Below are 72,089 nucleotides of genomic sequence, written 5' to 3'. Positions count from 1 at the left end.
AAGCTAAGGTATGTGCTGATCCAAGAGTTCATTTACTTTTCAATGATTTAAGACTATCCGTATTCTGATTCCGTGGATGGAGAAATTATGGTATTAGGAAAATACTTTTGATTTGTCTCTTGATATATTAATTTGATATAACAGGTTGCATGTTACAGAGTCCAACATTTGAAGAGCAATAGAATTTGTGGTATGGCCAATTTCGTCACAATATATTTTGCAATTTGAAATCTTTATTCTTGCAGAGATGTGATATTTTATCATCTCTTTATTTTTTGTCAACAAGTGTACTGTAAATACTCATTGACCGGAAGAGCTATCAGTTAGAGACAGGTTCATTGGAAACAATGTTTTATGTGAAAGGTACAAGTCTAGATATATAATTGTGAAACATTTGAACACAGTATTGACCACTATTTCTAACAGTCACTATTGCAGGATCTTGGGAATCTAGTAATGCTTAATATATAGTGTCTTTGTGGAGTTGAGGAAATTGTTGCAATGGAAGAAGAATCAACAAAAAATGCTTAAGAAATGTGATATTTGATCATATGATCTTTTTAAATATGGGAACTGTGTGTGTTGTTGAAAAAAATAATCTCCAATTTTCTTGTTTATTTAAGTCTATGACATTAAACAATGGATAAACCCACAAAGGTCCAATTGGGTGACCTTAGAATTAAAATACTGGGACAAACCCCAAAGGTACGGCAATGGGAATTCTGTGTGTCTTGGTTTTGAGCTCAGTCCACATACAAGCCTGACACAAATAATTTCCCCCAAACATTTGAGCTAATCAAAATAAAATGAGTGTTGCCCCCAAAGATTTAGCCTAGTGAAAAGGGAACAGGAATGATGCCATGAATAAATATTTAGTATCTATATTTTGTGAAGGAATTAAACTTTATTATTGGTGAGGTGAAATAATGTACAATCTTTAAATATATGATTTTTGTGAATGAAATTAAGTCAAGATATAGAAGGGTAGAATTCTCTATACTTGTATTACTGAATAGGGTTGTAGCTTAAAACCTCGAAGTTGATGGGATTTATTCTAATTTTACATTCCTTTGAAATGTATAACCCATACAGGTAAGAGGACTTAAGGGCTCGTAAGAGATGATGCTGTTTTCGCTGCTGAATGAGACTTTATATACAAGGTTGTAATAGAAGTACACTTGTAGATATATTTGTAATTAGAATTTGATGTTCACCTAATTTGTCATCTGTAAGCAGGTGACAAAATCAGGTGATCTAGTATGTACTTTTGTAAGTCAATATGTATTGGTGCTTATGTTAGAACAATGTACCGCCGAATCTTAATGCATGTGATATATGTAAAATAAGCAACATCCATTGTTATTTGCAAATAACCTTACTAACGTATACGTTAGTTATGTCTAATACTTTCTGCAGCAAAAATCATACTAGATCATATTTTTCTAAGGAAACTGAATTTTTCTAAATTTTAAATTTTCGAATATTATCGTAAACTGAATGTAAAAATTATATTTTTGAAAATTGAGATTCTCGGACAAATAAAAATTTCTCCTGTACCAAACGCTTCCTTAGAATTTAATTTTTTATTTTATTTTTTCAATTGTTTTTATTTTTTCTTTTATTTTTTCGATTTTGAGGAACATTTTTTAATGGAAGGAGTGTTGCACAAGATCAGGCGGCAGATTGAGGAACTGGAGAGTGTTTTTAACGTAAGGAGTGTCGCACAAGATCAGGCGGCAGATTGAGGAACTGGAGAGTGTTTTTAACCTAAGGTACATTTCTCCCCTTTCGTTCTTTGCTTAATTTCGGAATAAAATCGCTGTTTCTTTTTGCTCGGAAGCAATTAATGCAACGAATATGCTATTCCCTGACTAACTGACAGGAAGTGAAGATGAAAGAAATTGTAACAAACCAAGTTGGTGATTTTGCAAACTTCGTAGGCTCTCACTTCTGGAACTTTCAGGTTTCGATGCCTATTCATTCCTCCTCTGTGTTTATTTACCTTCTTTTATATTAAATGTCAGAAATTGGTTCACTTCATATGCAGTTTGCCTTTGTTTTATTTATTTCCAGTTGATGTAAACCCTATTTCCCTTCCTTTTCTTTTTTTTCCTCTCCTCGCAGTTGAAGTTTTTACTTTACTAATTATATTTAGCTGAAAATACTTTTGAGCTGCTCATTGTTTAATTTTAATCATGTAATATTTCATTTGTGTTCAATTGTAAGGATGAGTTGCTTGGTTTGGCTTCGGATCCTCATTCTGATTCTGTCTTCAAGAATCCGGATCTTAACATGGATGTGCTTTATCGTACTGGTGAGGGACAGCAGGTGCAATTTTCTGTAGATGAACTAGCATTCAAGCAATTTTAAAGTGTTCATGCAAACATATATGTTCTGAATAATTTAATTAACATTAGTGATGTGTGGTGCAATTTCTCTTCATAAACATGTTTTCATCTGTTTGTATGTATCCTATGCTATGTTTGGTACAACGGATTTGGAGAGAAAAGAAAGGAAACGTTAATGTATTTGGACGACATCGTGCTCTAGGTGCATCTGCTTTTGCTTCTTTTCTCTTCAATTTCTCTTTCTACCTAACGTTGCCTTAATTACTTGTAAATTTCATGACCATTTCATGAAACAATTTGTAACATCCCCGTCTCGAGCCGGTTCAATTAACATGCATATGATATAAACAGAAACAACGGAAGACTTAACTTACGAAAAATACGAGCTAACTTTTTCTTTTTCTTTTTCTTTTTAAATTCTCATTTGACGTAAACGAAAATCGGACAGAGTTTCCTCTATAAATCGGACAACTGGGGATTTTTCAATCCCACTCAGAAGCATTTCCTGATAAACAGTTTATACAACACATCAATCCAGAAGTACCAGTCATACAAATATAATCAGATACCCATCCATGGGCGCATGCATAACTTGGCTCAGTGCCGCAAATCTAACAGCATGCAATCCAATACATAAACATAACTGAATACTACATAGTCATATCAACATGTCTGAATACAAAAGTGTACATGCATCAAACTGAAAGACATGTACAAGACATATACAAGCCATATACACACTAAAGGATCTAACATCATGATCCATCAAATAAGAAAATACGAAATACATAAATGCACTCCAAAAAGTAGTAGCCTACAACCACTCAAAATCTGGTCCGTCGAATGTCTCAGCCACGTGTCGCGTCCCTGCCTAATGAGGGCTCACCGGGAGTCTGGGAACCTGAAAATATGTCCCCAAAGAGGGGTGAGATTACAAATCTCAATAAGCTCCAGGTTTATAGAGAATTCTCCATACCCCTGGCTCACTCCTGCATGAAAGTCAGATACATAGTATACAAATACAACATATAGCAGATATCATAACAGAACAGAGCATATATCCATATCATATCGGAGGCGTGCGCTGTCATTCCCAAGGGAGGACCCCAAGCGGAAATTAACGCACGTGTTCCCAAGGGAGGACCCCAAGCGGAACCAGCAGAGGCGTGCGCCGTCATTCCCAAGGGAGGACCCCAAGCGGAAATCAACGCACGTGTTCCCAAGGGAGGACCCCAAGCGGAACCAGAACATGTCAGAGGTGTACATCGTCAATCCCAGGGAAGCCCCAAGAAGCCCAAGAAGACATCAGTGTACCATACATCACTACAGAAATCATATCAGAACAAGTCATATCATGTTATCACATAGCTCTATATGAATGCATCTATACAAAGCATCAAAACAACAGTCGCACAGTCTAACCATAGTTCCTCAACCATGGTGGAGCACTCAAGTAAGAAAAGACTCCTTAAACATAGAGCTTACCTCTTGAAGCTTTACCAATACGCTTACTTGTTGCACAAGTTACTTATATCGCTTCAATAAAATTCCACTCCTTTTCAATCCCTAGGCACAGCTAGAGAAGAATTTACAACAAAATCAATAAAATGATATTATGCCATGACCCTTTCATAAAGCATACATTTTATCGCTCCTTTTCGTTTCTTTATATTTTTGCCAATGCTATGCCAATACACAAGTCTAGACCACTTTATAACCGTTGATGTTCTTTAATTTAATCAAGTATTCCCTTAAGAATTTTCAACGTAAATCATGCCATTTTACTTCAAAAGGCCGTGGACCTACCCTTAGGAAATCCAGATACTTTTCCATAATTTCCTTTCAAACCATTTCACTTCCTAATCTTTTTAATTTCATGTATTGAAAGCTCAACATTTTAACAAAATAAAACATAATATAACCATCCTTAATTTACCCTATAAGGCCAAAATCCATAAGCAGAAGCCAAGGGTTTCTTTCTTTTTCATTTCATTCCTTCACTTAATTTGACAACTACGCATACATAAATATATATACATCAAGTTCCAATTTCAATTTTGGAATATCAAACCCCTCAAAAGACCCACAAGGCCGAAACATAGAGGTATGGTTCTTATGATTTTTCCTCTTTTAAGGATCCTTACTAATTCATCATTTTTCTACTTATTACTACACTCTACACTTCAAAATACATGAATTACAATTTTTCATATCCTCCCCTCCTCACCCCCTCATGGCCGAAACATCAAGGGGATACAACACAAGGGATTTTCTTTTATTTAACACATGTAAACATGCTTATTCCACAAGCTTAAATACCCAACATCAAAAATCTATCATCACATTACCTTTTAAACTCATTCCTTTTCCACCCAACACATGCTTACAATTTTTATGGCTCACAACATCAAAATAATGCCATGGAAATAGAGTTTTATTACCTCCAATAGCTTGTACAAGGTCTAGGGAGCCATCTCCAAGCAAAACTCCTCTCAAAATACACTTTCTCCTCCTTGATGAATAGTGACACGAAAATGGAGGGAGGAAGAACTCTTCACACTCTCAACTATGGCTCAAATTGATAGGTGGAATGGATTCATTGGACTTTTTCCTATGATTTCCATGTATGGATCAAAGGATTTGGATGAGTATTTAGGGAGAAATCAAAGAAATAAAAATCAAAGCCCTAACTCCCTTCTTCCAAGGTGCAGCTCGGGTTTGTGAGGGATGAGAGGAGAGAGAAACTGATTTGGATAGTGAGACTTGAGTGACTTGGTCTTTTAAGCACATGTGGCTTTTTAGTCGGATGTTTTTCTATCGCGTATTTTAACTCAACGGACCCGGAACTAACTTATAGCTACGGACATATTTTTATTTTTCTGAACTCATTTACATAAATTTTTATTTCCTAAGGAATCATATTTATGATTTACAGTACCGTTTCTGCACTGTTTTTGACGAAATGCACTGTGGTTCATTAATTATGAACTGTTTGCATCCGAAACTTAAAACTTATAAACTTATCATTCTTGGGTCTATTTTGACTTGCTTGGCATATATTGGACTTTCTTATTCTTATTTCATCAATTATTTGTTTTTGGACTCTACCGGTTGCTTAAACAGCAGTACAAAATACCCGGTAGAAAACACTATTCCCGAAATTTTCACGGAAAGTGCCAGACTATACAATTTTTCGTTCTGAACTCATATATGACGTCAAAATTGTCAAATTATGTCTCTGAAATCATTTTACTCATTTAAGCTCTACCGGTTAATTCACAAACTGCAAATTCTCCGGCAGAACGCACTGTTCATAACATAGTCATGATTACAGTCAAAATACTCGAAATCACTCACTGAATCTAATTATGGCATTTAAATCCTTAAATTAAATCTCTAATTAAGATTTACTCTTTAGGGTCATTAACAATTCAGGCCATAATTGTGCATACTGGCCCTGTTTCAATTACAAATGGTAGCTCCCCAGGGAAGCCCGGTAAGCTCTTGACAATTGCTTTTGATGCAACTGAGTTGGACAGAGGCAATAAGAAAAATAAGCCCCAAAAGATTTTGATGCTCTTGCTGTGAGTAGCCAAGTGGAAGTAGTTTTGGCACTGAAAAGCTGGCAGCATCGCTGATGCCATATTTCAATTATTATTTAACTTCACTATCTCACATCTTACTCAGCTACTCACAGCAATATTGCTAAGGTTCTTTTTGATGAAAAATAAGCCACCTCACATATAGCTAACCTGCTTGACTGTTTCAGCTTAGCAATCTGTTATCTTTCCAACTTGGTCAAACTATGAAATTGTTTCCAAGTATTCACAGAAGGATTGGCTCTCAAGCTATGAAACATTGACAAGCTATGTGGTAACTGATACCATTTTCACTCACAAATTTGAATTTCTGTACTTCCCTGGGATTATTATAAATGGATCATAATTGAAAAATCCCTGTAATTATAAACATACCATTAATGTTTTCACAACCTTGAAATTTTCAGAGCAGATTTTTGTTTTTCCTTGTGTTATTCCTTATTCTGATTAGGATAAATATTCATCAGTCGTGTTGCAGACAATTTTAGAACTAGTGCACGGGAAAAAGGATTCCAAGTAAGTATTTTTCTTAATTTTCATATATTGTTTTGATTATGTAAAATAGCAATTATTAATTATGAAGTTAAATATATTTAATACTATACAAAATAAGAAATTATTATTATTTATAAATTAACTTATTTATTATTAAAATTATTATATTAAATTATTTATTTATGTTTAGTTTTTTTATTCATGAATTCAAATTATAAATCTAAAGATGTGTGAAACCAATCACCGATTCTTTTCCTTATTTAAATTTGTTACATGCCATTTTCTTCTTTTCTTTCCTTTTTTATTATGCCTATGATTTGGCATGACCTCTGTATATGTTCTGTTCAATTCAAAAATCATAATCTTTTATTTCCAATTCTGGCGGAATCTGATTTTTTTCCCCTTGATTTTTGTTTGAATCAGTGAGGAAAAAGAAAGGTTCCATTCACATAATTTGTTTTCCAATTATTTACTTTGTTTCTCATTCCCCTTCCCAGTTCTATATCAAGTACTCTACTCATGTCTTGGTCTCTTGGAAGGTCTAGTTGAATTGGGTTTTTGGGTGTGAATTACTTAAGATTTTTGAGGTTGAGTGTTGATGGCTTCTCAAATTCCAAACTGTATTCCCTCCTCTTTTCTATTCTGTTGTTTTGTTCTGTCTCTTATGCATGTTAACAAAGTTGAAGAGGAAAAAAAGAAGAAGAGATTTTTTATTATTATGTTCTAAGAAGTAGTATGGAAAAGAAGAAAAGAGTAGTTTTTTTACTGTTTTGATTTTACTGCTTTTGACAGCTGCGGATAAAATGATTCCAAAGAAGCTTCTTGTAGATTCTTCAACTGAGGGACTCAGTAATTCCAATGTGGTAATTCCCATTCTAATCGTACTTTCGTTGCATGTATGTTGCATTTGGATTGTTGAATTTTTTTTATTCTGTTATTAATTTGAAATAACATGGTATGTTATCTGTTGTCTTATTCATTATTTAAAGTGAATGTGTATGTTCTTCAGGTTCCTCCTGTGGGTGCAAACCCTAATCTGATGTAACACCATGTGTTTCATCTATTTAATATAAACCAGGTAGTGTTAAAGTAGGTGATATGCATAATGAGTACCTGACTACTGCTTAGGATGTTCCTTATGCTAATGGTGGCTATAATGGGTACTACTATCCAGGTTAGTTGATGTTGGTCAAAGAGCCTATGCTGCTTCCCTACCCATTTCAATTGATTGTATATGTTTATGTTGTCTAGTAGATATCTTAATGTGCTTAACATGATGAGGATATCTAATTGTATTGAACGTATAATTCAAATAATCAATTTTCTTTGGTTCTGCTTGGAAGGGAATTATAAATCCATTTGTAGAGCAGGATATATTCGAAGTTTCGGAAGTCATCACCCACAACCTCATGTTAGTCTTCTTACTGTTATTGTCGATTTAAACTTTGAAAAATACCCAGAATCCAAGCCTTCGCCTTTTTATCATTAGATTAAAGTTATCTCTATTTAACTATTATTTTTTGTATATTGATAATAATTTTTTTTTTCCTTTCATCATTGCAATTTATCTTACTTTTGTTGCTGAAAAATTATTCATTGTTCTCAACGAGTTAATTATCACTCTATAATCAACTCGTTCTCAAACTATGGTTAGAGAGAAAAATCCGGTTCATTATCACTCTATAATCATTGATCTATTCAATTGAGCCGGTAACAAGTATCTATTTGATTAACCTCAACCGTATGACGGTTCACACCTTAACACATATTTGCTCTCATCTTTTTATTTTGTTCCCAACTATTATATTCATTTCATTTGTATCTATTTTATTTGTATCAACTTTTTTGCAACTTGTATTATTTGACGTGTACGCTTGCATGATATTAGAAGTTTTGCTCCTCAAATATAACATTTGCTCCTCATATTTTGCTCCCTTGTAACATCTCGTTCTAGAACCGGTTTGTTAACATCAAAATGGTATTAAGCGCAATATGTTTAATTAGTTAAATGCGGAAGCTTGCTTTATAATTCACTATTAGTCTTAACGTAAAAACGTGAATAAACTTTTTCTTTCTTATATATTTCAATTAGCTAATTATTTCTTGTTCAATTGAAACTATTTGAATACCCTCTTGCATCTCACATCCCTTTATTTAAAAAATAAATCTGACGGCATTTCGTCTGTATTCGAACATCTAGGGACAATTCTCACCGTCCCAACATCACCTGATAGACAGTATATTTCTTTCTTTTTTCAATCTAGAATCCATTCGTTGATTTTTTTTTATCTATGTCTCCATGCCAATGACTTATTAAACAATCCTTGCAAATTCAAGGCTCAAGAATCAACTCCATACAATTAGCATATTTCTTAGGCATGCTAATACAATTCATATCTTGTATAAATCTACACATGCTTCTCTAAACATAATATACTATGATCTCCAAGAGAATAACATGACATATACATCTCAAATGATAATAAAACTCATAAATTATGCCCTTTAAATATCAAAATAAAGTTTATAATCTCATGTCACTTCACTGTCCTGGCCTCCTGCCATGCGATGGCTCAGCATCATCGATCTCTATACATGAAATGTAAGTCCCCAAACGGGGTGAGATCAACCATCTCAGTAAACTAGGGGTCCTTGGAGGGCTCCTCCATCCCTAAGTTCACTTCAGGCATAATCACAGTATAAAATCATGTATACATCAGAATATGTATATCAATGCAAGTGTGTAATAATGAATCCTACCGGTCAGAGAATATAATAAGTATGCATTACGCAAGGAAACATCGTCTTGTAACATACCGTATGAGGAAACACCGTCTCATACTATGCATAAGGAAACACCGTCTTATGCCTCACACAAGGAAACACCGTCTTGTGTGGCACACAAACATACATACATATACATGCAACATATAAAAAATCATTTTCAACATACCATATCAAACTACCACCTTCCCTCGGAGTTTGGTGGAACAAATGGGGGATTAACCCCAAGGACCGAAAGCTTACCTAACAGTAGAATTCCACTTATGCTTTTCTTTAACTCAAAGTGAACACAACAAGCTCTCCACACCATGACAACCTATGGCCAAGGTAGGAAATGTGCTCAGCAATTATATCCACACATAAATATTAAGTCCATGGCTAGACAAACATCTCAAATATTCTACATTACTCTTAAAGCTCAACATTAGCTTAACTTACCTTTGTTCTTAAAATTCAAGAGACAAGGTTTTTACACCAATTGGTTCTCCTCTATAAAGGTGTCCTCAAACTCATCTCTACACCATGAGCAACAAGAAAACAACATCAAAATCTTCCTTTTTCCAAGTCATAAATACCATGAAACATAACACATTTTCATGGCAATTTACCAAGGTGGTCCAATCTACTATCTCTTTAATTTTTCTTCAACAAGACACCATTCTACACATACTTAACAAGAGAATCCATGTCTAAATCACCTTCTAACTCATCATACCATCAAATTTTCAGTTTACTATTCATTACAACCCTAACCTTCATGAAAATTCATAAAAACTTGGTTTGAGAGGAGATTTCTTACCGCAATGGGCTCAACAATGGAGGGAAAAGCTTGCTTCAAGTTTCCAAGGACCCAACCCCATCAAATCCCCATTTCTCTCCATGAACCCGAAATCATATACGAAGAAGAACTCTCTCCATGCTCAAACCCACTCCAAAATAAGGGTACCAATGGGTTCCTCTCGAAATTTCCTTCAATTTAGGCTTTGGAAGCACTTGATTTGGATGTCTAGAACTCAAGATATGGCTTGGTGAAGTTTTCTCTCAAAAACTCTCTTCTCCTTCTATGGTCGACAGATTTGCACGAGGAAGAAAGAAAAATAGGCTGAGTTGGTGTCTCTTTGTTTGTTTCTTTATGTCACTAAAGTGAGGTTGCTTGACCCAATGGGTAGAAACTTATCTATTTCGCTCACCAAACTCTTATTCCAACTTTACATATTAGTCCAGAATATTTTCATGGTAACATCTACCAATTTACTTTTAAATTTCGGATAACTTTGCATACCCGTACTTTTACCCCAATATTGTCATTTTTACTCTTTTTCACTGTGACTTTAATTCATTTTAATTAGGCTTCCCATTACTCTTCAATATTTATCATAAATTCCTTAATCCATAATTAAATCCACAATTACATGTTTGGGTCATTATACCCATGTTACCTCTAGCAAATCTCGACCAGCAACCCTCTACCTAATTCTTTTCAACCAAAGCATCGAACACCTTGAATTCACATCGAACTAAAGAAGCCATAAAGATCTCTCACACATTATCATCAAGAAAACCCATTAAAATTCCTTCATCACAACCATTTCTGACCCAGTCATTCCCAACCTTTCAACATCGAAGGTGAGCTACTAAGGGTAAAAGTGGGATGGGCTGAGCCGAGCTTTGCCCCGAAAAGCCCAAGCTTCTGCCAAAAAATTTCAATTTGTTATGGCTTTAGCCTAATACGAGTCTAACTACTAGCTTGGCTTAACCCGTTTATAAAAAAACAAATGGTCTGGCTTGGCCCGTTAGTCTGTTAATTTTTAACTTCTAAGTAGAACCATGAGTCAACTTCACATAATACTTAAATTTTGTTTCTAAAATAAAAATCACAATTTCAATGACCAAACAGAACCATGAATCACAACAAAACTCATCACAATATGCATTTAAGTCACTTTCAAAAGTAAAATGCTCAAACTAAATAACATATATTTCATCAGATTCAACAAACAAATCTATACTATGTAAATTAAAATAACTATATAAATCCAACAAACACATCATGATGCTTGTAGTAGGCAAAAACTTCTCTTCATCTTCTCTTCCCTACAAATATAATTCCAAGATTACATAAGTTGACAAATAATTTGTAAATGTAGAAAACAAAAACAAGAATAAAGAATAGAAACAAAAAAATAAGATTAAGAAACAAAAAATCTTTTAATAGATTCATATAGGTATACATACTGAGATGTTGGTTCCTCATATATAAAAAATAAAGCCAAATTTCTATTAAAATTTAATCGAATATAATTAAATTTTAAAATAATTTCAATTGATTAAATTTATACCTTTTATTTTTTCTTCAAGTCATACCTATTACGTAGCCAATCTCTGTCGTATATTAACGCTTGCATGGTATCTTCACCCAAGCTAGAACTATACACATCAATAATGTTGATTTTTATAGTACTGTAGAGATTGGTACAGATCTTATGCAACTCTCAAAGAAAGTATTGGTGAGGGAACGAAGCTAGGTCCTTCCACCACCTACTTAGCTTACATGCACCAATTGAACTATCACGATTTGGTACTACTATGAATAATATTATTTTATTTAATTTAAAATAAATAATATGATATAGGCCGACCTGTAGGCTTATAGGCCAGACATGTAAAAAAAAGCCAATCACTTACTTTCTAAACAGGTTTCTTTAAAAGTCCAGACCTATTCTATTTGACTATATATAATAGGCCAAACCCAGCCTGGTATAGGCTAGACCGGCCCGACCCACTTTCACCCCTATAAGCCACCATCTAAGCACCATATTCGAAAAAAAGCACCAAGTGGATGTTGTGCTGCGAGTCGGTTAACAACGTCGTTTGTGAAATTTTGCAGAACGGAGACTTTGTAGGGTCTTTGATGTTTGGACTTTGCTTTTCAGGCTGAAGTGTGATTTCTATATTTTCGTTTAGTGTGGGCTTAAGTTAGTTTTATACTATATGGGTTGGGTCCTTTAGTTTGTAGGGTTAACTTTTATAATTATGCCGTCATTAGTAATGATGGTTTTTTTATTTGTTTACTCTTTGGGTGGATTATTTTGTTTGCGTATTCATCACAATTAACTTATTGGTCATTATTTTTATTAATTTTAATTAACCAAGTCACAATTATGTTGGGTATATTAATAATATAATCCAATAATATGTTCACATATAAGCCCAATAGGTGAAAGCATGGTTATTCGGATCCATATGGGCTGGAGCCCAATAACTTGCATTATATCTAGGGTTTCCTAAGCTGGAGGTAACACTGTTGAGCATTCCAAACTTGATGTCTCTTGGTGTAATACTTCAAGCATCTCTAAACCCTTATCTCTCAAACTCGTAACCTCCAACAATTTTGAAGTATTAGCTTCGTGTGTCAGATTTGAGCGAGTAAGGTGTCTATTCGAAGATCTCATCGAGTGGAACTCATATGTTAAATCAATTTCGCGATTCGATGGAAGGATTTATCAGATCTGAGTTTGAAGAAACTGGAGCCGTAACTTTTCGGTCCAAATCTCGAAAATTTTGCCCATTTTCAGAAAGTGAAACCTAATGGGCATTGTTCTACAAGTCGAGACGATCGCTTTGAGTGGTCACTCGCCTTAAACGGAGATCGAACGAAGGAGTAATGGCCGTTTGAAGTTTTAGGTACACTTTTATGCGAAAAAGAATATTCCTGCGAAAAGGAATATTCTGAGGGAATATTCTGTTAGTTAGGGAATATTATGCAGGGGATATTTTAAAAAACAGAAAATGTTTCGATGAGTTTTTGGCAACAAGGGTAGTCCATCTTAAGGTTTTTGGGCGCTCCGGATCTGTTTTTGGGGTCTGTTTTGGCAAATTCCAAGTATACAGAGCAGTTTGATGAAAGTTGGAGCCTTTGCTTTAATTTGCGAAGTCTGAGAGATCTATAAGGTGCACTCTTTCTAACTTTTAGCTCTGATTAAAATGCCTGAATATAGTTCCTATGATATTATTAAATGAAATCATTTGATGTTATTGAATTTTATGGTTGGAAATTACATGTTCAATTTGGCATTGAAGAACATGAAATATTCCATAATGTATTAAATGATTTTACATTTACCATTGAAAATTGTGGATTAATATCAATGGAACAAAGATGGATATTTTTGTAGGGATTATTTGCTAAATTCTCTAAATATTCATCTAGCTATGACTTGTAGTGAATATAAGACGATAAAAAAAGATATGAAATCACTTGAATGCTTAGTTCCAAAATAAGAGGGGCTCTCCAAAACTCTCATAGCTGAGAAGTTATTTGAATTTCAAATTTAATACGAACTCAGTTAGTTAAACTTGAGAACATAAGGAACAAGCTAAAATTTGATAAATCTTATATGTCTGATAATCTTTTTGTCGATCTTGCATTGAGTAAACTACCTGTAGAATGGAGTTCTTTCAAGACTGAAAGAACAAAGTGAACTGGATAAATTAAAGAGGTTTATTTATATTTAGGATCAAAACTATTCTAGGAAGAGTTTGGAACAAATAGGACAATAAAAGTTAATTGCCTACTTAGTTTCACATTCCAATAATCCTCAGAAGAAGTCAAAGTCACCAAAAGGTGAATCATCTTCATAGTTAGAGGCCAAAAAGACTATCTTCAAAAGAAGAAGAAGGACAAGTGCCATAACTATGGAAATTGGCACTTGTCCATAGGAAGAGTTTGGAACAAATAGGACAATAAAAGTTAATTGCCTACTTAGTTTCACATTCCAATAATCCTCAGAAGAAGCAAAGTCACCAAAAACTGAATCATCTTCATAGTTAGAGGCCAAAAAGACTATCTTCAAAAGAAGAAGAAGGACAAGTGCCATAACTATGGAAAGTGGGATCATTGGGTAGCAAAGTGCAAGCTACCAAATAAGTTAAAGAATAACACACCACAAAATGAGGCTAATATATGTTAACTAATGAACCTGAGCCTCAAGCTTTCATTGGAATTGTAACGCCTGGCAACTTGCAAGGATCAACGACTGTCCCCACACACTAACACGAGACTTTTCAGCGTGCTTTGTCCTCACTCACACACTTCCCGGGAAAACTTCCCAGGGAGTCACCCATCCCTGAATTGCTCCAAATCAAGCACGCTTAACTGTGGAGTTCTTCCGATCTGGGCTACCGAAAAGTAGATGCATCTTGTTAGTATAGGTAGTACCAATTAATTCTTATAAGCCATTCCCAACTGTACCATCCCATACCAGCACAGTCTCTGGAATCCCTCTCTTTCGGGTGTTGATTCGATTCATTCATGTACCCCCGTCCCTAGAAGCCTGCCAGGAGCCGCTCCTTGTCCGTGCCCTTGCGCACCGGCGATCACTCCCCGCCCTCGTCAGCGCCCGGGATGTTACATGCCCACCAGCTTCCGCCTGGTTCGTCCTCGAACCACACCGTACTGGATGAGAGGCCCTACTCTGATACCACTTGTAACGCCTGGCAACTTGCAAGGATCAACGACTGTCGCCACACACTAACACGAGACTTTTCAGCGTGCTTTGTCCTCACTCGCACACTTCTCAGGAAAACTTCCCAGGAAGTCACCCATCCCTGAATTGCTCCAAGTCAAGCACGCTTAACTGTGGAGTTCTTCCGATCCGGGCTACCGAAAAGTAGATGCATCTTGTTAGTATAGGTAGTACCAATTAATTCTTATAAGCCATTCCCAACTGTACCGTCCCATACCAGCACAGTCTCTGGAATCCCTCTCTTTCGGGTGTTGATTCGATTCATTCATGTACCCCCGTCCCTAGAAGCCTGCTAGGAGCCGCTCCTTGTCTGTGCCCTTGCGCACCGGCGATAACTCCCCGCCCTCGTCAGCGCCCGGGATGTTACAGGAATGATGAAGAATGGAAAGGCCAGTGTCTCTTCTGAGTGGTGGTTGGAGAGCGGTGCTACCTGTCATACTACAAATGATAGGAATTTTACTCACTAAGGTCATAGATTTGAAAGACACAATGGAAAATTGCAGTGGTAATGAGACAGATGTGACTCATGTTAGAACTGCAAATTTGGTGTTTTCTTCTAGTAAACTACTAACTCTCAAACAAGTTAAAGTAGTACTTTTACTTAAAAGAAAATTGATATCTTTGCTTGATAAATCTTGTATGCCTTTCTCAACAATGAATGATAGAGTAACTTTATTTGTTAACTCTTGTTATTTTGGTTGTGCATTCATGATTAATGGTATGTATAGATTGAGTTTAGATACTGTGAGCATAAACCATGTGAGTTCAACTTTGATTGATCCAAAGTTGTTACATAATAGACTTGGACATGTGAACTACAGGAAAATGCAACATCTAGCTAAAACTCTTGATACTCGATTAAATGCTTCTATTCGATTTGACAAATGTAAAGTATGTGCACAAACTAAGATCACTAGAAAACCTGTTAAGTCAGTTTCTAAAAGTACACAACTTCTTGATCTGATACATTCTGACCTTTGTCACTTTAGAAATTATATTACTAGAGGTGGTCAGAAGTACTTTATAACATTCATAGACGATTTTTTCTAGATATTGTCATGTTTATTTGTTGAAATCGAAAGATGAAGTTTTTGAAAGGTTCTAGATTTTTAATTCAAGAGCAGAAAATCAACTCAACTTGAAAATTAAGAGGTTTAGGAGTGATAGAGGAGGAGAGTACACAATGACAGGATTCTAGGAATTTTGCACTTCGGAGGGCATAATACTTGAAACCACTGCTCCTTATTCACCCCAATCAAATGGTGTTGTTGAGCGCAAGAATAGGACATTAACTGAAATGTTAAACTCTATGTTACTTACAGCTGGCATGCCTTCCTCCTATTGGGGTGAAGCGGTTCTAACTGCCAATCACATCTTGAACAAGTTGCCGCACTCTAAGTTGTCTATGACTCCTTATGAGATATGACATAAGCACTATCTTAGATATGATACTCTTAAGACTTGGAGATGTATTTGTTATATAAGAATACAAGATCCTAAGAGACCTAAGGTGGGACCTAGAACCATTACTTGCATATATCTAGAAAGTGCAGAAGACAGGGCTGCAAATAGATTTTTGGATCTATCTATAACTGTGGTGATAGAATCTAGAGATGCATAATTCTTTGAGAATAAGTTTATCAAAGATCATGGCTTGAGTATTTCTAGATCTATAGATATGATTTTAGAATCTCCTATAGAATCTAAAGCAAGCCCTTCTGACACTTACTCCACACAACTGGCTATTGAATCAGTTCCAGTTATAGTATCTACGAGAGAGAGAGAGATCCCAAAGAATTTGGCGAGGACTTTGTCACTTACCATCTAGAGGATGATCCATTCTCCTATCAGGAAGCAATGAGATCTAGAGAATCTCTACTGTGGATAGAAGCCATAGATGATGAAATGAGCTCTCTGCTGCATAATCATACTTGACAGCTAGTCAATTTGCCAAAAGGGGCTAAGGCTATAGGTTGTAAGTTGGTAGTGAAGAAGAAACTGAATAGTGATGGATCGATAGCCAGATACAAAGCACATTTTGTAGCTAAAGGCTATAGACAACAAAGTGAAGTAGACTATTTTGGTGTCGACTCACCTGGGTGTTATCTATCAACTATAAGAATTCTTCTTGCTTTGACATCTATTGAACACTATGTAGTGCATGAAATGGATGTAAAGACAACTAGTGGATGACATGTTAATTTTTGGTTTTGATCATTCTGTAATGAGTGACATGAAAGCTAATTTAGCTAAAGAATTTGACATGAAAGATCTTAGTATTGCAAATACCATTCTTGGTATGAAAGTAAGCTTTGATAGGCAAGTTATCTCCCTTAGCCAGACTCATTATATTGAGCAGCTACTTTCTACCTGGGGATACAGTGAGTGCAAAACTGAGTGAGACACCATGTGATTATAATAATAGACTGAGTCCTCATGAAGAGACCAGTGTGGATCAGTTAAAGTATTCAAAACTGATTGGTAGTCTCATATATACTGCAAGTTGCACTAGACCTGACATAGCCTTTACAGTTGGCATGCAGAGTCATTTCACTAGTAATCCTAGTAAAGAGCATTGGGATGCCCTCGATAGGCTAATGTGATATCCTAAAGATACTAATGATTATGCTCTACACTACTCTGGTTATCCTTCAATTATGGATTAATATTCTGATACGTCATGGTGTTCAGAAATCAGAAATAGTAAGTTCACCAGTGGATATGTATTCACTTTGGGTGGAGCTACTATTGCTTGGAAATCCAAAAGATAGACTTGTATTGCATTGTTTCCATAGAATCAGAACTTTTTGCTTTAGCCTTAGCCAGCGAAGAGGCAAAGTGGATAAAGAATCTGATTATGGATATTCCTTTGACTCGGCTAAAGATTAATTCTTTAAGCCTATTTTGTGATAATCAAGCAGTTGTCCAAGTTGTTAAAATGCTCTCTTTAATTCAAAGAGAAGACACATAAGATTGAGACATGCATTGTTGAATTATCTGAGAAAACAAGGAGTTATCACCTTGATCGATGTGAGATCGAAGGATAACTTGGCTAATGCTCTCACAAAAGATATGCCTAAAGATCGATTATTCAAAACAGTGGGGGAAATGAGGTTAAAGACTATATAGACAGGTCTTAATTACCATTTACTTACCTTTTAATTGTGTGTTTTGAATTATCGAATCTTTCTTTTGTTGGCCAAAATGATAAGCAATGTTTATATGTTTCATCGATGTTCATAGTTGCTGATTAATTTGAAAAGGGTAAGTTGTCTCATTCCAAACTTGATGAAGATAACTTGAACCTGATTCAAAGGTTCTACTTGGGAAACTTGTGTCATTCCAAACTTGATGATACAATCAAACCTGGTTGGATCATCCTTTTGGTTAAATGATCTTATTCCAAACTTGATGCTAGATTACTTGACTTTGAGGAATCAGTAACTGTGACATTCCAAATTGAAACATTGAAATAGTTGTTTGCATAAGAAGCCTATTGGTCATGTTCTTAATTGAAACTTGACATCACATGACTAGGTTAATGTAAGTAACTTGACTATTGGTTCTGTTCATTGAAACTAGACAATAGTTATTCTCTTACAAATAAACTTAAGTTGATGGCTCTTAACAAAACAAATTGCTTAGGCCTTATTCATAATTTATGAAACTGGTTTGATGCTTATGAACATAATATTGCGATACCTTATGACATTAATATATGTTCTTCTTTTCCTGATGATATGACGCTAAGTCCTTTTAGTAGAACTAGACATCTTTGGTAGATTATTCAACTGATTGAATTCATAATAATATGAAATTCATACTTGATATTCTACAGAAGATGGCAGAGATGGAGGAGAGCTTAATGAGAGGGATCTTGACTAAGATCACCTCCTTGATGAATGAGTATATCATTTAGAGTATGTGGGGACTTGACAGTTCCCGGCTATTGCCCATTTTGATGTAGTCCATTTATTTGAGACTTACATTTTGCTATCTATAATTTATGAACATTGTTGATTGTGAACTGATTTTGAGACTTATTTTGGATGTTGTGATTTAGATGAGTTTAGATTGAATCTAAAACTCTAAATATTTACTTTGGTATGTTGGTCTAGGAACAGATTCATAATAATGATGATTTATTTATTTAGATTGAAAATGACTATTGAGTTTAATGTTTTACAGTTAAAACTCTTTGATTGATCCGAGTTAGTTGTCTTGGACTGGATATGAATGATTCATATTTGTTTGGACATTACATTGATCACTCTATTGGATTGTGTTATATGGTGAACATAGAATGAGATTGTTGGGTATATTAATAATATAATCCAATAATATGTTCACATATAAGCCCAATAGGTGAAAGCATGGTTATTCGGGTCCATATGGGCTGGAGCCCAATAGCTTGCATTATATCTAGGGTTTCCTAAGTTGGAGGTAACACTGTTGAGCATTCCAAACTTGATGTCTCTTGGTGTAATACTTCAAGTACTTCTAAACCCTTCTCTCTCAAACTCATAACCTCCAACAAATTATATATTTCTTTAAAAGTTATATGACGTTGATTTTCATTGCAATGGCCAATGAGTCACATGTAAAACCAACATTTAAACCAAACGTAAATTTTTACAAATTTAACCTCAGTCTTTATTCTTTTGTTTGTCCTTTTTTTTTTTTGTAAATGTCTTAGTTCATCTTCTTCTTTTCTTGAAACTATTTTGAAATTTAGTCTTGTTATGATTTTTGATATTGTAAGTATTTTAATCAATTTTACTAATTTCAATTTAATTTCTCAAAAGAAAATATATTTCTTGCAAATATTTATTTCGTTTAAACATTAATTTCTAAAAATGGAACTTAATCTTCACTATGCGATTATTGTTAGACTAAACATTCATACGCAATATTATTATATTTTATTCTAAACCCTAAATATTAATTTCTACATGACTTTTACTCTACTATGCTATATTTTTATTTTATTCTGCAGTTCTGATAGGGTTCAGACTATATAGAATTCATATGCGAAGAGATTTTTGGCGTAATTGATGGAAAATCAATATTGATAGCACTACCAAACCACGTTTCATAAAATTAAGCCAATTTTTATCTTACCTCCTAGTAGGAATCGATACCGATATGCAAAATAACCAAAAAAACTGAACCGAATCAAACTGCACTTCATTTCTTTAATGAACTAATTCGGTTTTTAAAGAACGAATTCATGAACCAAACTGATTTTAAAACCAGTTCAAGAACAAAACCATTTTCGAACCGAACCGAATTGATTTTTATTACTTTATTTCTTTAATTTTTTAATTTTTTTCTTTTCAGAACCGTTTCCAACCGAATCGAACCATTTTCGAACCGAACCAAATTAGTTTTGAACCGAACTGAACCAAATCAGTTTTGAATTGAACCAAACCATATTCGAACCGTACAGTTTAAGCCAATTTAGTTCGGTTTTTTAAAAAATTTAGTGTAAATCGACCCATGCACACTCTAGGAACCGAGTGCCTATACATTATTATGGGACTGTCAAGTTCTTATCATCTTTGTCCTTTTTCGATGTTTTATATATTCCTCAATTTACCATTAATTTGATTTCCATGTCTAAGTTGATCACTTATTGAGTTGTTATCAAATCTTTCATGGTTCTATCTGTCATATTAAACAAATGTATACCAAAAAAAATGATTGGTTCATCTAACAATGGAATGGATTGTGCAATCTAGTCACTTAAAATTTCAGTAACAATTGGTTTCTTGTTAATTAAAATTTATTACAGTTATTTGTTACTTTTGATTAGTTATTTTTGGATGGTTTAGTGTGTAAATAATGGTCTTTGAGTTAAATTAGATGTTGGGTTTTTAATTGGGTTTATTTTGAAATTTGTAATAAAAATCCAGATTTACGTTACTGTAGCATTTTAACCATAAATCATTCCACAGGTGTCGGATTGACCCCGTTCTTGTTGCGCTTTACAGCTAACTCAAAGGGCTATAAATGTTATGAAGACATGAAAGCCAGTTCGAAAAGTATCATGATTGAAAGTTGAGCCCAAGTTCGTCACGAGTTGCTGCATTTTTAATTAATTAATTGGATTTAAATTTGTAATTGGGAACCCGATGTTTATGAGGACCAAATCAATTATTTAGCTTTTATATTAAGTCAGTAATGTAGAGTTATACAAAGGCATGATTAGGAGACCTTGTTATTCAGTTTTAGTTTTCGTTTTGGTAGAAGTTTAATTGGAGATCGTAAAGGAAATGAGACTTGATGTTACCTCAGGTAGAACTTTCATATGACGGGACACAAATTCGGTCATTGAATCAAACTACAGGCAATAATCATTTTGAAACACCTCGTTCTAGAATCGGTTTGTTATCATTGCTTTATGATATTAAATGCAGTTACACTCACATTGATTGAATTTAAATATACAGATAAAACTTTTTTCTTTTTAAAACCTTATTCCTTTTTCCTTTTTAAGCAATACCATATTTAAAATAACAAATGAGATAAGTATAACTGTGTGACATTGCGGAATAATTAAATTCTTACTTGATATTATAATGTTCTTTAACAGACATGTTTATGAGGTTTCCATACGTCAACATCAACATAACTATTAACTGTAATATTTTAATATATGAAAATGGACCTCTAGGGCTTTCTAGAAGGGTATAACATTAGTCATTTGGTTAAGTAAGTCGGAGTTATTAAACTCGCAAAATAACTTTCAAAAATGAACTTTTAGATTTGCAACATCAACTTCAATCCTAAACTAGTATTGATATAATTAACCAATGGTTCTAAGATTTTACACGGTTATAGCCCTATATAATAACAACAACTTAACATAACCTTATCCATAAACATCATATGAGAGATCCTCAAAGGGTTGTTTCTCTTAGGTGCTCAACATAAGGAGATCCGCATAGGGTTATTTCCAAGGGAAGTCCACAATCTCACACGGTGCTTCCAAGAGAGATCCTCAAGGGTTTCTTTTTCTCTTATTAGGCTCTTACCACATGGAGATCCATATAGGGATGTTTCCAAGGGAAGTCCCTAACCTCAATCTAGGAACCTCCAAGAGAGATCCACATAGGGTTGTTTCTCTTGAGCTCTGACCACATGGAGGTTCACATATATAGGGCTGTTTCCAAGGGAAGTTCCTATCAATCATCCTCATCATAATACTATCAATTATAACTTCAATAAATCTTTACAGTCAAATATCACTATACAATTGATAATCAATCAACGATCATTAAGAAATCATAACATTTATCAATGCATGAGTCAATGCATGAGCATATATTTACTATTATCATTACATATCACACCTATAAACCATTCCTCCCGAATGGAGTATGGTGGATCACTCATAGGGATCAACCCCAAGGTCCGAAGGTTTACCTTGCACTTGAACTTTCCCACCTTCTAAAGAACCAAAACACTTATCTTAGCTTCAAAATGTTGGTCCCGGATGAACTTAAAAAGGGGAGACTTCGTTTATTGAAAATTTTGCAATTTAAAAACACACAACTGCGATAAAATAAAGAGTAAAAGGAAGAAGCAACACAATTATTTTAACGTGGAAAAAACTTCAATTGGAGGAAAAATCCCACGACCCCAATCTGGATACCTTTATTCAATTGAGAGACAAATCCACTATTGATCAATTCAAAGTATAAGAATATACCTTATTCTACCCTTATACAAGAATGAACCTGAATCCTAAGGTTTTCAGAACCCTACCCCTAGGATTCTCACGGAGTCTAATCAAAGCCACTCTGAAGCCAAACGGCTCTCGTCTATATTCGAATGAATAAAGACTGATTTATTTCTAATACGACCTTTTCCAAGGTCAAGAAGAAAATCCAATTAATATTGGTTACCTTACACGCTTCTAAATAATAAGCAAATAGGTACAAATAAAACCTAAGTGGTGAACTCAATGAATTTACTTATGCCTTGATTCCCAAATTAGTTTGAATGCACCTTAAGAAAAAATACTCATAATATGCTCAATGCATTTTTTCTTTTGAATGGTAAAAATTCTTTTTTCTCTTGAATGCTCAAAAACCTTTTTCTCTTGAAAGCTCACAAAAACCTTTTTCTCTTGAACGCTCTCAAAAACCTTTTTCTTTTGAAAGCTCACTACCACTATGGAGAAAAGCTCCAAGTATGGTATTTATAGATTTTTTCTCAAAATCAAAATATCTAAAGTTTATTATAATTTTTAAGAAAAATTTCCAAAATATATTTTTGAAAATAAAGTCAAAATCTTCATATTAACTTTCCAAAAATAAATAAAATCAAATCTTTTAAAAAGAAAATTAATATCAAATTTACTTTTACTTTTTCAAATTAAAAACCAAATCTTAAAAATCTATTTGGATTAAAAATGAAACTTTTAAATCTTCTTTCCTTAATTTCCAAAACTTTAAAGATTCTAACCCAAGGCACGATCATGATTCACCTCATCTAACCATTATATGAAATCTAAGATTTTATCTTGCAACTTTGATCCTCATGATTTCATGACAATTGTGTTGTATTCTCTTCATCACAAATTATCACAAATTAAGTCCTGCAATAAACTTTCAATAACTAAACAAACTGTTAAATACTTTGGCTTCACTTATTTGTTATCATCAAGACTAGACAAGGTGTGTACCCAACACAAGACACCAAAAATGGCGCCTCTCACAAAGAGGGATTTCTCTTCTCTCAAAGATTTTCTAAGGGATTTGTTTGGTGCGATATGTTCACTGTGTGGTTCTTGACATTTTTCATGACCAAACTTTCTTGATTTGGTGGCTTGATCTCAAATAAGTATTCGAGCTTCAATGGCTATGGTGGCTCGGTTAAGAAGAGAAGAAGTCGATGGATGAAACACTTAGGAGAAATAAATCATGTTTTGTTTTTTTAATCAACTTTGACTTTTAAGTCACAAATATCTTCAAAGTTTAATAAATTGTAACTTAGTCCTTCTTCACTTATTCCTTTGAAACTTAAGACTTAAACTATTCTCCATATTTTTGACATCACCAAAGTCATTTAATAATGTCTCACTACATTATTTATCAGTTCCGGGTAACTTTTTTCTAATTACGTTTTTATTTCAAAACTTTCAATATTTACACTTTTGCCGTAAAGTGACTTTATTTCTCAAAATTATACCTATCATCTAATAAATCTTTATTTAGCATGATTATTAAATTCTCCACTACAACATCAAAAATTTCATTTGTACTAATTTGTCAATGAAATTCTTTTGTTGAAATATATTATCACTTGCTAGTCGAAAAGGGCTATTGCCTATTTTGCTAAACAATTTTCATAGATCTGATTATAATTTTGTTAATTATGCATTCAACTCATTGTCATTTTAAAATATGAAATTTGTTATAAATAATATTATTTGTGGATATCCATACTCCGAAAGAGATAGTGTGTAACTTTTGTAACTTCTAATATGTAATTAGGAGGATTCAATTTTGTCATTTTTTTTTTGATAACATTTAGGGCCGAAGCCCCAAACAAAAACAAACAAACAACCAGAAACAAAAAATAACTATCCAGGGTCTATATCCCTACAAGAGGAGATTCCCTGAAGATCGTGATCAAATAACTGAGCAAGGTGAAACGACATAACTCTATGACTCCAGAATCCAGTATCTTTGTGAAGAGCAGACTTGGCTAACCAATCAGCACAGGAATTAGCTTCTCTTGGAATATGAGAAAGCGTTACCTCTCAATCCTGACCGATGAGTGCTTGTATCTTAGCCACTATACGAGGCTGACAAGCTGCATTGCAATCAGCAAGCAAAGAGAATACTTCAGAAGCATCTCCTTCTAGTTCCACCTTCTTAAATCCCAGTTGCCAAACCAATTCCAGACCTTTTAGAGTTCCCCAAAGCTCCGCCATTAAAGGAGTGCAAGCACTAATATGATACTCAAAGCCTCCCAACCAAGAGCCATCATCAGATCTGATAATCCCACCACAAGCAGCCACCTCAGTATTCCTTTCAACTGCCCCATCAATATTAATCTTCACCCAATTTAACCTTGGAGGTTTCCATAAACTCATACGAGTTGGATGAATGCTAGTAGTAGCCATAGCCTTCCTGCCCATGCAGTTACGAACTTCCTCTATATACATAGCAATTATGTGCGTTCCATGGGTTGGATGCTTGAAGTTAGTATCATGGACACTTTTGTTCCTCCATCCCCAAATGAACCAACAAGAGATAAAAAAGACATCACGCCAATCATCTGAATTACTTTGATTCCAAGCTTTTGATATATTATTTTCAACCCAATCTCTAAGATCTAAGCTGTAGAATAAGCTTTGCCGATTAGCTGAAACCAGAGAATTCCAAACACTTCTAGCATGCTTACAATCTCTTAGAACATGGAGGTTTGTTTCCAACTCACCAGGACATATTTTACAATGACCAGATTCCCCACTCCATCTAGATGTGCGGTCTTTAGTAAGAAGGCGGCCATGCATTATGATCCACATACAAGATTTAACACGTTGAGGCCCATGCCATTTCCATATGGTAGTCCAAGAATTTTTCAACGGCATGAGAGGGAAACCAAGCATGTTGTAATACGCGGTTTTAACTAAAGAGCAGCCAACCTTTTGATTTCTCCAAATAATGCGGTCATTTCCATCCGATGCGCTAGGAATGAGAGCAGCTTGGATCCTTGCAACAGCTTGATCATTGAGATATTGACGAATATAGGGAAAGTTCCATTGACCAGTATTGCTGTTCACGAAGGCACTAACAGGGAGATTCAACTCCAAACCAGTTGGAGTACGAGTAGCCAGAGAGGCAAGACACTCAGTTAAACCCAACCAATTGTCTGTCCAAAATAATGCATCATTACCGTCTCCAATCTCCCATTGCATTGCTTGAAGAAAAGATGGCCAAACACTACACAGATTTTTCCAGAAGTATGAGTCATATGCTTTATGATTTACTTCCCTCCGAAGATCCAAACCTCTCTTATATTTACTTGTTACAACTCGAACCCACAACGAATCGGGCGACGTAAGTATCGTCCATGCAAGCTTGTGAAAGAAAGCCATATTTTGGACACGAAGGTTAATCACCCCTAAGCCACCCATGCTCTTAGGCTTGCAAATATTATCCCATGCAACCAGATGAGATCTCCTTTGACCATTTTTATCACCCCAAATAAAGGCACACTGCAACTTCTCTATTTCATCACAGATGGCTACAGGAAGCAGACTGTGTTGCATTTGAAATATAGGAGTTGCTGAAATAACGGAGTTGGAAAGTGTAATTCGACCGGCAAAAGATAAGACCTGTTACTCCAACCAGATAACTTGTGCCTAATTCTTGCAACAACATCAGCATAATGGTCTTTGGTTACTCGACCATGTTTCATCATGGACCCAAGATATCTTCCTATATTGTGAGTTTGCTTGAAGCCACACACATTTGTGATATCATCTGCAATGTGAGCATCTGTATTTTTCGAGAAAAAAATACTAGATTTCGGAATACTAACCTTTAGGCCAGACATTGAACTAAAAGTCTCCAAGCAATCCACTATAACATTGAACTAAAAGTCTCCAAACATCAGATGGGCTATCTTAGGACCTTTTGATCCCACGGAGATTGGCTTCCATATCTTATTGTCAACCGCATCTTGAATGAGATGAGACAATTTTTCCATGGCTAGAACAAAAATGTAGGGAGATAAAGGATCACCCTGACGAACTCCTCTTGAAGGAAGGAAGTCACCTGCAATGGCTCCATTCCAAAGCACTGAGACCTTATCAGAGTTGATACAATTCATGATAATATTTGTGAACCAGTGTGGGATTTGAATTTCATCCAAAATTTTACGAACAAACTCCCAATTTAACATATCATAAGCCTTTTCCAAGTCGATTTTAATTGCCATGAAGCATTTTCTTCCTCTCATTCTACGCATTGAATGGATCAGCTCTTGGGTGATGATGATGTTGTCCTGGATATGTCGTTTAGGAACAAAACTAGCTTGGAAGGGAGACACCATCTCTTCCATTAGGGGCTTCATTCTGTTAACCAGAATTTTACTGAGGATTTTATAAATGACATTGCACAAAGAGATTGGTCTGAGCTGCTTAGCACTTTCAGGTCTCTTTACTTTTGGAATAAGGACCAGAAGAGTCGAGTTCACAAGGTGAATCAGATTGGGATTCTGAAACATCATGTTAACATCCTTAATAACATTAGTCTTAATAAGACTCTAATTCTTATGAAAAAAGGTAGCTGGAAAACCATCTTCCCCTGGAGCTTTTGACCCATTGATACTAAAAAAATAGCTTTTGAAATTTCGTCATCCGAAAGATTACGAGTCAGATTAGATAGAAGATCATCGTACAGAAGGGGCCAAGTAGTCTTTGATTTCACCCAATCACGATTAAGGACTTCCTCACTAAACAAGTTGCTATAGAAATCTGTTACCAATTGATGAAGTTGTCTAGCTTCCTTCACCCAAATCCCATCAGAATTTTTTAACTCAAGAATCCTATTCGAACTTCTTCGAGTAGCTGTTTTAATGTGATAGAATTTGGTGTTTCTATCCCCATCATTTATCCATTTCACCCTGGCTTTTTGAAACCATAAGATCTTTTCTTGTATGAGAACCGCATCAAGGTCCTTCCTAACCTCCTTTTCTCTAGATTGGAGAGATAAGTTGGTATGATAATCAACATGATTCTGAATTTCTGCAATACTATGCAATATGTTAGTCTTCCTATTGAAAATGTTGCCAAAGACTATCTTGTTCCATCTTTTTAAATTTGGAGTCAGATCATGCAGATTCGTTCTAGTGTCTTTCACAACATTCCAGCTCCTAGCCAGAAACTGAGTAAAGTTATAATGCTCCATCCAAGCAATCTCAAAGAGAAAGGGACGATTTTTCCAACCTGTGTCCAAGTTAGACAAGTAGACCAAAATGGGACTATGATCAGAATAAATCCGTGGAAGTACCTTAACGCCAGCATCAGTAAAGGTAGTCTTCCAACTTGCATTAGCACAGGCTCGGTTCAGCCTCTTAAAAACACGATCAAGATGAAGAAACTTCGGACCCTTCCATGTAAACCAAGGACCTGATCCTCCAAGATCCAGCAGCTTGCAATTATGAAGAACATTTGCAAAATTGGAACATCTGTTTAAGTTAACTCTACAGCCACCTTTCTTCTCATCCCGATTTGCTATTTCATTAAAATCCCCAGCCACCAACCACGGCCCATTACAATGGAGACTAATGTTTAGCAGATCATCCCATAGCTCCTTTCTATTTTCTTCCCTAGGACTCGCATAAACTGCCGTGCAAGAAAAGGAAGGAACATGAAAATTCTGAACTTTAAAATGAACAAACTGTTTTGTGTGATTAACAATTTCAACGAGACCAGTCTCATCATTCCAGAGGATCCAAATACCCCCTGAGTAACCTTCTGCCTCTTGAACAAAAGCATGCTTAAACCCAGATTTTCGGATAATGTCAGAAGCTTTTTGACCACTACACCGAGGTTCTAGAATCACTACAATACTAGGCTTATATTTCCTAGTAAACAGAAAAAGCGATTTTTGAAACTGGGGTTTCACTGCTCCCCTACAGTTCCAGAAGAATAAATTCATTAAAAACTATGTTGAACGCAAGACTCCAAGGTTCTTGCATCCTTCATTCTTGAAATATCTTCCTGGTGAACTCTGTCCACCTCCATGCACGTAGAGATGGTTGAGGTTTTAGGATTTTGGATGTCGCTGCTGTTGTCAACTGATATATCAGGACCAGTTTTATGAAATGTGTCATATAACTGCTCTTGATTCTGGTTCAAAGTGCTATTTGCTTTCATCCCATTTTCCTGATCATGTTGATTTGCTTGCATAGGACTAACCGCCATGGGAGTAGCAATTGATGGAGATGGTGGAACGCGAGTATGATCTTCACGATTTTCACTCTGGACTGGACACCTCTTACCCGTGCTTAAAGAATGAGCCGTATGCATAGTAGGAACCGTTGATTTAGTCCTAGGGGTATCTTTGGACTTTTTGGATTTAGTCAATATTTTCTGAGGAATTTCAAACTGAGGGGCCCCCATATGAGGAGTAACAGAATTAATTATTTGATTATGATCCTCCTCATTAATAGGTCCAGCTATTAAGATTGCAAACCGTGATTGCGTAATTTCCTCCTTATCACCATGATTATCTCCATGATTATCGCTGGTCATAACTCCCTTATTACCATGATTACCAAGATTATCGCTGGTCATAACTCCCTTATTACCATGATTATCGCTGGTCATAACTCTCTTATCACCTTGATTATCGCTGGTCATAACTCCCTTATCATTATTCCTTTGTAACGTTTTTGAACCAGCGCCTGGCTGGACTGCACCGGCCGTCTGAGGAGGTTGCCGGCTCCTGCGTTGACGGTTAACAACCATCCAAGGTCCCAATCCTTTGCTTCGATGGAATTCTGAGTTGCCAGGTTCCTCTTGATGAATTTGATCGTCATTATGAATATCGGATGAACTGCGTTGCTTTGGAGCAGCTGAACAATTCTCGGTGCTATGTCCATATTTCCCACAACCAAAACAAATGAGCCCTAATCCTTCATACTCAATTTGTTTGGTAAATCCTTCCAGCACATAATCACCCTTTAATGGCTGAGATAGGTCCAGTTCCACACATATTCTTGCAAACCGTCCTCTTACATGAGCATTTGTATTGCTGTCTACCTTGATCATCTTGCCTAACCACTTTCCAATCCTTCTAAAAAAAGCTTCATCATAGAATTCAATGGGAATATCCGGTAGACGAATCCAAGCAGCAATCTTAGCAATTCCAGCACTATTAGGTCTGAAAGTTAGTTCCCACTTCCTCAACGATAAATAATGACCCAAAACAATCCATGGACCACCGTTCAACGCAAAATTGAGATCATCCTTCTCACTAAACTGGACTACGAAAAAGTCATTACCAATATCAGTGACATTGATTTTGCCTTTTCTAGCCCATAAGACATTTATTTTTTTCTTCATAAACTCCACCCCAATTTTCTTCCCAAGGAGTTTAACAATCAGAGCTTTCTCCCAAGGTTTCCTCATTCTCTTCCTTGCTCTTTTGGTGCAACTAAAATAAGTACGCCCATCATCTTCCTCCCACATCTTAATTCCTCCATGGTTGACATCCTCTTCATCAGCAGGTTCCTCCCCATCTAAGTCTTCCTCGGCAGACGCCTCTCCTTTCCATTCATCATCTTCTCCATTATGACGCATCAAAATTTCCCTCCAGGTTGAACGTTGGCCATTCTCATCTTCCATCCAACCTTCATGTCTAGGTATCATAGATACATCATTTGAAAACTGATCTCCCTCACCTTTATTCCTCTTATTACTTCTTTGAAGAATGTCAAGTTCTTCACTTGATTTGCCAGGATTCTTCCCATGATCACCTTTCTCTCTCTCACTCATCGCTCACCAATCTTCCACTTGAATTAAGATCACTTTATTTGGTTCCATTTATTTTATTGTAACTCATTATAGTAAAGAGTTTATGAATAGAGACCATGTACAAATTTTGTACATCGACAACACAGGACCATGGAAAATGATCTTTCTTTCATTTTTGTCCTAATTTTCTCTCTCACTTTCTTCTCTTGCCTTTATTATAATCTAGTTACCCTTTAGTTTCATAACATGTTATTAGCACAATTCAGATTGTGTGATGATTCTGCTCGAATGATTCCTTTTTATTTTTCTCTCTTATTTATGTTTTCTTTTATTTACTCATTTTCTTGTTACTTACTTTAACTTTGATTATTTTGTAGTTACCTTTTATTCTACACTAGCGTAATGGAGCATAGTTTATTTTTAAAAAAAAGAGTATAATCAAAAGGTTAAGAGATTAAGGAAATTTTTCTCTGAAACAAGGTTATATTTTCCAATAGCTATGGAGAAAGGTTAGTAATCCAATTCTTAACATTATTTATGTAAAATCATGAATCCTAAATATGCCCTTTATATATATTCTTGTGTTCTTCTCTTTGCATTCAAATATGAATCATTAATTTTATTCTTAACAAACTAATTTTATTGTTTTTTGTTTTTCTAGTTAAATTCCCTCTGCATTAATATTTTAGACTACAACATGCTTTGATGTCAATCTAAAACTTTATTTTCACTGATTTTTTGTCACTGAAATTTTCCACTACAACATCGAAAATTTCATTTGTATTAATTTTTTTTTTTTTTGGGTAAGCTTCATTTGTATTAATTTATCAATGAAATTCTCAGCAGAAATATATTATCACTTGCTAGTCCAAAAGGGCTAATGCCACTACAAAAAAAGGATGATTAGTGGAGGGTTTTTAGTGGAGGTTAAGAAAGCCTCCACTAATTGATTTAATTTTTAGCAGGTTTTAAACCTCCACAATTCAATATTATATTTTGCTATTTTAAATTGTTTGGATATATATAATATTTTTTTATAATTTATATTTACTTTCTACGTATTATGAAACAGAACGAAGAGTTTTAAAAAATTTATATTTCTATTTTTACAAAAAAAAATTGTTGTAACCCTGACACCCTCTCTCGTTTATACGAATCTAAGCACTAATTCTCCACTGAGCCGCTACAACATTTCCTCCTCTTATTCAGACCTTAGCATTCCCTACTTTCGTTCGCTATCAGATTTCTCTCGATGGAGAGCTTCATTCTCCTATGCTTCGAAACCAGAGTTATTGGATCGATTATGGTAACTCACTTAGCTTCAATTTCTCATTATGTTTACTACTTGGCTTTTGAATTTTACATCTCTTCTTTTTAGATTCAAGTTTTTCAAATTCATGTTTCAAATTCAAAATTGCTTCAACCTGATCCTTGCTCTTCTCACCTTCGCTGATTCCAATTCTTAACTTGTGTGAGTTCTCCTTTAATTGATTTCCTTTGCTTTGTTGTTTAATTTATGATTTTATTATTTTGTATCAGATCAATGTTATTTGTTGGAACAAGAAAGCTGTTTAACGAAAATTTGAAAATGGAAATAATATGCCTATCATAGACTATGAATCTGTTTGAATCTTCTAAACAAAAGCCAAGTAGGCGAACAAGATTTTTGTGTTGGATCATTCCCATTGTGTTCAGTCCAGCTCTAACTTGTTTTTCTTCTCGTAATTGAACTTGAAGTTCCTTGACAGCTATAAAAGTTGAATCGGGGAATTCATCTTTGTAAACAATGCTAAAACCACCTTTCCCAATTTAGGATTTTACCTGTGCATGCCGTGTTTTCATTGAGTATTCATGCCGTGTGCAGTATGTAATCTAGGATTTTAAATTTTGATTTTTAGGGCTGCTGCACATCTATTTTGATTATGAACTTTGACTTTAGAGCTTGTTATGAACTTATTATCGTTCTTTATTAGTTAAGATATTAATTTTTTAATTCTATCTAGGCAACTAAGTGTGTGAAATTTTTTTTGTAGAGCTGCTTCAAGTGAACCAAGGAAAACTGAAGTTATTGAAAAAGAAATTATTAATATTCACTTGTAAAATCAGTGTTATTTTTATATTTTAAGACTTAGACTGAAAAAAGAAAGAAAGAAGAGACTTGTACAAAGTTTAGTATTTTTACGTGTATCTAATATATATGATAAGTAGTTCTACCTGTTACTGTGAAAATGGTTGCTAAGTTGTTTCTTCACTGCAAAGTCATCTGAATTTTGTTGCCTTTTTGGCTCGTTAGTGCAAATTATAATGCTTTTTTCACTGCTATATTTAGATGTGTAAATATTCTTTTTAATTTCTTTTTGGGGTTTTTGGATAGATTGTTTGAGGAATGCTTTCAACGTAGATGGTATCACACTACAGCTTGCTATATACTTGTAAGAATAACTTGCCTTTTTTAGTAGGTCTCTTTATATGTAGAAAAATTATTCTAGCTTTCTTATATTTATTTCTCTTTCTTATATCAGTCTTGCCCTATAAATAAGAATTGTTTGATTTAATTTTAAATCATAAGTCCCTTAAGTAGCTTGTTGCATTTGTGAAAGGCACTCTGTTCAATTTAGTGGTAAGAAGATCTTACTGATTGACTTGTTCTAATCCCCTTAAGATAATTTTCTTTCAATTTTGAAGTGTTTAAATTGTTCAATGACAATCAATTGCAGGAGTATGTACAACAAGAAAGATACGGGAGTGCTAGGTTGGAGAATTTTGCTTCAGGGCTTTAGCTAATAAGCCAAAAGGTTTAAGATTTTAACATTTGGAAAACAAAACTTCCTCTATGGTCATATTATGTACTTCATTTAATTGGTTTTAACTTTTAAATTTCAGTGGCCTAATATTGCTTTCTCTCTTTGCAACCTCTCTTTCTATGGAGGATACCTGATCCTGCTGTCATTGTACTTTCCTTCTATTATCTCTTTGATAGTTTTTTTTCTTCTATGGAAAAAATATCATGGCATCAAAGTGAACTTTTTAGGATGCTTATTACTGGACTTGGAATATATAAAGATGAGGCCACTGAAAGCAATGAGCAGATTTGGAGATTACAGGTTGCAATATTGTAGGCATGAATGCCTCTGAGAATATTTGAATCTGTGAATCAATTAATAGTTTGCTCATTCTACAGTTGATTTTCTCTAGATCTGATAGGGGATTGAGCTGATTCTGATCAATCCCGACCTGATACAAAATGAATATATTTCACTGTTTCTTATATGTAATTATTGTACATAAAAAAGAGGTATGGTTTATGGTATAAATTACCAACAAGGTCTCTAAGGTACTACATATATTTTCAAAACTTGGGACATATTATACATACCAGAAGCGAATCCTTTTGAGATCATTGCCCCCAGTAGGAAGAGACACAACGGTGATGTGAGCACCTGGCTCCATCTTTGCTATCCACTTGTTGGATCCAGTCATGTCCACCATCGCTACACTACCAGCTGGTGGTTGAGGTTGACGCCCTCCAGGGGTGGTGTTACCAATTGGGGATTGATTAGGGTTTGTGTAGTCCAAAGCAGGGGTTGAACTTGCGCTTCCACCACCAATGTAGCCGTATGGAACCCCCTCTTCAGAAACGGTGTCATACTTGATGCTCTTGGGGTTGCCAGCTTTGATTTTCTTCCCTGAAAGCTTCAGCGCCAGATCCTTAATCTGCATATGCAGAATAAAAATTCAAATTAGCATCAATGCATTTAAAAGTCTTAATCATGTACCATACAATTAATACATACCATGGAGTCTTAAGGTTTCAGGCTTAGGTCATTTTCAAAGCATCATACAATACCTTTACAGCTGGGCTAGTGGAGAATGTACTTGGTAGAGAATACATGCAAGTGGATGACAACAACATCCTTGAACGTGAAAGTCTATATATATATATATATATATCCTACTATCAACTATGCACCCCCAATGGAAAGCATTTTCTATTTGTAGAAATCTCCAGTAATTTCTATCCAAATATTACTTGTCCAATTTTTCACACAATTTAGAAACATTTGGTTCGAAATAGTTAGGAGAGGCATCATAAGGAAGAAGGAAGAGCATGAAGAAGAAGGTAAACTAATAAGCAAATATAAAGGAAGCAAAATAAAGAAGAAGGTAAACATTTGGTTTGATTTTGTTTGTTTTAACCAAGATGGAAAAAGAAGATGAAAAAAACAATGTTTGTTGAGAGAGAGGGAGAGAGTATTAAGGACCTGCGACGTCAGACCCTTGACGGCTTCTTTTGTGTTCGGCGTGCCGTTCCCACGGTCATCTTCATCCCCATCAACGGGGGTTGGCTTGGCACACGGATTCATGAACAAAAACATCTTCGCTAAAAAGCTCATCTTATCTTGAACAACAACAAAACAAGCAAACATTTATGGTTAGATTCCAGAGAATGAAAGAGTGTTTGTCAACAGTTGAGAATGGGAATGACATATAGAGAAGAAATGAACCATATCAATATATGTCATTGGTTCTGAATGGATAATAGAACAAAATAAAAATAATAATAAAAGTCATTGAAGGATGAAGTTAAGGTTATCACTTTCATTGAATGAAACAGTGACAGGAAATGGCCATTTACGGTAAACAAAAGCAATGATTAGGTTACAGGGAAAGCGCCGAAATAAAGACCACACAGATGCAACAATTGAGTTACAATGCAACTAATGAATAACAATGCTCCAAAAAACAACATCTTTCACGTGAAACAAAATGGTCCTAAGATAACTGTAACACCCCAAATTTCTAACAATTTATAAAACAATCTTATAATAAATAAATTGTCAAAATTCTTTTTTTTTTTTACAATTATAATAATAGAAATATTGCGAAAGCTAATCTAAATCTAATTTGGGGAATGTTACCGCCGCACCTGTACAATGGACAGGTGCAAGGCTAAATTTATTACATTAAAATAAAACCAAAGACTAAAGTTTAAATAAAGGAAATATGTCTTATGCATTTATTTAAATCTCATAAATTTCTAACTAAAGATTAGGATACACACAATAAAACATATAACTACCTAAAGATTAGGATACACACAATAAAATTTCATACACAACGAATCTACAACCACCTAGAGATTAGGATTACCTGGTCTCCGTGTTTGGTGACTTCTACAACTTGGGGAAGAGAAGCGGGTGGTAACCAAAGAAAGATAATAATAAAAATAAAAATTTAAAGTGAGGAGAGAGAAAGAGAAAGTGTAGAGGAGAAGAAGAGTGGTGGAGAATTATTGAGGATTCAGAGTGAATTGGTTTGGTTAGGTTAGGTCTCTATTTATAGTTGAAGTTTTGGGCTCGGATATGGGTTTCGTGCATTTATTTCCTTTTTCTTTATTGATGTATTTGGCTCAGATTTTGGCTTTATACACTACACTATTGACTCATATCTAAACAATTTATGTTTGTTGACATATCTAAAACAATTTATGTTTGTTATGATATTATGTTAATTTCTTAGTGACTTCATAATTTGTATTATCTAGAAGGAAATTAGCCTTGTTCCCAATTTCCTCATAAGAAATTCTGTTTGTTTTCTATCTGCATAAATGTGTGCTATTTCTCGTTTCAATGATTTTCAATTTAAAATAAAAAGAGTGAATTACAAATTATTTGAGTTCGCTACACGGCTACACCTTGATGTCAACGCTCTCGTTGCTCATGAGGTTTCTTCCTGGCGAAGTTCGCATCTCGTACAAATACCACCAAATTAATTGCAAACGACAGTCAACTCTAAGAAATCAGACAAATAACATTTCTTCGTTACTGCCGTTAGTTGGCCGTCATCCCGTTTTAAAATTATGGGTAAATACCTTTTTAGTTACTTAACATAAAACACGGTCTCTACTTTAGTCTCTTACAAAAAAAAAAATTAGTTTCGAGGTTCTTAAAAAATTCAAAGTGGACCCATTTAGTTGAAATAGTGATCCTTCATAAATTCAAAAAATATCCATATTAGTCTCTCAAAATGAATCCACTTTGAATTTCTTAAGAATTTTAAGACTAATTTTTTTTATAAAAAATTAAAGTGGAGACCATGCTTTTTTGTTAGGACCCAAAAAGATATTTATTCTAAAATTATTAGCAATTTGTACTTTATGTAATGTAATCACAATTTTCAAGTGTAAGAAACGAGAGAGATAACAATTTTTATTGCTACCATTAAAGCTGGCTGTCATTTTCCAATTGTCAACGTTTGAAGATTACTTGCAAATTAAATTATTACGTAAAGCAATCACGATATTCAACTCGATCGAAGGAAGGAGACAAATGACATTTTTTATTGATACCAGTAGCTGGCTGTCAGTTTTGCATTTTCAATGGTTAAAAATTATTTGCAATTTGCATTATATCTAAAGAAATCACGATATTCAACTCCCCAAAAGAGACGACTAACATATTGAGGTCATTAGCAGTGGTTGTTTTTTTAATTTTTATTATTTGTAATTTTTTTCAAGTACGGTTATATTTAATAATTTCTAGGAAGATGCACATTGATATACACATATATCTATGGCGTCTTAATTTTTCCATTTCATCATCATTCTTGGATCCCACAGATTACTTGTTTACAGTCCACCTTAAGAGCTTACTGCCTTGGTTTGAGCAAAAGAGCATTGCAGATTATTTGTCTTTTCGGTTTCTATTTGCATCTTCAATCAACTCTTATATTTGCAGCTTGTACAACACAAAGAAGTAAGAACCTAATATTCAAAAAAAGAAAAAAAAAAGTAACAAAAAGAGTTACTGATTATTTTAGATTTCTTTTACTTTACAGATTGATTCTTCATTATTATATTTGGTTTTAGTTTTGAGTCATTAATTCTTCATTTTTTGTCTTTAAGTTCCCTGTTTAACTTTTTCTGTATATTTGGTTGCTTTTCAGCTCACACAACCCCCAAAAAGGAAAAAAAACGACAAAAAGAGATAGCACGTTGCTGATTGTTGTCTTTTAGTTTGAGTATTCAAATTTGCCTTTCAGATTCGTTGTTTCAATTCCCAGATAGTATTTCTTGTTTTTGAGCTCATAAGACCAAGAAAATCCAACCAAAACAACTTAAAAAGAAAAAAGAAGGAAGGTGCAACTATTTTTCAGCTCAAATACCACCAAAAAGCCAAAAAAGGAGTGAAAAGTTGTTTCATATTGTTCAATCTCGTGAAGGAACTACCATCAGCTTTAGTATTCACTCTGTTCATTTGAAGTATTGGATTGGACTTTCCTCAGCAAGTGACCAGAGGTAGACTTTTCCTTCACTCAGTTATGTTGTACCTCTAGTATCTCAACTAGAGGAGAGTAAAACCATTCAAATTCTCTATCCATTCTTGTACTGTTTAAGAATTCTTTAATTTATGTTCCATGTTATAATTATTATTATTTTTTGCAGATTATTTGGTTTCTGGTTCAGAAGCATTTACATCACTCTATTTATTAGAGAACGTACGTACTGTCGATATTGCTGATTTCATTTCAAAATCCAACTGCACGTGAATCTGCTTAGTTGCTCCGTTCATACATGTAAGAAGTTTATTCTCTTCGATTCCCAGTTAGAGTTTCTTGTTTGAGATCACTTAACCCAGAAAATCCATCAATAAAACTAAAAGAATAAAGAAGAAAGTGTTGCATGCATAGTACTTGTTTTGAGGAACTTATAACTTATAAGTGCAAGAAGGGAAAGAAGAGAGGATGAATCCACAAAAGCACGAAGAAGTGGGGGAAAAAGTCCTTAAAATAACTCCCAAAAATAAAGATGTTGAAACACAAGAGTGACAGCATCTAAAAGTTTTTGAAAGCACAACCAAGGGGGAAAACAGAAAATAAGGAAAACGAAGAACGAGGGTAGATATTGAAATATGAAGAGGATATTCTTACTACTAAAATTTTCTACTACTAACTTACTACCTATCTAATCATCATTGAATCAAAAAGAGAGAATGCTAAAAAGTTTTTGAATAAAGAGAAAATGTTGATCCAATAATGATTAGATAGATAGTGAGTTGATAATAAAAAATTTTAATAGTAAAAATATCCCTCTTCTTGAAATATTTACTCTTGCCTTAAAATTTTTAAGGTCCGAGAGTACAATTGGGAGCGCACTCTTCAATTCAAAAAAGTAAAAGAGTAAAGCCCCTTTAAGTCCATAACAAAAAAAAATACTGCCCTCGTTTTAGTTTCTTAAATAAATAAAATTTAGTGGTCTGAAAATTCTGGATTCGTTCCATTTTCTTGATGGATTAATATGGGTCTTTTTTGAATTTGTAAGGAACTAAGATTTCAACCAAAAGGATGCACTTTGAATTTCTTAAAAACTTTGGGACTAAATTTTTTTTTTAATTAACTAAAGTGAAGACCATATTTTTTTGTGAAGGACCAAAAATGCAATTTACTCAGATTAAAAACAATGCGAGTAAGAGAAGCAATGGAACAGTGAGTGGGAGCTGGTCAGCCTCCAACTCACGTAGCAACTGAAATGATACCTAGGGTTTAGTGCCAAAAGAGTATATATATAGGCGGTTTAAGTTTAAACACCCAGTATTAGCAATAATAGCTACGCTTAGTTTTTTAATCTCAAATTTGAGATTCAGAACCTACTCATTTTTCTAAGATTTGTCATATTTTTATTTTATTTTTCGCAGCACCTTTCTGGTACGAGTTTTTACATAGCCAGTATCAGTTTTGGCACCAGATTCATTATTTTGACTTGAAACTTGAAATCGCAGTCCTACATATTATTCTAGGAATATTTATACACTTATTATAATTTTCCGGGATACTTCGTCGGTACACATTTATACCAAGTAGCAGAACCGGTATCTGCACTTTTCGTCAGAAAAGCGACTTTCAGCATTATTAATTACTTACCATATCATTTAAGCCTTCTCATAATTATTAGGGTCAATTATGAAATTATTTTCTAATTCTCATATTTATTTAATTAACTTCCTAAATTAACGGTGAGGGTCCTTACACCTGCAGTGCTTTTTATTTTTAACCAGTTTTCTATCCAGGTTCTTGCACGTTGCTAGACATAGGTTTTCAATACCTTGGCTTTTATAATATTTGTCTCGGCCTCTTGCCAGAGTATCATTTTTTGACTTCGACTTATTTCGCCGTTTTGACTTGTGAGCTATTTCAGGTTGGGGTGTGATCCTTTTTTCCAGGATCTCATCTCTCCAAACCGGTCTTCATTTTATCGCGGGTTGGGGTGTGATCCATTTTTCCAGGATCCCATATCTCCAAACCCGTCTTCATTTTATCGCGGATTGGGGTGTGATCATTTTTCCAAGATCACATCTCTCCAAACCGGTCTTTATTTTATCGCGAGTTAGGGTGTGATCCTTTTTTTTCAGGATCCCATCTCTCCAAACTGGACTTCATCTTATCGCGGGTTGGGGTGTGATTTTTTTTTCAAGATCCCATCTCTCCAAACTCGTCTTCATTTTATCACGGATTGGGGTGTGATCCCTTTTCTAGGATCACATCCCTCCAAATCGGTCTTCATTTTATCGCGGGTTGGGATGTGATCCTTTTCTCCAGGATCCCATCTCTACAAACCCGTCTTCATTTTATCGCGGATTGGGGTGTGATCCTTTTTTGAGGATCCCATCTCTCCAAACCCGTCTTTATTTTATCGCGGGTTGGGGTGTGATCCTTTTTTCCAGGATCCCATCTCTCCAAACACTTCTTCATTTTATCGCGGATTGGGGTGTGATCCATTTTCTAGGATCACATCCTTCCAAACTCGTCTTCATTCTTTATGCCGGATTTTTATCCTGGGTTGTTGCCCCTCAGCCCGGCAGTCTGGGTGTGCGGGATACATGGTTGTTGTGCATTACTCTTTATCGCATTTGCGAATATTTTATTCTCAGTGTCTGGAAGTCGGCCATGTTCATGGTCCGAGCCTTGTTAGCCTTTGTTGTATGGCTTCAGCTAACTTGTTATGTTGACCTCTTTGCCGAAGTTTTGTTGATTCATTGATCCATGATCTCATTGTTCTGAATCCATGGATTCTTGTCGATCCGTGTTTCAGATTTATTCTTATTTCGTTCTTTCTTCGATGCCGAGTTTCATGAGCCGGGTGCCGTGTATACTATTTCAGCATTCCTCCCTCAACCTTTTTTTGGCCGAGGTACGTAGCTCGGAGTAGTTGACCAGTCTTTTTGACTGTCTTACCGAGATCTTGAAGTATCAGGATTGCTGCTTTTCTCTTTTAATTTTGGTTGCATTCCTGCACTTACCCCCCAGTCCGGCAGTCGGGATATCCAGGTTGTTGGGCTGTATTACTTAAATCCAAGTATCTTTATGTCCGAATACTGACTTGTTTTTGTAATTTGCCTTTTTTTTGCTTATTTGAGGATATTTGAGATCCCTTTTCAAATATGTTGCGGGGCTTTGTTCCTGGTTCTTCGCATGTTTGGTTTGCATAGTTGAGTTTCTCCTTGCTATAATTAGCCAAGTTTTATATACTGTAACTTTATTTATTTGAGCTCGGCTTTGCCAGAATCTCGTTTTAATATCGTCTTCTGTTTCAACCCGGCTGTGCATACCGTGTTTTTAACAGATTTTGACTTGATCAAAATCATTCATCTTTTTGAGTCCGGCTTGTATTGCCGTGACGTTCAAATAGAACGGGATAAGACTCCCGCTGAATGATTTTGCCTTTATACTCGCATCTTGAGTTTTATGCCTCCCTGATAACTTAGATATTTTTCTAAGAATTCGAGGTTCACCAGATTCCAGAGTTGCCTGAAGATTTCGTTAAATACTTCTAAGGACTTAGCATTCTCTTGATTTTGATAAACAAGCTTGGATCCTTGTTATCTAGGTTTGTAACTTAGGCATTTTTCTAAGAATATCAAACCTTACTCGAGTTGTTCCACATCCGAGACGAGTTATTTTTACAACTCGAATAAATTCTTATTTTCGCAAATCGTGCATTTTACGAGTTCCGGTATATTGACCTGGCCGAGGTCAAAGCATTATACAGATTTCGCTTTTTGTCACTCTCTGTGACGCATGTTCGTTTTAACTTAACGTTTTGTTAAGTCAGCATTGATGAAGGTGATCATTGTCGCCTTCAATCATGACCTGGGTTTCGTAACCCAGTACTATCCTAGGTAAAGGCAGTATTGTCACATGTCCCACTTGGGTCTTTCGACCTTAGTATGGAGCATTTTGACTTGATCAGAGTCAGCATGACAAAGTGCGCTTGTATCTCAGATTTATATTGATGCATCAGAATCACAAGGATCCATATTTACGAAGGTATCTACTTGTTCCCTCGTTTTACTTTAACCCGAATTCTTATACCGTGATTTTATAATATTCAACTCGGCCTTTTTCCTGAGTTTCAATTTCAAAGGCATAATGATGACTTGATTAGTGTCGCTTCAATCTACCCTCTTGAATGTTAGTTCAGTTTGGATTACGGAAGCGTCCTCCCGCTTTCCCTGAACCAGGCTTGATTCCGCATGCATGCATTATTTTTACATTTGAACCCAGATTGGATCCGTCTTCCAGTTTATATCCTGGATTTATATTTATCCTGGATTGGATATCGCCATATTTGTCTCCATTTTATTTCTGATTTATATCTCGGATCTTTATTTCTATCTCGGATTGGATCTCGCCATATCCGCCTTCAACTTGGATTGGATTGGATCTCGCCATATCCGTCTTCATTTTATTTCCGATTTATATCTCGGATCTTTATTTCTATCTCGGATTGGATCTCTCCATATTCGCCTTCGACTTGGATTGGATTGGATCTCGCCATGTCCATCTCCATTTTACCTTCGATTTGTATCTCGGATCTTTATCTCTGTCCCAGAATGCTTTTGATCTCTGAATTTAGTGTTCGAAGCTTTTGAAACTCGGCTACATGGCCAGTTTGCTTAATTATTGAGGGCTATGGCCCTGTTGTTGTTTCTTTGCTAGAACATCTCAAGGAGGAATGAATTTGTTGGATCATCATTTATGATCTTTTATATATGAGGCATGTTGACTGCCCGAATTTCCTTTAGATGTCTTGTAATTATGGAGATAATACACTTGCAAATGAGCTTCGCCCATTAATTGTTAGTGTGCTCATATCATTATCACAAATCAATATTTCAAATATGCTGATAAAAATTTAGATGTTGACTATCTGATCGTTGGTGCAAGTTTCTGTTCACCTGACCTATAATTTCCTGTTGGTCAACTTTATATTTGCTAGCCATCACATCTGTTTGAGTGCTAGTTGGTTGGCCTTGCAGATGCCGGGGCCCTTGGTCGGTTTCTTTCTCAATTTATGTTTTGAGTATTTGAACTCGGCTCTATGGTTGAGTTGCTTTATTTCTTTTCCTTCTTCAACTTTTATCGCGAATTGGATCTCGCCATATCCGTCTTCAGCTTTTGTGATGGATTGGCTCCATCTAATAAACCATTTCTATCCCGGAGGGCCGGTTTGGCTTCTTTTGTCAAAGCCTTATATTTGAGGAGACACATTTTCTCTCTTTGAATTTCATTGCTGCTTCTTCTTGCATGGCTTTTTAATTTGGGTCCCACTTCTTTTGCGGTGCCATTTTGTCTGAACCCGACTTCATTTGCCGTGGTCTTTTAATTGGGGTTGGCCTTCTTCTCAATCCACGGTGTGGGTTGGCCTTCTTCATTTTTTCTCGAGCTCGGCTTCTCATGCCTTGGCTCTTCTTTCAGCTTGGCTTCTTTCGCCCAAGTCTTGCATTCATCTAGGTGGATTTTCTTCCTTATTTGAGTGGATATGGATCTCCTTCCCTTTCTTAGAGAGGATCTCCACACCATCTGTTTGATTATTTTTTGCGAAAATAAATGCAACATAATAAAGCATGAAGTAGGCTATTAGCAATAATTTTTCTTTAATTAACAATCAGTAATTATCCAGGTGTAATTAGATAATAATATCAATCAACAATTAATAATTGATCAACATCAATCAATAACTAATATTAGTTAACCGTATCGGATTTGATTGAGCATCTATCATAAAGCTCCATGCTCCCTAATTTTATTGATCTTCATCTATGCTCCATGAAACTTAGGGCATGCCGCTTTATTGTGAAACCCGATGCTCTTTTGTCATGATAATATTCAAAATATCTGCCGACCTGCTTTCTGTAACCATCCTGCTTGCAATAGAGGACAGTTCCTGTAATGGGAGTAACATAAACTAGCTCGGGTCTTTTTAATTTGGGCCCATTTGCAAGGTTCCAGCGTGTTATTCTTGATCTTGGCTCTGGTTATGATGCTGAACTGTCATATTTATTGAAGCATGATCCCAGCTTTGGTAATGACTTGGCCGAGATGCTTATTATTGGATGTTATTCAATCCAACTCCTATTTCTTATGCATATCAATTACCCATCTTTTGTTTGGGAAAATTGTTAGTGGTTTCCCATCAATCTACTTGAGTAGATCGTGCCGGTATAATATCTCGACAATTAAAAATAAATGAGAGAAAATATCTCCTTATCTGACTTGTATTTCCAAAGTCAGTATCCCATGAGCTTTTTTGACAACGGTATTGGCACTCTTGGTGCTACCATGAAGCATTTTGATTTATTGTATTTGCTACAAGAAGGCAAATTCAATTGCAACCACAAGGACACCGGGTCCCGCAAGCAATGGTTCAACAATATATAATGTTTAAACAATGTCTCTCAATTTGAGATGCAACAATAATAATATATATTGTAAACCAATGTTAGAAAATGCCACGTGTATATATATATATGCCTATATATATATATATATATATATATATTTTAAAGGCTGTATTAAACACATTATGTCAATCAAGACAAATCTTTGACTTGTCCACAGATTACTCCCAAAGCTTTCAATTTAATCAAGTTTTAATCAGAGGCTGTATTAAATACATTATGCCAATCAAGACAAATCTTCAATTTGTCTACAGATTACTCCCAAAGCATTTAATCAGGTTTTAATCAAAGGCTGTATTAAATACATTATGCCAATCAAGACAAATCTTTGATCAATTTTATCAAATATTGATATAAAATATTAAAAAGGTGAATCCTTTATCAGATATCGATATGAAATATGGGTCTTCCCAATTTGCTGCCAACTTGTCATCTCCGGCATTTTTGTTTCCTATATTTGCCCGCCTCAGCACTAAATTTCCAACTTCAAATGATCATTTCACCACCGTCCGGTTATACCTAGTCGTTGTCCCCTGCTTGTATGCCATTTCCACCATAGCCGTCTTCTCTCTTTCCTCTTCTAACAAATGTAGATCAATTTTCATCATTTCATTATTTACTTCTTCGTTTACCTCTTCTATCATCTTTCTTCTCCACGATGGTTCTCCGACTTCTACTGTTAACATCGCATCAAACCCGTAAGTCATTTTGAATGGAGTTTCTTGAATGCTAGATTGTACTGACGTTCTATATCCCCACAGCACATTTTCTAACTCTTCTAGCCAACTCCCCTTACACCCCTCAACTCTCCCTTTTAAACCATTTGTCAGAATTTTATTAGCTGACTCCACCTGCCCGTTTGTCTGGGGATGTTCTACTGCTGAGAAATGATGCTTCACTCCTATCTTGGCAACTGCTTGTCGGAACTTCCTATCTATGAATTGAGTCCCATTATCAATAATAATTACTGTAGGTATGCCAAACCTACAAACAATCTTCCCAATAAAGAATTTTTGCACTTTCTGAGCTGTGATGCTTGCCATGGGTTCCGCCTCTATCCATTTTGTAAAGCAGTCTGCCGCCACAATCAAATACTTAATTCCCCCAGCTGCTTTGGAAAATGGGCCTAAGAGGTCCATTCCCCATTTAAAAAATAGCCAGGGAGAAGAGATTGTAAACAACTCTTCTGGGGAGCTTTATACACATTAGAAAATTTCTAACATTGTTCACACCTTTGAACATGCCTTTTTGCATCTTCCCCCATCATTGGCAAAAAATAACCTGCTATGATAGCTTTCCGTGCTAAAGACTTCCCTCCAAGATGATGTCCATTGATACCCTCATGGATTTCTTCCAATACGTACTCGGTAATCGCTGGAGCTATACACTTCAGTAGCAGCGAGTTAAACCCCCTCCTATACAAGTGCCCTTCTAACATCACGATTCATGCCGCCTTCCTCTTCAACTTACTCGCTTCCATCTTATATTTTGTACTTCTCCTTTTTTCCAAAAAAAGCTTTAATTGGATCCATCCAATTGCCTTCCTCCACTATCCAAACAATACTCAGAGCCTGGATGCTCTGCTGTATTATAGTCCTTAAATTCCCTGTGGCTTTAGTACTTGCTAACTTTGAGAGAACTTCAGCTCGGACATTGTCATTTCTCCGAATGTGCTCTACTCGGACATCTTTAAATTCTTTCATCAGCTCCTGCACTCTTGCCAAATACTTAATCATAATTTCTCCCCTCGCCTGATAAACTCCACTTATCTGCGATGTCGCCAACTGCGAATCACTGTATACTTCTAAAAACTCCGCTCCGAGTTCTTTTGCTTGAATCAACCCTGTAATCATTGCCTCATATTCTACTTGGTTGTTACTTGTAGGAAACTCCAACGTCAATGAGTGCCCTATAGTTACTCCTTCTGGGTTTTCTCTTATAATCCTCATTCCACTTCCTCTTTTATTTGATGATCCATCCACAAATAACCTCCACCAACCATCTATTTCTTTACTTCCGGGATGCGTCATTTCTACCACAAAATCTGCCAATGCCTGTGCTTTTATTGCCATGCGTGCTTCAAATCTGATGCCAAACTCGGACAATTCTACCGCCCATGCTACCATCCGCCCTGCTAAATTCGGCTTCTGCAACATTTGCTTAATTGGTTGAATGGTCCTGACTATTATCTGGTGACATTGAAAATAATCATGAAGCCTCCTTGCTGTTATCAGTAGTGCAAACGCCACCTTTTTTACATGTTGATAACGCACCTCGGCTCCCTGTAGTACTTTACTTATAAAGTACACTGGCTTTTGACTGTCGACTTCTTCTTCTCGGACAAGGACCGAGCTAATTTCTTCCGGCGAAACAGATAAATATAAGAATAAAACTTCACCTGGTTCCGACTTGCTAAGAATTGGGGGTGAAGCTAAAATTCTCTTTAAATGTTGAAACGTAGCTTCACACTCCTTCGTCCAAACAAAATTGTTTCCCTTCTTTAACAATTGAAACAATGGAAAGGAAACATGAGCGGACTTTGACAAAAACATGGATAACGTCGTTACTCGCCCATTAAACTTCTGGACCTCCCTGATGTTCCCTGGACTCTGCATTCCTAGCACAGCTCTGCACTTATCTGGATTAGCCTCAATCCCCCTTTCTGTCAATAAGAATCCTAGGAATTTCCATGCGGGCATCCCAAAGGCACATTTAGCTGGATTCAATCGCATATTATGCTTTCTGATCTGCCCAAAATCTTCTAGCAAGCCGGCCAAGTGTGCTTTACCATCTCCCGACTCTACAATCATATCATCCTTATAAACCTCCAACATCCTACTTATCTGCTCCTTAATTACTTTAGTCATCATCCTCATGTAAGTGGCTCCTGCTTTTTTTAATCAAAATGGCATCACATTGTAACAATAAATTGCATCCTCCGTTATAAATGCCGTTTATTCTTGATCTTCTTTCCACAACGGTATCTGATTGTACCCAGAATAAGCATCCATAAACAATAAAACTTTATAGCCGGAAGCATTGTCCACTAAATAATCAATACTTGGAGTGGAAAAGGGTCTTTAGTGCAGACTTTATTCAAGCCCGTGTAATCAGTGCACTCCTCCATCTCCCATCCGGCTTCCTTATTAAAATCGGGTTGGCTAGTCATGTTACATACTTTATTTCTCTAATGAAACCGGCTTCCAACAACTCCTTCGTTTTTTCTTCAATCGCCTTCCTCCTTTCTGGGCAAATTCTCCTCTTTTTCTGGGCAACCGGCTTCAAACCGGGCATTAGTGACAGACGGTGACCAGATAAAGCCGGATCTATCCTCGGCATGTCAGAAGGTTTCCAAGCAAACAAATTTGTATTCTTTTTCAATAACTCTTGCAACTCCTCTTCTACCTCCTGTTCCAACTCGGAACCTACTTTTGTAGTTTGTTCCACTAATGTTCCTAATTGGAATTCCACCATCATTCCGATGGGTTCTGGTCTTTTGCCCTTATCTTCCATTCGAGGATCCATCCCCACTACCATTACTCGTGGCTTTTCCTTCTCCTCTTTCTTACCCGCCTTCTCTTTTTGATTATCTACTTGACTTCCTCCTTGTCGGGTTTCGCCTTCCTTTCCTTTCTCTTTCTTGTTTTCTTGTGGAATCCTTAAACTCATATTATAACAACTCCGATCAACCACTTGATCCACCCTCACTGTAGCTATATTCTTATCTTTGGCAACAAATTTCATGGCCAACTGATCTATTGACAAGAAAATTTTGAACTTCTTTATAAACAGTCTGCCTAGAATAACATTGTATGCCGACCCTAAATCTACGACTGCAAACGACAAAGTTATTGTCTTATGCGTAGGTGCCTTGCCTAATGTTAATCTCAACGGCATGTGCCCCAATGGCTTAATTTTATCTCCTTTGAAAGCCAACAAATCAGCTCCACATGGCTCTAGTTGATCATAATCTAAATCCAGCCGCCTGAATGCATCCCAAAATATGATGTCTGCCGAGCTCCCAGGATCTACTAACATTCTATCAACACGATAGTTTGCTAATAGTCCAGAAATGACCAAAGGATCATCATGCTCCGGGTCCAAAATCTCGTCATCCAAATCATCAAACACAATTTCTTGCTCGTCTTCCTCCTTTCTTCTTTAAAATGGGGCTTCTCATAAATGGCCATACATGTTTTTAAATACTTTTTCCGAGCATTACTTGATTCTCCACCTCCAACTCGCCCTCCGGCAATAGTGCATATATGTCCCACCTATACTTGACTAGGTGATGTTTGTGTTTCTGCCTTTTGACCCCTACTTGCTTCTTTACCCCTTTCTTCAAGCGGACTGCGGCTTCGATCTGGTCGCTTATATTTATGCTCTATTTCTCTACATCCTTCTTCTTCACCCCCTCTTACATACTTCTTCAGCTTTCCCTCCTTAATCAACCGCTCAATAATATTCTACAAATTAAAACAATCATTTGTGAAATGCCCATATTCCCTATGAAACTCGCACCATTTTGTTTTGTCTGCTTGTGCATAACTCGAACTAAAAGGTGGTGGCATAGGAACATTTATCATCTCTGTGCTCATCACCTCCTTCAGTATTTGTGCTCTAGAAATATTCAACGGAGTAAACTCCCTTCGATATGCTTCTCGGAACCTTTTCTCCGACTAAACAAGGCCTTCTTTCTTCTAACTGTCCTCTACTCGTCGGTCTATCTGGCCTCTTATTTTGTGTAGCTTCTCTGAAACCTTGTTCAATTTCTTTTAGAGAGGTCTTAAATTCCCCTAAATCAATGTACTTTCGAGTTCTTTCTAACAATTCCTCTTTAGTGGCCGGCCTCTTCTTTGCCAAAGAGTTCGCCAACCCTCCTGGTTCAACCCAGTGGTGAATAGCAACAAATACGTCGAATTTTCCAACCCCCTGACTTGCCTAGCCTCCGCCTGAAAACGCTCGTAATATTCTCTCAACTTCTCGCTAGGCTTTTTCCTTACTCCATATAAATTATGCGTAGTTTTAGGCTATGGTCCATAATGAGCAAATTGTTGCATAAATCGCAATGACAACTCCGCTCAACTGTCAATAGAATATTTCGGCCGCGCTGTGAACCATTCCAAAGCTTGTTTTCACAGAAAAATTGGAAACGTTCTGTATAAAAGAGAATATGATTCTCCACATAATGACATAGTTGCTCGGAACATTGTTACAAACTCCCTGGGATTTGAACTTCCATAATATGCCTTCATGTCATTGGGCTGCTTAAACCACCCCGAAATGGGCTCTACTCTCAACCTTCATGATAATGGTGTCCGTGATGGCCCTTGATTAATAGGTATTACAGGAACTCCCTACCGACACTGTGGCTGATATGGTGCCACCCATGGTTGCTTATTCGTAAATGGTCCTCCGGGTCCCACGCTCATCATCTGCCCTTCATAAGGTTGCACCCTATAACCCTCCTGGCAATCGTGCCCGTAAAAATAATATTCTGGGTTATCTCTTTGATTACTGGTTTGATGTTGAGTTCCTCTTCCCCCTTGATCTTCTTTATCCCAAACATAATAATACCCGATTGCATCTGGCGGGTACTCTCCCCTGCGATTGTGACAAAACCCTTCTCGCTCCGGCCTCCTTCCTCCTTGATATTCTGTCTGCCGCCTTTGATTCTGCCAACCTTCATCTTGGCGGGTATAGTATTGGCGGCTTGCCTCTTGTTGGTCTTCCTCTTGAACATCGTGAAGCTCCCATCCTGCTCGCCTGCCTTCTTCTTCGTGATGTCGTCAACTCATTCCCGCTTCCCGAGTATACTCCATGTGTACTCGCTCCTCGTTTCTCTGATCTATCCCTCGTCCCTTGCCTTGGTTATCCATTCTTTCTGGTGAGCTTCTTGACTCCCTTGAAGGTTGCCCCTGACGAGTCTCTGGTCTTCTATTATCTTCGTCTCTTGGATGAGACAATGGAATATAGCTAGGAAGAGGGGATAGAGAACCCCTTCTCCTACTTCTGCAACGTTGCACATTCTCCTAGTCTTGTCTTTCTTCCGAACGATGTCTCATTCTTCCTCCTTCATGGTGATGTCTGCTCCTTATGTCTTCTGCTAACTCGATTAAAGCTTGTCCAATTGTATTTAAAGAACGGTTCCTTCCACTGGATCGGAAAGAATCTTCTTCCTCTCCACCAAGATTTCCATTCTCCACCGCTCGCTCATCCCGGTTGTTACTAGCCATTAAAAAAAAATAGGAATAGTTTTACCTTCCCCACAGACGGAGCCAAATGTTCTGGACGAACATTAATGGGTATTCTGTATTATCTTTTGTATGTCTTATGGAGCTTTTCCCTATATATATGTGTGTTATATTTGACGGTTAACGTGAGAGTGGGTAGTTATTAGTAACCCACTGTCGAGATTATGGTAGGGCCCATTGAGGCCACTACCACTTGGGTCCTACACAAGTTCATGGTTGTACCTTACCACTATACTCTAACTTGGATGCGAGCTCTATTTGGGCTTTTGTCTATTACTAATAGTCGATATTGCTTTTTGTTTTTCTTGAAGGTAATATGTTTCAAATGTTTGACAACAATCTACAAATTGCATTATAAAAACTCTATTAGAAGGTAAAAGAGAGAAAATGGAAAATATTGATTTCATTGATTGGTAAATTCATTTGTACACATGAGGCTCTTATATAGAAGAGCATAACTAGAAAAGGGAAAGATCTAGAATATCTCAATTAAAATAAAAAAATATTTATATTTCTAATACTCCCCCTCAAGATGGAGGGTGAATAGCATGAATACTCCATCTTAGGAAGAAAGAAAATAAAAGCTTCACAGAACATCAACCGGAGAAATCAGTAGCACAACACATCAACTGGAATGATCATCAGTTTGAAGAGCTGGTAAAGAGACAGTTCTGGAATGAACATCAGTTATAATGTGCTGGGAACGACATCAGCAAAGGAAGGGCTGGGATGGACATCAGCCGAAACATCAGTGCTGCAACTAAGATAAAAGTCGATGGAGCCACTGTAATTGGGATAATCTGCGGACCAGGCAACAACCGAGATAAATGCTCCCCCTGAATTGGAGGCCAAAATAAAAGCCAAACAATGGCAAAACCAAATACAAGTCAGATCAGACTTGAATAACACCACAAACATATGTGGGAATAAAATCAAAGTGGCCAAATACAAGCCAAAAATGTAAAAGTAAAAACAAATAAAAATCAGCTACGTGGTCAAACGCCATTTGGGGAGCTGAATCCATCTTCAGAACAAGAGAGCTACAACATAAGCTATAGCAGTAGCAATAAAATGCCTTGGTCACGTAAAACAGCAAACACCTTGTGCGCATAATTGAGAGCTAAAAAAATGCATATAAATCCATGGAAGGAAGCCAAGGAACTGTAAGAGGACATAATCAGAAAACAGAGGAAAACAAAAATCAAAGGAAGCATGGGGAGAAAGACAGATGACAGAGCCGGAGAAAAAAAGGTAGTGGCGAGGAGACGATTCTGGCTGAAGAAGAAGAGGAATAGGCGACAAAGCAAACGAAGAAAATGACACATAAACGCAAAAAAATGCATGATAAAAATAAAATAAAATTCACAAAACAAGATCAAATCTGGAAGAAAAGAAGAGAGAAAAAAAATGCAGATGCAAAGGACATGTGGGATCCGAAGACCGGCCGTTCCAGGGGATTTGGTTTCGTTTCCTTTCGGAATCAGAAGGATGCCCAAAGTGCCATAAATGATCTAACTGGAAAGTGGCTTGGAAATAGACAGATTCGTTGTAACTGGGCCATGAAAGGGGGTAATGCCAATGATGACAAGCAGAGTTCGGATTCCAAAATTGTTGTGGAGTTAACAAATGGAACATGTGAAGAAGGCCAAGAAATGACTAATGATGACTCTCGAGAGAAGAGAAAATATACAGAAGCAAAAGAGATATGGATGAAAAGATTTAAAAAAATAATGATGGTAGCAGAATGTAACATCCCGAGCGCTGACGAGGGCAGGGAGTGATCACCAGTGCGAAAGAGCATGGACAAGGAGCGGCTCCTGGCAGGCTTCCAGCGACGGGGGTACATGAATGAATGGAATCAACACCCGAAAGAGAGGGATTCCAGAGACTGTGCTGGTATGGGACGGTACAGTTGGGAATAACTTATAATAATTAATTGGGACTACCTACACTAACAAGATGCATCTCCTTTTCGGTAGCCCGAAACAGAAGAACTCCATAGTTAAGCGTGCTTGACTTGGGGCAATTCTGGGATGGGTGACCTCCTGGAAAGTTTCCTCGGGAAGTGTGCGAGTAAGGACAAAGCACGCTGAAAAGTCTCGTGTTAGTGTGTGGGGATAGTCGTTGATCCTTGCTAGTTGTCAGGCGTTACAGGTGGTATCAGAGCAGGGCCTCTCTTCCAGTACGGTGTGGTTCGAGGACGAACCAGGCGGAAACTGGTGGGCATGTAACATCCCGGGCGCTGACGAGGGCGGGGAGTGATCGCCGGTGCGAAAGGGCATGGACAATGAGCGGCTCCTGGCAGGCTTCCAGCGACGGGGTTACATGAATGAATCGAACCAACACCCGAAAGAGAGGGATTCCAGAGACTGTGCTGGTATGGGACGGTACAGTTGGGAATAGCTTGTAAGAATTAATTGGTACTACCTATACTAACAAGATGCGTCTACTTTTCGGTAGCCCGAAACGAAAGAACTCCATAGTTAAGCGTGCTTGACTTGGGGCAATTCTTGGATGGGTGACTTCCTGATAAGTTTCCTCGGGAAGTGTGCGAGTGAGGACAAAGTACGCTGAAAAGTCTCGTGTTAGTGTGTGGGGATAGTCGTTGATCCTTGCAAGTTGCCAGGCGTTACACGGAACCTCCATTCATGGAGGATGAAAAATTGCTCTTGATACCATATTAGAAGGTAAGAGAGAAAATGGAAAATATTGATTTCATTGATTGGTAAATTCATTTGTACACATGAGGCTCTTATATAGAAGAGCATAACTAGAAAAGGGAAAGATCTAGAATATCTCAATTAAAATAAAAAATATTTATATTTCTAATAAACTCTCAATCTAAAATGTTTTTGTCCACCTTAGGGCGTTTATTGTTGCTACTAGTTTCTTATTTTTATTGTTTTGTAATTATTTTCAAGTAGAATTATATTTAAATTTTCACAGAAGGATGCACATTGATATACCATAAATTTATAGCGTCTTCTAACTTAGGATTCTCCTTTCATGGTTATTCTTGCAAACCATCTTAAAGTGATTGAGTCCATTAGGATTACTTGTTTACATTCCACTTTTAGAGCTTACTGCATTAGTTTAAAACAAAAACCAAAATAAAAGATTGTTTGTCTTGTTGAGTTCTGTTTGAGTCTACATTAATAACAACACTTCGTATTATAATACAAAAAACCTAAACAAAAAACGAAAATAAAAAGATAAAGTGAGAAAAGGTTGCCGATTGTTTGAGATTTATTTTTGTTTGAGGATTGATTATTTATTTATTTATTAATTTTGGGTTATTAATTCTTCATATTTTCCTTTTAGATTCCTTGTTTGTATTTTGTCTTATATTTTATGGTTTTTCAGCTCATACAACCCATAAAGAAAAAAAATTGTAATTAAATGTTTTAATTCCCAGTGTTTCTGGCTCATAAAACCCAGAAAATAAAAAATAAAATAAAAGAAGAAACAAGAAAATGATGCATGCATATTGTTTCCCTTTTGGTTTGAGTATTCATACAAAACCAAAAAATCGAAAAAAATAGTTGTTTAAAAATTTTCTATCCATCCTTGCTGTCGGTTTAATAATACTTTTAATTTTATTTTGGTTGCTGAATATGCTGAGTTGCTCCGAGCAGTGTTATCAAATTCGGATTGATCATTGACTTGGTCGAAATACTGGGTTAATGAATCACAAGTTCAACCAGTGAGTCTGATACAATACGCGAAATTGTATCTGACTAGAGAGATGAGAATTAACAGGAAACAAAAAATAATTCTTTATTCATGATGGCCATTGTGTGTACAGTCATTGTATTATATAGTGGTCAATACCCACTTGTATGAAACACTATACATCATGTTATGCTAACTAACAGTATACAATAGAATCAACTATTAAATGGACCTTTCACTAACTCTATACGACATAGTCTTTAGTCCATATAAGTTCCTTTCTCTTCCTTATAGGCCTACTATCTTCACATGTAACAACAGCCCCATCTTCAAAAGTAACCTTGTCCTCAAGTTGTAGGGAAGGGTAAACTTTTTGAAGCTCTCTCACGGATTCCTATGATGCATCTTCAGGAACTGTTTGAGACCACTGGACCAAGACTTGCTGCTGATTTCTTCCTCTGATGGGTACTGTTTGAGAACTCAATACTGCAATGGGAACTTGGATAGGTTTGTTCTCCACGCTCTCAAAAGGCAGAGGTGAGGCACTAAGAGTTGATGAACCATGAAAAGGTTTCAAGCTTGAAATGTGGAAGGTAGGATGGATTTGACTACCTTCAGGTAACTTCAACTGATAAGCAACAGAGCCAATGACTTTCTGAATTGGAAATGGGCCAAAATACCTCTTAGCAAGCTTGTGGTTTGCTCTCATTGCGACTGATAATTGTCTATAGGGCTGAAGACGTACTAGAACCAGATCACCTACTTGAAAAGTGTGATCTCTACGGTGCCTATCTGATTGAAGCTTCATGCGATGTTGAGCACGTTGCAAGTTGAGCTTGAGACTTGCTAAGACTTCATCTCTCTTCTGAAGTAAAGAGTCCAAAGCCTCTATTTTGATCAAGCCTCTTGGATACATAGGGAACATCACTGGTGCTCTCCCATACAAAGCCTGAAATGGTGAAGTATTGATGGAAGAGTGGAAAGAGGTATTATAATGCAACTCTGCCCAGCAAAGATAGGAAGACCAAGCATGATTCTGTTCTGAACAAAAAGCTCTAAGGTACTGTTCAATATATCTGTTGGTCACCTCAGTTTGACCGTCTGATTGAGGATGATAAGCTGAGGTTGCGTGGAGTTTTGTACCACTCAATTGAAATAATTTCCTCCAAAAATTTCTCAAAAATATTGGATCACGATCAGAAACTAAGGATCTAGGAAATCCATGAAGTTTCACAATCATGTTACAAAACAGATGAGCCACTGTTGCAGCAGTGTAAGAAGTAGGTAATGGACCAAAATGTCCATATTTCGTGAGTCTATCAACCACAACTAAAATGGTGGTAAATCCTTGTGACTTTGGTAAGGCCGTAATAAAATCCAAAGTTAAATCATCAAAGACAGCTTCGGGAATGGGCAATAGATTTAACAAACCCAATGGAGCTTGGGTGGAAGTCTTCACCTGTTGACAAATGGTGCATAAAGTGATGAAATCCTGGACTTCCTTGCGCATGTTCTTCCAAAAGAAGGAAGCTGAGAGTCGAAGGAAAGTCCTCAAGACACCTGCATGGCCTCCCAATGGTGTGCAATGGGCTTCAGTAATCAGAATGGCCTTAAGTTGGGATTGTGTGCCCAACATGAATTTGTCCTTGTGAAACAGAATGCCATCTTTACATGTGATGAAGAGGTCCTTGTTTGTACCATTAACCAATGACTGACGTATAGTCAATAGGTCTTGGTCTGACAAATTTTCGGACTTAATTTGATTAATTAAATCAAATTTTGGTTCAGATACCAAAGCTAGAACCTTACCTTGCACTATGTCATCATGTTGTCTTGATAAAGAGTCTGCCACCACATTGGAAAGTCATGTTTTATACTCAATGCTGAAACTATAACCAAGAAGCTTAGACATGTACTTTTGTTGTTCAGGAGTCTGAATTGTTTGGGTGAGCAATTGTCTCAAGCTTTGATGATCTGTCCTTATCACAAAATGAGAACCTAGGAGGTAGTGTCTCCACCTCTTGACAGCCTCGGTTAGTGCATATAACTCTCGGACATAGGTAGAAGCTACTGCCATTTTCACCCCCAATTTCTTACTAAAAAATGAAATAGGCTTTCCCTTTTGTAACAAAACAGCCCTTACTCCAAAATTTGATGCATCCGACTCAATGACAAAAGAAGAGTTAAAATCTGGAAGATTTAAAACAGGTGTGGTGGACATGGCCACTTTCAACTTTTGGAAGGATACATCAGCTTCAGGAGTCCATGAGAATTTGTCCTGTTTCAACAGTTCAGTTAGTGAATGGGCTATTGAAGCATAATGTTGTACAAACCTCCTATAATATCCTGTTAAACCAAGAAAAGCCCTTAGTTGCTTGATGGAATGAGGTATAGGCCAGTCTGTTATTGCAGATAGCTTCCTTGGATCATCCTTCACACCAGAAACAGTCACTACATGGCCCAGATAGGCTATCTCCTGCACACCAAACTCACATTTACTGAGTTTAACAAAAAAAAGAATGTTGTAATAAGCACCTCAGGGTAATTTCCAAATGTTGGACATGTGCATCCATGGAAGAGCTGTAGATCAACACATCATCAAAGAAAACCACTATAAATTTGCGCAAATAAGGTTTGAAAATTTTGTTCATTGCTGCTTGAAAAGTAGCTGGTGCATTTGTTAATCCAAATGGCATCACAGAAAATTCGTAGTGACCTTCGTGTGTTCTAAAAGAGGTCTTGTGAATATCTTCAGATTTCATGCAGATTTGATGATAACCCGATCTCAAATCCAATTTGCTAAAGACTGAAGCTCCAAATAGCTCATCCAACAACTCATCTATGGTTGGAATTGGGAAAACATCCTTGACTGTTATGGAATTAAGAGCACGGTAATCTATACACATGCGCCAACTATTATCCTGTTTTCTCACCAACAAAACTGGTGAAGAAAAAGAACTATGGCTGTATTGGATGAATCCCGAGGCTAACAAGTCATTGACCTGTTTCTCAATCTCCTCTTTTTGATGATGATGATATCTATATGGCTTAACAGCAACAGCTTTCGAATTTTCCACTAGTTGAATAACATGAGTCATGTCTCTGTATGGTGGCAATGAATTTGGAATGGAAAATACTATGCTGCAATTGATTAAAACTGACCATAAAGCAGGATTAACATTTTCTTTTAAAGCATGTAATTCTGACATTACCTTTGCTTGAGCCTCCTCAATCGGTTGCAGTGATAGAGTATGACAATCACCTTGCATCCTTGCTGTTAATGACTCTTCTCCTTGTTGTTGACAGCCATTCAATTTTATTGGTACGCCCTGCCATATGAATTCCATAGACAAATTATTGTAGTCATGTGTGACCTTGCCTAGCTGAGTTAACCAATGCATTCCTAGAATTACATTCAGGTCACTCAACTCAATAACCCACAGATCAGTGATGAATCCATGGCCTTGAATTTGGAGTTTGACATTAGGACACTTTCTGTCACAAAGAAGAAATTCTCCACTGCCCATAAAGACTCTCATCTTGGAAGACTTGGTCATAGGCAATTGAAGTTCCTCAGCAAGCTTTCTTCTAATGAAGTTATGAGAGCTTCCAGAGTCTACTAACACATTAACTACTTGATTCGCAATACTGGCCTTCAACTTTATTGATCTCGGATTATTACTCCCTGACAGAGAATGCAAGGTTGCATCAATTCTGGTTCCCTTGGTTTCTTCTAAACCCCAAACTATCTCTTCTTCTTGCTCTTCACCCGAATCTTCTACTTCACCTATAAGAAGCATCATCTTGGCCTTGCATCGATGTTTAGCCGTCCACTTTTCATCACATGTGAAGCATATACCCAGTTCTCTTTTCTGTCAAATTTCCTCAGGGGACAGCTTTCGAACAGGTACTGTAGGTGGTGCTGGTAAAGCCAGTGTGTGGGATGATTGAATAACTAAAGGAGTAGGTTTGTCAGTTTTGATTGGTGAGTGGGGACGATGAAATGGTTTCTTTGTATGATTTGTATGATTTGTGAACGATGAACGAAGCTCAGAATGATGGGTATCATAAGCTAATGCTAATTGCATAGCTTGATGCAAACTAGTGGGCCAATGCAACTGAATTGCTCCCTGGAGATCAGGTTGCAATCCGAAATGAAAAGAACCATTAAAAGGTTATCACTGAGATCATGTACCTGATTCAGCAATCGTTGAAATTCGCACATATAATCTGCCAAGGAACCATTTTGGGTCAATTTGGCAAGAACTCCTCGGACATCTCTGTAATGTGACGAACCAAAGCGTTGTCGCACAGCCGTAGTGAACTCCTCCCATGTTTGTACAGTACCGCTATTAAAGATCCATTGAAACCAATCTCTGGTGGCGCTGTTCATCTTCAACCCTGCGATCTGAACCTTGAGATGATCCGGAGTCTGTTGGAGACGAAAAAACAATTCGAATTTGAAGATCCAATTGTTAGGGTCTTGACCCTCAAAGGAAGGGATCTCCATCTTCATAAAACGCAGAGATCCTCGATCATCAGAACCCATTGGTGACTGTTGGTGGGTGAACTGCGATTGGGGATTTGTGGGTTGTGTTTGAGGAAAACGAGACATAAATTCTCTGAGTTGTGTCTCCATTGAAGCAAATCGCACTTCAATAGACTCATTCACCTGATCTAACCGCTGATGAACCTGATCACGGTGAGTGTTGAATTCTTCGGCCAAGTCTTGAACCCTCATGATGGATGGGTCAAAATGAAAGCACCAGTTGATACAATACGCGAAATTGTATCTGACCAGAGAGATGAGAATTAACAGGAAACAGAAAACAATTCTTTATTCATGATGGCCATTGTGTGTACAGTCATTGTATTATATAGTGGTCAATACCCACTTGAATGAAACACTATACATCAGGTTATGCTAACTAACAGTATACAATAGAATCAACTATCAAATGGACCTTTCACTAACTCTATACGACATAGTCTTTAGTCCATATAGGTTCCTTTCTCTTCCTTATAGGCATGCTATCTTCACATGTAACAGAGTCACTGGTTCAATCACATAAATTAAATAAATATAATAAAATATAATAAATACAAAATTAAAGTATTTTAGCTAATAATCAGAGTTAGGTTAGTGGTAAATGCTTTAAGTTATAATTTACATAGTTTAGGCTTCAATCTCATTAGTGATAATATTCAAGCATTTTGTAAAAGCTAGTGCCAGTTTAATACCAGTTGAACTAGGTTCAGGACAGGTTTTTCATACCGGGTCAAATACATAACAGGTTTAATACCTAAATCGGACAAGTTGAGAGTCTGGTTTATGGGTCAACTGGCCAAATCGACCAGATGGAGTCGGTTTTTATAACAGAGGCTCCAAGGTTATATCTTTAATGATTCGTAACATATTTGAAAATAAATTGTTTCAAAAAATTAACCACTTTAAGAAGTATTCTGAAGAAACTTTAAATTAAAAATATTTTTAATCCTAAATGAAATTAATCTAAATATACAATTAATATTTTTATGTGGTATGTTTTTCAACGCTTTATATTTACCAAACCATACAAAATTAAAATTCAATTAATAAAAAAGAGAAAATACATATAAAAATTAATCATTTTTTTTAGTTTCCTTTGTTTGAATTATTCCATTTTAAAGAAAATTTCTTTTATTAATTAAAATTTATGGAAAAGTATAAAAACTCTCCAATGGGTTTCCTTTGAATCATTTACTGCCCTATATTTTTTCTTTAATCATTTACCCCAATATGGTTTTTTTGCTTCCAAATCCATTCTTAACATTGCTAGAAATTAAACTAATCTACATATTTTACCTTTCTTAGAAAAAGAAAATAAACTTAAACAAAAAAATTAAATTAAATAAGAAACAAGACCAAATATATTGAAAACTTATAATACTTAAAGAAAAGACTATTAAAAAATGAAATTAGAAGAAAAATCAAATAACTTTAAATCATAAATAACAAAATAAACTGAGGTAAAAAAAGAAAAAATAAGACTAAATATTCTGGAAAATTATAACAGTAACAAAAAGATTAAGAGTAGAAAAAAAACACAGTACCAAAAAGAAATTTAACTGAAGACAAAAAAATAAATAGAAAAAAAAAGACTAAACATGTTTATATAAAAAACAAAAAATAGTTTACCAAAAAAATACATAGAGGATAAAAAGAAAAGAAAAAGTAAAACAAATACAATGGAAATTTAGAACACTAATTTCTTTTTCTTTTTGTATTATTTTTTCTTCCATTTTTAACACTGTAAAAGATTAAAAGTAAAAAAAATAAAAATATAAGAAAAAAAATCAAACATATCTGAATCAAAAAGAAGAAAATAGTTTCAGGACAAAAAAGAAAAAAAAAATAGAAGAAAAAATACAAACAAAAGTGTTGAAAATTTTGAGGTCAATTAAATTTTCTCATTCATAATTTTTGTTTTTGATTTGAACTATTTTTTATTTTCGATTTTATTCTTCTCTTGTCATTCTTGTAAGTTTCAACATATTTGGCCTTTTTTTAAATTTGAGTAAATACATATTTTGGTCCTCAGCAAATTTCACGATGCCCGCTTTAGTCCTTAGCAAATAAAAAGGCCTATCGTGGTCCCTAAGAAATTCAAAATGGACCTATTTTAGTCCTTTTAAAGACTAATATGGGTCTTTTTTGAATTTGTGAGAGGGACTACGATTTCAACTAAATGGGTCCATTTTGAATTTCTTAGGGACCACGATGGGCCTTTTTATTTGCTAGGGACTAAAACAGACATCGTAAAATTTGTTGAGGACCAAAAAGGGTATTTACTCTTTAAATTTTATTTCGACCTCAATTTATTTTCTTCTTTTTTATTTAAACATATTAAATTTTTTCCATGTATTTTTATTTTTATTTTTAGTCTTTTCTATAAGTATTCTAAGTTTCCAATATATTTTGTCATATTTCTTCTTTTATTTTATTTTTTTAGGGTAAAATAGGTATATTAATTTAATTTCTAACAATGTTAACAATGACTTTGGATGAAAAAGACTATAGGGGAGTAAATGATTAAAAAAAAAAAAAGCACAGTGGTGTAAATGATTCAAAGAAAAACTATAAGGGTGTTTTTGAACTTTTCCCTTAAAATTAACCAAAGTACCACTTCTTAAAATTTTGCTTGATTTTGAATTGCGTATTCTTTAGAGGGTCAAATTGTATTTTTTTTGTAATTTATTCATAAATATTTTTATTCAAATGCTATCGTTAATTTATCCTTGTGAACATTGTGATTTTATTAACGATAATTGATTATGTGGTCTATTTATCCTTTTTTGTGGTCTATTTATCCTTTTTTGTGGTCTATTTATCCATAGGGTGAGCATAAAATTCTTTAGCAAGTCAAATTGTATGTTTTTGTAATTTTATCTTTGGATTTTTGCTTTAACTGTCTTGTAAATTCTAAATATTTAAATTCAGGAACCAAATGTGCTTTCGAAATGTTTCCGTCATCTTATTCTCATCCAAAATGATATTTGTTGCTTTCAGACTCGAGTCATAAGGAAGAGAGGAGACAAGAAAAGGAATGGATTTTCTAAATGTTATGAAGTCTGTTGCAATAAAAGTTGGAGAATATGCTTTTACGCCTATTGTAAAGCATGTGGGTTATTTGATATTTTACAAAGGCAATTTCAAGAAGTTAGAAGATCATGTTAAGGAACTTGAGGTTGCAAGAGAAAGAATGAAGAATTCAGTTGAAGAAGAAAGAAGGAACGGAAAAGAAATTGAAAGGGATGTGCAAAACTGGCTGAAGAAGGTGAATGAAGTCATTGCAGAGGCAGATAAGCTTCAAGAAGATCTTGGCCGTGAAAATGTTGGGTGGTCTGAATGGTTGTTCCCCAATTTGTTTTTACGACATCAACTTAGCTTGAAAGCAACAAAGATGACAGAAGATGTTGTTGAAGTACAGGGAAAAGCGAAGTTCAATCGAGTTGGTTACCTTCCTCCCCTGGATGGAGTTGGCTCCTTTTCTGGCACAAGTGGTTGTGAAAAGCTTGAGACAAGGGAGTCTATTAAGGAGGGCATTATGAAGGCTCTAAGGGACCCTAAAATACGCAACATCGGGGTTTATGGGTTGGGCGGTATGGGCAAAACTCATATGGTAACCGAAGTTGCTCAAATAGCTAAGCAAGATAAATTGTTTGATGCAATTATTATGGCCAATGTATCCAAAACTCCAGACCTCAGAACAATTCAAGGCGAGTTTGCGGATTTGTTGGGTTTGCGATTGGATGAGGAGACTGTTGCTGGTAGAGCATATCGCCTAAGGCAGAGAATTAAAGCTGAGAGAGCTATCCTTATTGTTCTAGATGATATATGGATGAAATTGGATTTGGAAAAAGTGGGAATTCCATCTAGGGGTGAACACAATGCTTGCAAATTGCTTATGACTTCCAGAAATAAAGATGTGTTGCTAGAAATGAATCCGGAAAAGGATTTTAGACTTGAAGTTTTGAGTGAAACAGAAGCTTGGAGTTTGTTTGAATTTATGTGTGGGGATGTGGTTAAGAATATCACTTTACAAAAAGTAGCAACTCAAGTGGCCAAAAAATGTGCGGGTTTCCCTATTCGCCTGGTAACAGTAGCAGGGGCATTAAAAAAGAAGGATATTTATGATTGGGAAGATGCATTAAGGCAATTAGAAAGTGTTGATGATGTGGAGATGGAAGCGATAACTTATTCTGCTTTGGAGTTGGGTTACAAATTATTAAAGAGTGATGAAATGCAGACAATCTTCTTACTTTTTGCTGTAATGTATGGCGAAAATATGGAGTACTTTTTGAAAATTGCAATGGGTTTGGACATATTCAAGAATATATATACTGTGAAAGATGCAAGAAACAGACTTTACAAAATAATTGGATCCTTGAAGGCATCTTGTCTGTTGCTTGAAGGTACCACACGTGAGCAGATCCAAATGCATGACCTTATTCGTGAAGTAGCTATATCCATAGCTTCAAGGGATCATTATGTATTTTTGGTGCAGTTAAAGACTGAGTTGAAGGAATGGCCAACAAAGAATTTTCTAGAAAAGTGCACGCAAATTATCTTAGATGGGTGTTATATCCATGAGCTTCCTCAAAGGTTAGATTGCCCTAACCTGAAACTTTTTATTCTGGATAGTGCTAATCGTTATTTAGAAATTCCAGATCCTTTTTTTGAGGGAATGAGAAGCCTCAAAGTATTAGATTTAACACACATGAACTTAACTTCATTACCCACTTCCTTTCGGTCCTTAACCAAACTTCATACATTGTGTTTGGATCAATGCGTTTTGGAAAAAATGGATGATATAGGAGCTTTGAAAAATTTAGAAATTCTTAGGCTTTGGAAATCTTCGATGATCAAATTGCCAAGTGACATAGGGAAATTGACCAAGCTAAGAATGCTTGATTTGAGCTATTCTGGAATTGAATTCTTCCCACCAAGCATCATATCAAGCTTGACTGAATTGGAGGAGTTGTTCATGGGCAATACCTCCATTAAGTGGGAGGTTGAGAATTCAAATAAGAAAAATGAAAATGCTAGCCTTGTTGAGCTTCGAGAATTGTCTATTTTGACTGCTCTAGAATTACAAATTTGCGATGCTTGGATTTTGCCAAGGGATCTGATGTTTGAGAAGCTAGAAAGATACAAAATAGTGATAGGAGAAGTGTGGGAGTGGTATGACATTAGGAATGTAAGCTTGAAAACATTGAAGCTCAAACTTGGTACCAACATACATTTAGAGCACGGGATTAAAGCATTGATTAAAAGGGCCGAGAATTTGTACTTGGATGAAGTTGATGGAATTTCAAATGTGCTTTATCAACTTAATGGGGAAGGATTTCCATTGTTGAAACATCTCCACATCCAAAACAATTCTAAAATGATGAACATTGTTGACTCAATGGGTAGGAATAAAGCAAAGGTTTCGTTTCTCAACTTGGAAACACTAGTACTCCATAATCTTAAAAACATGGAGAAGATATGTCATGGCCCACTTTCAGTTAATTCTTTTGGCAAGCTTAGAGTCATCAAAGTAAAAAATTGTGTCCAATTAGAATATCTTCTCACCTTTTCCATGGTTAAAGGACTTTCCCAACTTTCAGATATTGAAGTTTATCAGTGCAATTCTATGAAGAAGATAATGCTTGGTGATTGCAATGCAAGTGTGAATGACGACGATCAGATTGAGTTCCTCTCATTGCGTTCTTTGACTTTACAACATTTGAAAATGCTTGATTGTTTCTTCTCTCATGAATTGACATCCTTCGTCACTGAGCATCAAATGTCGGAGACTACGGTTCCTGTACCATTTTTTACTGCTCAGGTATATTCTTTTTCGTTTATTCTTATTTAGATGCCAATGAGAAAATTTTAAATTTATGACAAGCATAATCTCATATTGCTAGATGTTTATTTTCTAAGAGTCCTTTTTTTTCTGTCATATAATTATTTTGTTTTAATTTTTTAATTTTCATTTCTTTCATTTGTATTTTTCCTTACTTTTCATCTTTTCGAACATTTTTTTTTATTTTTTAAAATAAAAATCAAACTATATTCATTTTAACATAAATGTCAACAACAAAAGTCTTACAAGGTAAGTGATTATAGAAAAATAATATTTTACTCTAAATTTTCAATATAAATGAAAAATAAGAAAAATAAGGAAAAGAAAAAAGAAAGAGCGACAGAAACTCAATTAATCAAATATTAGTTTTTTTATCTACTAAATTCTATAAAAATGAATGTTCACAAATAATAATAATAATAATAAGTGTAGAAATAAAATATATTTCAAGATTTTAAAAATGGTAAGAAAAATTATTGCATCTCATGCAAAATTAACAATGTTAAATCAATTAATAAGTCTTTATACTTTTTGCGAATATTTAAATAAATTTCTATATTTTTAAAAATTTTAATGAGTTTTATAATTTTTAAACTTTCTAATTAAGTCCTTGTATATATGTCATGATCATACATCTTAGATGTCCCGCATTGTCTAACAGTCTAAAATCTAGCTAGCGCCTACATGATTATAATTATAAAAGAAATCCTAATATTATACAATTGTAAATAAAATTAAAACAATGAAAAAATCAAAATAAACTCAAAAGTCATTGGTCCATCTTATCTATTAAATTAATTAAACTGAGAATAACACTTGCATATTTACTTTTTATGTAGGTTTTCTATCCTGACACCTTTTTATGAAATCACAAAAATCTTCATTACTTATGAACTTTCTATACAGATTTTTCTTGTAAATAACAAAGCATAGGTGCTAACTGTAATTTTTCAAATATGAAGGATGTCAATTTAATAAGTGTTAATCACAGAGTAATTCTGTCCACATGATGTTTGCTACCTGCCTTCAGGAATTAGGTTCGAACCTCGAATTATAAACTTCTTTATAATTTTAAATATTTTATTTTTTATATTTTATATTTCAATTGAAGTAATTAAGCATCATTATTTATTATTTTAAACATATTTTATCAAATATTTTCCTTTTTATTATAACTTTAAAATTTGATTGAATTTAAAAATATCAGTATAACACATGAAATTCTTGGTACGTGTATAAAATTTGAATTACAGCTATGTTGTTACACAATTATAGCATATATATATATATAAACTTACACGTGATGTTTGCTACCTGCCTTCACGAATTAGATTCGAAACTCGAACCGGATCATTGAAGGATCTCTTTGTAAGTTTTAGAAAGTTGGAGAATTTTTCGTCAAGATCAAAACATATATACATTTTTTTCCTTTTTAATTTGATAAGTAAAATATTTATTTTTTGGTAACAGTAAGTAAAATCTTTATATCTATAAAAAGTAATTAATATAACTATGCAATATTTTTTGTTTTTAATGATTAATTATGGACCTAACATTATAAAATGCCAAGAAAGCATGTACAGATATTGGAAAGGCTAATTAATGCCTTTTCATAACTATCCTTATAGCCTGTTATTTACGATTTTTTCTAATTTGTTTATATGTAGGTTGCATTTCCTAATCTGGATGCCCTTAAGTTGAGCTCACTCAATTTGAACAAAATTTGGGATGTCAGTCAACATTCTGTTTCCAAATTGTCAAACTTGATTGTGGAGAATTGCGGTGGGCTTAAGTACTTATTCTCTTCTACCATGGTTGGAAGTTTTATTAACCTCAAACGGCTTGAAATTAGTAAATGTGATTTGATGGATGAGATAATAGCCACTGAAGAGAGAAACAACGGTACTGCTTCACTCAATGAGGTATCATAATTCTAACATTCGGAACAATATTACAATTCTGAACTTGCATTTAGATAAATATTTATCATAAATTGTGAATCGATCATAGGTTCGATTCTCCAAATTGGAGACAATCATATTGAAGGACATGGAAAACTTGAAGACAATATGGCACCGTCAATTTGACACAGTGAAGACGTTGCAAATCAAAAACTGCAAGAAAGTTGTCGTGGTTTTTCCTTCTTCAATCCAGGGAACATACCATAATTTAGAGATGTTAGAGGTTACAGAGTGTGCTTTAGTGGAAGAGATATTTGAATTGACTTCGAATGAAAATAGCAGTATAGAGGATGCAACACACCTGAAAAGCATTGCTTTTGAAAAATTGCCAAAGCTGAAAAGGACATGGAGTAGGGATCCTCAAGGAATTCTTAGTTTTCATAATCTAGAAAATGTATATCTACGAAGTTGTCATAGCTTGGACTATCTATTTCCACTCTCTGTAGCAATCAACTGCTCACATCTCAAAGGACTTTCTATAAAGTGGTGTAGGAACATGAAGGAAATAGTTGCACAGAAGGAAGGATCGATTTGCACTGCTCCCATATTTGAGTTTAATGAACTGAATACTTTATTGCTTTGGAACTTATACAAACTCAAGGGTTTCTGTGCTGGAAATTATACTTTATCATGTCCATCTTTGAGAAAAATCGATGTTTCTCGGTGTGCAAAATTGAATTTATACAAGACTCTATACACAAGTAGAGATGGAAGGTTTCTAGATGGTAAACTCCCTGTTTCTGTGCAACAATCACTTTTCAGAGTCGAAGAGGTATGTATCATATAAAATTGCATGGAAATTACATTGCGTTGGATTTTGTGATTTTATCATGAAATTCCAAAAAATTATGGCTGTATCCAACCGTCTCACATTGGCAGTATTTAAGACAGAAGCTATTGCTACAATGAAATAGAGGTAGATTGGAAATTAAATGACTCAATGGATCAGCTAGTCTTCACTCTTCACAATTGTAGAAAAGTGGGTGGAGTAAATTTCATCTTCTGTTTTTCCCCCCCAAAATATCATATTTACAAACCGAAATTTTAATACTCCGGTTACTTTTGAAAATTAGGCAAAAACAATATTTAAAATTCCTAGAATGTATTAAATTGCAAAATGTGATCACAAAAAATTAGAGAAAAAATATTTGGATCTTTTTAATATCGGGAAGTTATTTAAATTACACCACGTTGCATTTTATTTTAATATTTTGTCTAAGAGAAGTATTAAGCATGTGTTCGATGTATTTTCTTTATATTTTTTTTTTTTTTGTAGAACTTTATTATCCTTTTTTTTTGCAAAAGAATCGTCCTTTTATTTTTTCAAAAACCATATCTGCAAAAATATGATCTCAAAAAATTGAGAGCTTTTTGTGTCAGGAGTGATTTGGATATCGTAATTTATGAGAGATAATTGATTATGATTTAGACAAGCATAAATGGTTTTAGATGAAATGAGGACTGGACAGTGGTAATGGCAATAAAAAAAAAAAGGAAAGTATAATGGCAGCGTAGACTACTTTGAGTCAACTGTAAATATTCTTTTCTTTTCTTTTCTTTTTTGAGTAAAAAGTATATATTAATTTATTGTAAATTGCTCTTCATTTATGTTTTAGATGATTCCAAACTTGGAGAAGTTGAGAATAAGCTACAGGGACGCTAACATGATACTGCAAGCCAAAAATTTAGGTGCCCTCTTCACCAAGTTGACATTTCTTGGGCTGACCGATTGTAAGTATGAAGAGGCTTCTTTTCCCGATTGGTTTCTCCAAAATGTGTGTACTCTTGAGGAGCTATCTGTTCAATGGAGTTCCTACAAGAAGATATTCCAACATGAAAGACAAGTACGTGAAAAAACTTACCCACGGCTCAAAAAATTGACACTGCATCAATTACCTAAACTTCAGCATATCTGTAAAGAAGGATCTCAAATTGACCCCATTCTTCAGGTTCTTGAATGCTTAAGTGTTCATGGATGTCCTAGTTTGACAAACTTGTTACCTTCCTCTATTACCTTTAGTCACTTGACGTATTTAGAGATAACAAATTGCAATGGGTTGAGAAACTTAATTACATCTCCAACGGCGAGAAGTTTAGTCAAACTGACAACATTGAAGGTAAAAGAGTGTAATTCACTTGAAGAAATAATCATAGGAAAGGGAGAAGAATATGACATTGCATTTATTAGTTTGGAAATATTGATGTTGGAAAGTTTGCCAAGTCTCAACAAATTTTGCTCTCATAAGTGTTTTTTGAGGTTTCCGTTGTTGGGACAAGTAGTTGTGAGGGAATGTCCTCGCTTGAAGATTTTCTCCATAGAAAACACAAGCACACCTAATCTTCGAAAAGTGAAAGTAGCAGAAAATAATGAAGAATGGCATTGGAATGGGAACTTAAATGATACAATAAAGAAAATGTTTGAAGATAAGGTATCCTTTGATTTACCAATTGATTTCCTATGTAATAACAAATCAATGCATTAATTTTATTTAAACTGACTAAACAGGATTGTTTACCCAGGGTGGCATTTTGTAGTTTCATGCGTTTGAAACTATCTGAATATCCAGAGCTGAAAGTGTTATGGTATGGCTAACTGCAGTGCAATGTATTCAACAATTTGAAGTATCTAGAGGTTCAAAAATGTGATTTTTTTTATCTTATGTACTCTTTCATGCAAATTTACTACAAGTATTGACGAACTTGGAGGAACTAGACATAAGAGACTGTTGTTCATTATAATAACTCTATCCTGTGAATTATGAATTTGTGAAATGATTAAAGATTTAATCATGATAAATGTGAGATAATTAGATGAAATGTCTAATTTTAAATAATAAAGTCATTTTTGGGCAAAAGTGCAATTAATGAGAGTTTTGGGGTAAAAATGCAAATTATGATAATCCTAATCTGTGAATTGTGAAAATTGTATGTGATTAAATGTTTAATCATGCATAACAGAAATTAATTCGGTGAAATGCTTAATTAAATGAATAAAAGTCACTTTTGGGCAAAAGTACTATTAGTGAGAGTCTGGAGGTAAAAACGCAATAAGGCAAAATATACCCGAAATTGGTAAGTAATGTCGTGAGACATTATTAAATGACATTTGGTCAAGTTTAAAATCACATTAGATGAATAAAATGTGGTCTTGTGATTTAAATTAAAGAAAGAACACATAAGGAATTAAGTTAGATGTTCTTTATTAAAGTGGAGTGAGTTTTGAGTTTACATATTTTCCTCCTAAGACATCTTCATCGTTCTTTCTTGCACTTTTCTTGCATCACAGTACGAATCAAACTCACCCTCGGGATCTGGGAGAATCAACACTAGAGCCGTCGTTAACTTTTTCTTCAAATCTCAAAAGCCTTCTTCACATTCTTTTGTCTATACAAACAGTGATAGACGGGTTAATGACAACACTATTGCAGAAAACCCCTCAATGAATCTCTGATAATAGTCAGCTAACCCCATAAAACTTTTTATATCTATCACAATAGTAGGTCTCTGCCAATCTATTACTGCTTCTATCTTGCTTAGATCAACTGCCACTTTATCAGCAAAATGACATGACCCAGAAAATGCACTTCAACAAGCCATAAGTCACATTTTGATTACTTAGCATACAATTGCTTCTCTTTTAAAATTTGTAGAACCATTCTCAAATGATCTGCATGCTCCTCTTTATTCTTTGAGTAGATTCAAATATTGTCGATGGAAACAATCACGAATTGATATAGATATGGCTTGAATATTATATTCATATAGTTCATAAACACAACCAGAGCATTAGTGAGTCCAAATGAAATTACCTGGTACTCATAATGTTCGTACATGGATCGAAAAATAGTATTCGGAACATCTTCCATCTTAATTCAGATTTTATGATAACCTGACCTGAAGTCAATCTTCGAAAAGACACAAGCACCCCTTAACTGATCAACCAAATTATCTATGCGAGGGAGAGAATACTTGTTCTTAATAGTAATTTTATTAAGTTGCCGAGAGTCCATGCACAATCTCATGCTTCCATTCTTCTTCTTGACAAAGATAACTAGTGCTCCCCATGGAGATACACTCTAGAGGATGAACTATTTAGCTGATAAATCTTCAATATGTTTCTTTAATTCAACAAGTTCTGGTAGTGACATCTGGTATAAAGCTAAAGAAATTAGCTACACATTGCAACAAATCAATATAGAGAACTCCACGTCTTTCTCAGGTGGAAGATACGAAATCTACTATGGAAATACATCCCCAAACTCCCTCACCACAGGAATATTCTCAATCTCCTTATGAGTCTCACTCACTTAACCTCCCAAAAAGACATAGTTGAATGCCCCGACCCTTAAAGCCTTTCTAGTTTGAAGCATAGATAAATAGGGAGAAGAACTAGTAGCAGACTCATAAGAAGACATTACAATTATTTTTTTCACAACAGTCTATTATTGCCCAGTTTTTTGACAGCTAGTCCATACCCAAAATAATCTCCAGACTAGACATGGGTAGACAAACGAGGTCCATAACATAATCTCGACCCTCATATTTAAATACAACATCCTTGTATATTTTAGAAGTACAACATTTCTCTCTGGTGGCGATAACAACCTCCATTGGATGAACAAACTCATACATAGGCAAATTCTACCCAAATTTTGTTTGATCATCAATGAAGGAGTGGGTATCTCCTGAGTCAAACAAAACATGTATATAATAATCATCAATGTAAATGGTACCTTTCATAAAGTTCAGAGCTTTCTCCGATTGCTGATGATCCATCGTATAGATACGACCTCCAGTCTGAGGTCCATCAACAGCTGGAACAACAACAGCCTAAGCAGTATAAACTTTCAAATCACCTTGAGGACACTCCCAAGAATAGTGGCCAGACTTGCCATATTTATAGAAAATCAACTTACCTAAGGAGCATTATCCCCAATGATCTATACCATACCTCGCATACTTAGGGGTAGGCCCTTTTTCAGCAATAAATCTCTGGTTTTTGGTTTTCTTGAATTTATCATTTGATTGACTAACTTGCAATTTCTTCCCTTTGTTCTTTTTTTTAGATTTCTTGTTCTTCTAATAATTAGAGCAAGTTGCTCTATTAGACTCAGATACTTGAACATTAGAGGACTTCTTACTCTTGGGTACACTACACATATCCTCTACCTTTCTGCAATACTTCACTAAAGTAGTGAAATCTCTAGATCCACTGCTAGCTATCTTCCTAGAAATCTTCTCATTGAGACCCCACTAAAATTTAGATGCTTAATCTGTAAGAGTAGGCAATGCCCTGCCATAATTCGCAAACTTCATCAGCTCATTAAACTTTGCCAGATATTGATCAACTATCATGGATCCTTTCTTTAATTCATTATACTTATTTCCCTTCCTTTCCTTAGCCTCTTTAGGGAAGTAAGTATCTAGAAATAAGCTTTCAAACAATGATCAGGTGATTTCCTTACCTACGCTCTCCATAGGCTTAGTAGTATTTATCCACTAATCATGTGCTTCACCCTTAAGCATATAAACAGAAGCTTCTGTAGGTCACAACACCTCATGACCTTGAAAATCTTGTCTGTGGATTGCAACCACTTAGCAGCAACCAATGGATCAAAACATCTATCAAAGGATGAGGGTTTATGTTTCTGGAAAGCAGACAACCTTCTCTCAACAGCTTCCTAGTCTTTATCCATTTGAGCATGAGACAAGGAACGAGTAACCTGATGGCTAGCCTCACCACTAGCAATGTTGCAACTTCGGCAAGTGCACCGGTCGTAAAAGTAATACAATTGTACTGAGTACGAGATCGTTCC

The 72,089-nt window shown here is 35.5% G+C and overlaps 4 protein-coding genes and 1 pseudogene across 11 annotated transcripts in view; 3 read left to right on the top strand and 2 right to left on the bottom strand.

Moving 5' to 3' along the window:
- Positions 1–172, top strand: part of LOC133307764 (uncharacterized) — an 11,977-nt gene extending 11,805 nt beyond the window's left edge. Inside the window, exons 6-7 of the mRNA XM_061508318.1 lie at positions 1–8; positions 145–172. The exon at positions 1–8 is cut by the window's left edge and continues 828 nt beyond it. Coding sequence (XP_061364302.1) covers positions 1–8; positions 145–172 — 36 coding nt within the window. The remainder of the gene's footprint in view (positions 9–144) is intronic.
- Positions 173–1,680: 1,508 nt separating this feature from the next.
- Positions 1,681–7,894, top strand: LOC133307773 (uncharacterized). 8 transcript variants are annotated; one of them, XR_009751090.1, is made up of 8 exons: positions 1,681–1,772; positions 1,883–1,963; positions 2,227–2,328; positions 5,767–5,844; positions 6,118–6,221; positions 6,415–6,463; positions 7,235–7,305; positions 7,521–7,894. XR_009751090.1 is itself a non-coding variant. In XM_061508331.1 (6 exons), the coding sequence occupies exons 2-5, from the start codon at positions 1,892–1,894 to the stop codon at positions 7,485–7,487; spliced, it is 267 nt and encodes an 88-aa protein (XP_061364315.1). In that variant the 5' UTR covers positions 1,681–1,772; positions 1,883–1,891; the 3' UTR covers positions 7,488–7,520; positions 7,617–7,894. The 8 variants fall into 8 exon arrangements, 4 of the variants coding, with proteins under 4 accessions (XP_061364315.1, XP_061364318.1, XP_061364310.1 ...); XR_009751087.1 differs by having other exon boundaries at positions 7,452–7,894; XR_009751088.1 differs by lacking the exons at positions 5,767–5,844; positions 6,118–6,221 and having other exon boundaries at positions 2,227–2,314; positions 7,452–7,894.
- An 18,473-nt stretch (positions 7,895–26,367) lies between these two features.
- Positions 26,368–30,277, bottom strand: LOC133307757 (uncharacterized). The gene is made up of 6 exons (XM_061508312.1): positions 29,122–30,277; positions 28,461–29,010; positions 28,194–28,410; positions 27,399–27,926; positions 27,146–27,281; positions 26,368–26,549 (listed from the first exon to the last, which is right to left on the bottom strand). Exons 1-6 carry the CDS (start codon positions 30,275–30,277, stop codon positions 26,368–26,370), a joined length of 2,769 nt encoding a protein of 922 aa, XP_061364296.1.
- Positions 30,278–33,622: 3,345 nt separating this feature from the next.
- LOC133307751 (protein BREVIS RADIX-like) lies at positions 33,623–34,632 on the bottom strand. Its single transcript, XM_061508305.1, has 2 exons — positions 34,519–34,632; positions 33,623–33,970 (listed from the first exon to the last, which is right to left on the bottom strand). Exons 1-2 carry the CDS (start codon positions 34,630–34,632, stop codon positions 33,623–33,625), a joined length of 462 nt encoding a protein of 153 aa, XP_061364289.1.
- Positions 34,633–61,504: 26,872 nt separating this feature from the next.
- On the top strand, positions 61,505–69,012 carry LOC133307725 (disease resistance protein At4g27190-like; annotated as a pseudogene).
- The last annotated feature ends 3,077 nt before the right edge of the window (positions 69,013–72,089 follow it).

Source organism: Gastrolobium bilobum, unplaced genomic scaffold (assembly GCF_033153095.1).
Source record: "Gastrolobium bilobum isolate Gb01-03AN ecotype WA unplaced genomic scaffold, APGP_CSIRO_Gbil_v1 utg30702, whole genome shotgun sequence".
Classification (NCBI taxonomy): Eukaryota; Viridiplantae; Streptophyta; class Magnoliopsida; order Fabales; family Fabaceae; genus Gastrolobium; species Gastrolobium bilobum.
This window is presented reverse-complemented; position numbering and strand designations above follow the sequence as displayed.

Bases quoted from the DNA above. Each gene is read 5' to 3' on its own strand.
- LOC133307773 (XM_061508331.1), top strand. From the start codon at position 1,892: ATGAAAGAAATTGTAACAAACCAAGTTGGTGATTTTGCAAACTTCGTA. The intron at 2,315-7,234 runs GTGAGGGACAGC...TGCTTTTGACAG, and splicing joins GGATGTGCTTTATCGTACTG to CTGCGGATAAAATGATTCCA. The intron at 7,306-7,451 runs GTAATTCCCATT...TATGTTCTTCAG, and splicing joins GACTCAGTAATTCCAATGTG to GTTCCTCCTGTGGGTGCAAA.
- LOC133307757 (XM_061508312.1), bottom strand. From the start codon at position 30,277: ATGAGTGAGAGAGAGAAAGGTGATCATGGGAAGAATCCTGGCAAATCA. The intron at 27,282-27,398 runs GTGAAATGGATA...ATTTGGGTGAAG, and splicing joins TATGGTTTCAAAAAGCCAGG to GAAGCTAGACAACTTCATCA. The intron at 26,550-27,145 runs GTAATCTTTCGG...GAGCCATTGCAG, and splicing joins TCTTCTATCTAATCTGACTC to GTGACTTCCTTCCTTCAAGA.
- LOC133307751 (XM_061508305.1), bottom strand. From the start codon at position 34,632: ATGTTTTTGTTCATGAATCCGTGTGCCAAGCCAACCCCCGTTGATGGG. The intron at 33,971-34,518 runs GTCCTTAATACT...CTGCATATGCAG, and splicing joins TCAAGGGTCTGACGTCGCAG to ATTAAGGATCTGGCGCTGAA.